Source organism: Camellia sinensis, chromosome 10, assembly GCF_055761805.1.
Source record: "Camellia sinensis isolate YWXY chromosome 10, ASM5576180v1, whole genome shotgun sequence".
In the NCBI taxonomy this organism is placed as follows: Eukaryota; Viridiplantae; Streptophyta; class Magnoliopsida; order Ericales; family Theaceae; genus Camellia; species Camellia sinensis.
The window spans coordinates 18,626,554-18,692,322 of NC_138970.1; the positions used below are offsets into that span (position 1 = coordinate 18,626,554).

Below are 65,769 nucleotides of genomic sequence, written 5' to 3' on the forward strand. Positions count from 1 at the left end.
TCATCAAGCGCTATGACGCGTGCCGATTTTATAGTGCTTGACGACCAAGTTGGGTGAAATGATTTAACAAATGCAGCAGCACCGGAGACAATGGCAATTGCCATAGATTTTCTAGACGCCATGGTAAATGGGAAATTCTCTTTAGCACCTTTCACCTCTTCTGAATTCGCACAAACATCAACCCCTATTGCACAAATATCAGGCTGAAAATTGGAGGATATTTAGTATTGTATTTATCCAACAAATTATCATGTTTAAAGATAAAAATTATAAGAAACAACAATAATATATTGACTTTAGTAGAATGTACCTTGCTAATATGTTCTGACAATGGGCTTGCCCCTTTTGTAGAAAACCTAGCTATAGCTGGATAGTCAGGATTTGGTTCTTCTTCACTTGTGCAAATTTTAGCTATTAGGTTACTGATATAAAATTAACATAAAAATAATTTAGATTATATATATATTAAGAAAAAAAATAGAGTAACTAAGTCATGAATTTAGCACACAACCAGGTACAGGTCACGCAACTAATAATAAATTCACCATCTTCTTTAGTCACACATGCCGCCGGAAGTGGAAAGATTAGAGATCGAGGTGTATCATTCCCCTTGCCTATAATGATAACACCTACAGGACCAGCTTTCAAGGCAGACATTCCATTTGTGTTGATTGCATAGACAACTATTTTTCTTTTCAATTTTTTGGGATCTAGCTCATTGCTTGACATGAATTCAAATTATGCAAAAAATAGCCATTCTATCATGATTTCATGCCATTCAACAAATAAAAATAGTATGCTTTATTTTATTACCGAGGCATAGAACTTAAGCTTCCAGTCCCAACAGCACCTATTGGGGCTCTTGCATTTTTAGAATAGATCAAGCTGCAAGATTCAATATCCCCAAATCGATTAATTGAGAATCCCTGCATGCAAAATCCAAAATTAAATGAAAAAAAAAACTAATATAATAAGCGTGTGTTTCTACGGAATTAATAGAATTTTATCAAATTAAGAATTCCAGGGATGAGATAGTTTTTGGAATGTTCAATTAGCAGTAAGTATTTATTTGTTTTGAAGGTTTAATTTTTTTTAAATTTTTTTTAACATGATTGAAAATCTTATCCACTAATCAAATATCCAAACTAATTCAGAAAATTCTTTTGAGTTGTGTATCATATGTACCTTTGGCTATAACTTTTGTGTTTTTGGTTATGACATATTGTGTTATTATTTATAACACATTGTGATTTTGGTTATGACATTATTTTTGTTATGATTTAAGAGTTGTTTGGTTATATCGCATGTGATGTTATCAATTTATTAATATTGAGTTATGCCATTTGTGATAATCAAACTCAAAAATGGCATAACTTGCATGGTGTGTACGATAGCATTTATTTACAAATTCCACATATTTTAAGTATGTAAAGTTTATACTTGCTATTTTGATGTGCAAAGTCAAGCATTTTTGTAAAACAGATAAATTATAATGAAAGAAAAAGGGATAAAAGAATTACCTTTTTGAGAAAGTTGCTATGGCTGACTAATATTTTGGTGGTAAATGTTTTCAGTGAGTTACAGGCTGCAACACACAATGTCCATGGGGCAATGTTCTTGGTTCTAGAACTATCATTTCCAGCAGCAGTATATGATAATACATCATGCAACATAGCCCTGTAAGTTTCAAGTTCAATTTCGTCAAAATAATTGAATTCTCTCATCTTAATCTTTTCATCATCATTTGGATGGCCGATGGATAGATTTAAGATATCTGCTTTATCTTCAATAGCAGCGGTGAATGCCCTGGTCATAAAACCATAACATAGACTTCTGAGAACCAATTTGTAAATAGCTATCCTTGTTGCTGGTACTCGTCGTACCAATCTTCAATTTACCAAAGCTAGCATTTTTCACGAGATTCCCAACCGCTATAGAAGCACATTGGGTGCCGTGCCCAATATAATCCTTTATAGAAGCACATTGTGGTCAGTGTTCTTCTCTCTCTTTCCCCAATTCCGTTCTACATTCTACATCAACGCATCTCCCTTGGGTTTGAAGATTTACTTTTGAGTGGGCTTCTTTCATGGTGAAAAATTTATGGTAGTATATCCGATGGCTGGACCTAAATTTTCGGATATTATATAGAAGTCCATCCCACAACACGTCCATTAATGGTGAGGGTAAAATGTTTCCAAAAAATTGCTCACGGCCTTAAACTAAGCTATCCTAAAATGATCTTGTTATGTGCAGTGTTGTCAAAGGCGCACGCCTAGGCGCAAGGAGAGTCGAGGCTCAGCATCTGCGCCTGTACAGGTACCAGGCGAGGCAAATTGAACCAGGCGCTCGCCTTAGACGCGACTTGATCAAGGCGAGAGAGGCGCAAGGCGATCGCCTAGGCGCGACTCAGTGTTCAAGTCGTAGATCTGATCTAACGACTCAGATAACCTTTCGAATGGCTCGTAATCACAGAGGATTACGACCCATGTACCATATGAGACAAATAGGACTCAGATAACCCTAATCGATCGATTACGAACCTGTGTTCAAAAAAAGAAGTCGTCTCTTCCTCTTTCTCTGCGACTCGACTTCGATCGACTTCTCGCAGGTTCGACTTCACAGGTTCTCGATCAACTTCGCAGGCTCGAGTTCGACTTCGATCGACTTCGATCGACTTTGCAGATCGACTCTCTCCCCTTCTCCTTCTTCTTCGATCGGCTTCGCAGGTTCTCTGTTTTTATTTTTATTTTTTTCTTTTCTTTTACCTTCGTCGAAGGTGATCTGTTTTATTTTTTATTTTTTATTTTTTTTTCTTTTCTTTTCTTTTGATTATGATAAATAAATAAATAAATAAATAAATTCATAAATAACTTAATTAATTGATAAATAAATTCATAAATAACTTAATTAATTGATTATGATAAATTAATTAATTCATAAATAAATAAATAAATTGATTATGATAAATAAATAAATAAATTTTTTTTTCAATTATTTGACTTTCATAACCCTGATTATTACATAAACAAATAAATAAATTAATTAATTCATACATACATACATAAATAAAAAAAATAGATATATTACATTTATTATGATTATATTATACTGAAATTGATTCATCATTATACTGAAATTAATTAATTCACCATTAATTAAAAAAATTGAAAATTGATTCATAACATTAATTAATTCATACATTACATACATTAAATTACATACATTTTACATTAATAGAAAATTGAATGTAACATAGGAATAAATGTAATGGAATGTACATTAATTAATTAATTCATCATTAATTAAAAAAAATAGAAAATTGATTCATACATTACATTCATTAATTAATTCATCACATAACATGCATTACATTCATTATACTGAAATTATTTTTTTGTTATTTATTTTTTGTGTTGTGTAGTAAGTGCTAAGTAGAAAATGACATCGGAAAGTAATAGAAAAGATCCGGCGTGGCAATATGCCCATTTGGTGGAGGAGAATAATTTAAACAAGTTTGAGTGTAATTTTTGTGGTAAAGTATCAAATGGAGGTGTTTATCGGGTGAAACAACGCCTTGCGGGAGGTTATAGGAATGTCACTGCTTGCCCGAAATGTCCTTCTCATGTAAGAGAAGAGATTAGAGAGTTCATGTCCAAAAAAAAGACACAAAAAGAAGAAATGAACATGTTGCCTAATTTCGATGACATGGACATGGAAGATGAAGATGAAGATGATGATGTCGTTGACAAAGAGAAAAGGGCCTATGGATGTTTACTTCACACCCAATCCTGAATCAGTGGTGAAAAATCGAAAAGACCAAGCAAAAGGGAAACAAACCAAAATTGATGCAAATGACCCTTACAAAAAAAAAATGAGAGCTCGGGCACTACAAAGATTTTCAAGGTGGATGTATGATGCTGGCATCCCTTTTAATGCAGTAAATTATGAGAGTTTTGGACCAATGATTGAAGCCATTGGCCAATATGGTCCTGGTATGAAGCCACCGACATACCATGAAGTGCGGGTTACCCAACTCAAAAAAGAAGTGAAACATACTGAAGATTTGATGAAGTATCATAAAGAGGATTGTACAAAATACGGGTGTTCCATAATGGCAGATGGTTGGACTGATAAGAGAGGAAGGACATTGATTAACTTTTTAGTTAATTGTCCAAGAGGAACCATGTTTGTTGAGTCGGTTGATGCTTCTAGCTATTCAAAGGATGGGCAAAAGCTATTTGAATTACTAGACAAGTTTGTGGAGAAAGTTGGAAAAGAGAATGTGGTGCAAGTTATCACTGATAGTGCTGCAGCTAATGTGTTGGCGGGTAAGAATATTTCTTCATTCCTTACATCAAAATTGTTTACTCATAGTTTGTTTTGTATTTAAAATTTAAAAACTTGAAAATAATAATTCTTCATTATTGTTACATTATAGGGAGGTTTTTGGAAGCTAAGTATGAACACTTGTATTGGACACCATGTGCTGCTCATTGTTTGGACTTGATGTTAGAAGACATTTTCAAGATACCTAGACTGAAAAAGACATTTGAAAGGGGTATTGCAGTACATGGCTACATTTACAATCGGCCTACGTTGCTAAACATGATGAGGCGCTTTACAAATTTGAAGAATTTGATCAAACCTGCAAAAACTAGATTTGCAGCCGCCTTTTTGACTTTGTCTAGGATGCATCAACAAAAAAACAATTTGAGAAAGATGGTCACCTCCGAAGACTGGACCTCAAGCAAATGGGCAAAGGAGCCACAAGGTAAAAGAATGGCACAAACTTTGTTGATGCCTTCATTTTGGAATACTGTTGTGTTTGCCCTTAAGGTCTCGGGTCCTCTTGTCAAAGTGCTTAGATTGGTTGATACCGAGAAGAAACCTCCCATGGGATACATTTATGAGGCAATGGATAGGGCAAAATAATGCATTGCAAGTTCATTTGATCATAAAGAAGAGAAGTATAATGAAATTTTCGAAATCATTGACAAAAGATGGGATGTTCAATTGCATCGACCTTTACATGCAGCTGCACATTTTCTCAACCTAGAATTCTTTTACCCAAAAGCGTTAGAGGTGCAAAGAGATCATGAAGTGATGAATGGGTTTTATGAATGCATGCAAAGGTTGGTCCCGGATGTCACTGTTCAAGATTTGATCACTAATGAGATGAGTATTTATATGAAGGCTGAGAGTCTTTTTGGCAAGTCTGTTGCGATTAGGCAAAGAAATACAAGAGCACCAGGTAATATATTATAGACTCATAGAGTTTATTTTTAGTAATACTTTTAATAAAACTTTATACTTGGTAACAATTATTTCTAACTAGTGGATTATCGCAGCTGATTGATGGGCATCATATGGTTCTTATACTCCAAAGTTGCAAACTTTTGCCATAAAAGTCCTTAGCCTAACATGTAGTTCATCGGGTTGTGAACGAAATTGGAGTGTATTTGAACATGTGAGTATTTAACATTCTAACTAATTTTTTATTCAATTCAAATATTTTTTTATTCTAATTATATAGAATTTAATATCTTTTTAATAATTGCAGCTTCATAGCAAGAAAAGAAATAGATTGGAACAACGATGTCTCAATGATTTAGTGTATGTCAAATACAATAGAACATTGAGATTTAGGTATGACATGCGCAACACTCTTGATCCCATATCTTTGCAAAATATTGATGAAAGCAATGAGTGGTTGCTTGGGAGGATGGATGGAGAATCAGATGAAGATAATGAGCCTGTGTTTGATGATGATGATGATGGCTTGACGTGGGCCACTGTTGCTAGAGCTTCTGGAGTAGAAGAAAGTAGCCATGCAAGTAGAGCAACAAGTTCACGCTCAAAGGCACAACCGATGATATCTAAATCATCAACATTGACTCCACTTCAATTAATAGATGAAGAGGAAGCGGGCTCAGATGACACAGAGGAGGAAGATATTGAGGGATACAAATCAACTGATGGAGAAGAAGATGATAGTTTGCTTGCCATTGATGTTGAGGATGATGATTGACTGACACCGACCTAACCTACCCTTTCTTTTGATATTGATGTTTTTAAGTGTTAAGACATATATTAGTATTTGTTGGATATTTATGTTTTAGATGTTTAGTGTTTATGTTTTTATTTTATTGAATGTGGATTATTTGATCTTTGAAAATTGAAATGTTATGTAATATGCACTTTCATGGCTTTGAGAATTATTCTATATTTTGTCTTGAATCTTGATTACTTTTTATTTTTTAAAAAATTGTCTTAGTACTATGAATGATTAGTCTATATTAATTTTTCTATTTTTTACGAATACTGTGCGCCTTACTTCAATAAAGCTCGCGCCTCGCCTTGCGCCTTGAGCCTTTAAAAACACTGGTTATGTGTGAAAGTCTTGAATATTTGGTTTTTAAACTTAAATGGCATATTTATTATTTGTTATTCATAAACAGCATCAACGTAACGAGGTATTTTCTTCCAATTTTATACAAATAGCAAGAAGAGGGTTTTTTTTAAATTTCCCGTTAGGTAGATGCAATCAAGCCAAGACTACCAGTGGCAATACGATAGAGTAGGTAGATAGATTACCCTACTCTCTCTCTCTCTCTCTGCCAACATTCTAGCACCAATGATTATTGACTCGCTTTATATTCATTTTAAATATTGCATGAGCAAGTCAAATTAACAGCAATACATATTGGCTTTTGTTTGACAATGATACTTATTCTTGTTTCATTAAGTTCAAGTTTTGTTTTTATTTTATTTTAAATTTTATATTCTCCAATTTGTTATTTTGGCATATTAATTTTATTGTTGTAAATTGAACATGTTTTTAGGCTTTGTTTATTTATTATAACATTTTGGTATGTACGGTGTATTTTCTTAGTATATTGACACCATGCAAACAATATTGTTGGTTTAAAAATTATCTTGATAAGCTTAGACTGACCCTGTCAAATAATTTTTTGAGTCTGCCCCTGTTTTTCTCTCTAGCTCTTGCAATAAGGAACCTTTTCAATTTCACGCTACCATGATTTGCTTATCGTGTCCAACTTTTGTTTAAAATTTATTCCATTGTGTGATATTTGTTGCGTTAATCTCATCAAGGTACTGATGGTTGGTTTTGGAATCAAAGGGCTTGTTTCTTGCTTGTGTTTGGGTGCACCACTTAACTAAAATTGAAACTCATCCTTTTAATTTAAGGGAATTCGGTTCCAGTCTTAAGTAAATTAATAATGAGGCAAGTATTTAGCTCCATCCCCTTTTTGATACCCCCTCTCCCTCCTCTTTGAAGCCAAAATCTAGTGCTCATAAAATCTGTTTCAGTTACTATTCCAAAGCAAAAGCTTTCTTTGATTGCTTTTGTTTCTGCTTTGGGTTTAATATTATACCAAACTTGGTTTTCAATTTTTAGTTTGTACGTTGTCCTTTTGATGTGAATTTGCCCATTGTTTCTGTTTACTGAATTTTCCTGGAATCTCCTTTAACATATTTTGTTGTTTCTTGTTTTTCAAGTCCTAAGAAATACCGTCACTTCTAAGGTGATGGCATGTCACGTTTGACACTGTGTCCGACACAACCCTCATTAGACACTTCCCAACAAGTCCTACTATTTTAAAAATGCTTCTAAACTTGGACACGTTTCTAACAGTTGAAGAAGACATGTTTCTATTGCTTAAACACATCATTACTAGTCTGACTAAAATAACTTGGAATCCATTGATTAAAGAAAAATAAATAAATTTAAACATATTGTCCTCACTAGACTTTAAAAATATTATATTTGAATTAAATATTCATATATATGACATAATAATTGCTTATCCTTATATATGCCATATAATAAATATATGAATTTATATTTTTGCGCATGTTCCTAAATTTTTTGAAGTTTTTTGTGTCTGTATTGTATCTCGTATCTGTGCAAGCCCAATTTTATATGATTTAAGAAAATCACGTAATTGAATCCCTTTCTTTGTCCTTTGTGGTTTCTAGTATGTGGTGGTGGTGGTGTCAATGATTCTGCGTTCTCTAAATTGCTTTGTGTGTATTTGTGTTGTGTCGGTGCTTGCAAGCACCCTTGCGAGATAATTATTCATTATTTTATGTGTACTGATAACATGTGAGTTCAATTTTGGCAGAAAAATCAACGCCAAAAGCAGGGCCTAAAAGAACAACTGAAAGGGGTATGCGTTTCATTTCTTGGAATTGATTAGAATTTCCTTACATTTCCCTTATATTTTAGTTTTCATTACACTTACAACTTTAATACCTTATGCAGCATGGCCAATGCATCTACCAAGGCCTAAAGAAGGAAAAGGAATATGTATGTTTTATTTTTTTAATAGTATTGGCTGAAATTATGGCAGTTACATATGCTTATCTTGCAAGTTCTCTGTACATCATTTTACTTTTTTTGGTAATTGTTTAAGCCCTTTATATTTTTATTTTTATCAACTACTGGACACATTTCATACTTCTTAGTTGAAGTCCATTTTGTTCTACGATTTAAAGACACACAAGTAATGTAACTGTATCACTTTCTTTGTCCATTGTGGTTTCTATTTTGTGTTGGGTATGATGATGTTGATGATTCTGCATTCTTTAATGGTGTGTTTGGTTGGGGGATTTGGGGAGGGATTTGGAAAGGGAAAAGGAAAGGAAAAGGGAAAGGAAAAGGGAAAAGGTGTGTGAAACTATGTGAAATATAAGCATGATTTATTCACATTTCACCTACTTTTTCCATTTTTCTTTCCAAATCCCTCTCCAAATCCCCCAACCAAACACAGCATAAGCGTGTGTGTTTGTGTGGGCACTAGCAAGCATGTCTGTGTGAGAGAGATTCAATATTGTAAATGTACTGATAACATGTGAGTTCAATTTTGGCAGCAAATTCACGGCCAAAAGTAGAGCCTAAAAGCACAACTGAAAGGGGTATGCTTTTCATTTCTTGGAACTGATTAGAATTTCTTTACATTTCCCTTATATTTTAGTTTTCATTACACTCACAACTTTAATACCTTATGCTGCAAGGTCAATGCATCATCCAAGGGCGAAAGAAGGAAAAAGAACGTGTATGTTTTGTTTTTTTAGTAGTATTGGCACAAATTACGGCAGTTGCATATGCTTATCTTACAAGTTCTCTGTACATATTTTTACTTTTTTTGGTAAATGTTTAAGCCCTTTATATTTTTATTTTTATCAACTACTGGACACATGTCATACTTCTTAGTTGAAGTCCATTTTATTTTATGATTTAAGGTCACAAGCAATGTAATTGTGTCACTTTCTTTGTCCATTGTGCTTTCTGTTTTGTGTTTGGTATGATGATGTTGATGATTCTGCGTTCTTTAAATTGGCTTGTGTGTGTTTGTGTGGGCTCTGGCGAGCATGTCTGTGAGTTCAATTTTGGCAGCAATTCCAAGGCCAAAAGTAGAGCCTAAAAGGACAACTGAAAAGGGTATGCTTTTCATTTCTTAGAATTGATTAGAATTTCTTTACATTGCTTTATTTTTTTTTTAGTTTTCATGAAACTTGCAACTGTAAGACCTTTTGCAGCAAGGCCAATGCATCGACCAAAGACTAAAGATGGAAAAGAAATAAGTATTTTTTTTTTTTTTTTGCAGTTTTGATTTAAATATAATGATTATTCTAATTTTATCGATTGACAATGCTATTCTTGCAAGTTCCTTTTCTTCTTTCTTACTTTGTGGTGATGCAAAAGTGGATGAGCGGATAAGATGGACACTGAGGGTGACCAAGCACTTCACAAACCAGAAGAAGAGGTATTGGTAGAATTAGATTCTCTAGTTATTTTCACCTACTGTTTGTGTTTAATTTTCAACTTTGATTAAGTTGTGGGGTTTGGCAAGAAAATCTCGAATTGCATGTGTGCGCGCAGCGCTTGTTTTGTAGTGTGCATTTTTAAGAAACTTACTCTTCAACTTTTTTGGTTATTTTTCAATGGTACTACTGAATGCTACCTTATAAATCATTTCCAGATTTGTCAGTTGATTAATTTTATGGTTGAGATATTATATACCATGTTTCTCTTCTCTATTTAACCCAAAGTAAATGTTGGAGGAGGTTGTAAACCATTTCAAATATCCTTGGTGCAGTTCATCCATCAACAAGCACAACTCAATTGAAAAATGGTTATTGTGACAGTGCTTGATCATACGGCTGCAAGTGAGCCAAGTCAAGCCGAGCTTTGTTGAGCTTGAGCTCAGCTTGTTTACTTATCGAGCTCGTTTATTGAGCTCAAGCTCAAGTCGATAACTAACTAGGCTTGAGCGTTCACTTGCTTATCGAGCTCGTTTGTAGCCCTACTTGATCATGCCATCATCTGTGGCTTGGCGTGAACTGGTCTTGTTTAACATGAAAACGAGGCTTCTTTTACACAAGTATTGCGTGCTAAATATGAATTATAAAGGCTTGTTTGGTATTGTGAATAGATTGTATGGAAGTTTTGATTATTTTTGTTTCTGGCCTACTTTTCTAACCTAAAATGAAGAGTCTTTGGTCAGTTTGTTACAATGTACTAATTCATAAATTTAATATGATAAATATATAAATTTTTTCCTAGATATAATTAAGATTTGAATCATATGTATCAATCTTTCAAAATGCAGATATACCAGGTTTACTTTGACGCAAGTGGTGGAGACAAAGTTGCCTTGCCTGATCACAAGAAATTCCTCGAAGATGTTTTTGGCAGGTGTTAAATGTTTTGCCTTTTTATTTATTTAATTAAAAAGTAGTTGATCATTTAAATATGTCTATCATTTCTATTATCTAAAAAGTAGTTTATAACCCACAAGTCTTGTGGGAGTTCCAATATCTCAATCTTAATTTTTTAATTTTTTGATTTTAATGTCAATTTGTCAAGGAAATAATTATGAAAATATAATAAATTTATTTTTGTGTAATGTTTATATCATTGTTATTATCTACAAATAAAATCATTATGTTAATTTGATGTTGGAATGATCTCTTAATATGTAATAAATAGCAAAAAGTCAAGATAAATTCAATTTACAACTAACAAGGGTAAAAAAGATATTTATACAGCAAAAAGTTATTATACAGCTTGTTTAACAAACAATATTCAACAACTTAAATTTATAATCCAACAGCTACATTAAACAGATTAACAGTTTCCGATTAAAGTCATAATATATAGTTTGCTAGATTATAATTTATAATCTGTTTTAACAGCAACACCAAACGGGGCCATACTAACTTATCGTTGCAAACTCTAAAATATTATTATGATAAGGGATGAGCAAAAATCAAGAGTTATGATTATTACAAGAAATTGAAGTTTTAGAAATTAAAATTTAGGGACAATTATTTTTTAGAGAAAATATTTGTCACCAAGAGTGTTATAATTTTATTTTTAGCGACAAAATTGGACATTTAATGATGAATTACTAATCTTTTGGGACTAAAATTTGTGTCTCAAAAAATAGGCATTTTTTTGACCAAGTTATTTTATCTCTAAAAGTGTATTTATTGGAAACATTTTCAAAATTTCGTCCTTAAAAGTCTATTTTTTGACTTTTTGAGAAGACTTTTTAATTACTATCCTCGTGACAATTGAAATTAGTCTATAAATATTTTTTGTAATAAAATTTATACTTTTAGAGATTAAAAAAAAAATTAACCTCTAAAACTCTTACATGTTATAATAGATTCAGAATTCTTTCGATTCATCCCTGCATGAGGAATTGCTAGACCATTTGACTCTTTACCTAGTCAATATAAAGGATTAATTAATCAAATAGTAACAGGTCAAATTGAAAATAAATAAGTTGATAATTGTAAAATATTATTCTCGTCAGACTTAAACATAACTAAAACAATAAGGATTTGTACAATTTTGCCACCATTTGGCAAAGTAAGTTTACTTGAGGTTAAGATAAACAACAATGATATATCTTCTAATTTTGAAATTCTAATTGAGTTCTAATTATGTGGGGAAAAAAAAGGCGAAATACAATAACGGTCCCAATAGTTTGGACTTTGTGTCACTTTGGTCCCTGATTTTTCACATTTGACTCTGAATTTTGAATTTTATTACAAATAAAGACAATTGAATATACCATTGCTCAATTTTAAGGGCAACTTCATCAATTTGATAAAATATAAACTAATTTGACAAAAATCAATGTCAAAAAAATATTTTTGAATTTTTAAAAATTATTTATATCCACTAAAGATAAAATTATGTAAAATTAACAAATCTTGTAGACATTTATTTATCAAATTAAATTTTATTATGTGTTTGGATGATGATCATGTAATAGGTGGTTATTTTTATTTTCATTGAATTAGTTTCTAATTTTCCAAAAGTCAAATATGGCAACAACTTTGATATCATTATTAAACCCAATTATCATCAAAAAAAATAAAAATTAAAAATATTTCATATATTAAATATATCGATTACACATTAAAATCTTAACCACCTATTACATGATCATCATCCAAACACATAATAAAAATTAATTTGGTAAAAAAATAAATAAATAAATGTCTAAAAGATTTATTAATTTTACATAATTTTATCTTTGGTGGGTAGAAATTATTTTTTAAAATTCAAAAATATTTTTTTGACATTTATTTTTGTCAAATTAATTTATATTTTATCAAATTGACCACTTTGCCCTTGAAATTGAGCAATAGTATCTTCAATTGTCCTTATTTGGAACAAGATTCAAAATTCAGGACCAAATGTGTCACAATTGAAAAGTCAGGGATTAAAATGATACAAGCTCCAAACTATAGGGACAGTTAGTGTAATTTGCTCAAAAAAAATTCAAAGCTAAAACATTATATCAATGGATGGGGTCTACCCCTAGAGCACTTTTAGAACTCATATTTTAAAATTCCCAAACATTTTTCCAAGACAAATATCACTTTGACTTTTTTTCCATTTATGTATCATAGACCAATAGGAAACTCGTCATTCAACGTTGGCATTGGAGCAGGGCCAGCCCTGAGGATAGGCAAGAGAGGCCTGCGCCTTAGGCCCTCAAATTGGGACTGCAAATAGGGGCCCCCAAATATAATTTTGTGTTTTAGATATATATATAAAAAAAAAAAAGGACCAAATACTATAGGCCCAATTGAACATGGGGCCCCAAAAAAGCAACAAGACTAGATTTTTATTTTTTTTTAAGTATTTGTAATGATTGTTTTCTATTTTAATATATGAAAGTAAATTTTTATTTATAATTTTAATGATTATTGAGAGAGAGATTTATGATCTGGATTGGGCCGTGGTATTGCCGGACAAATTGTGGGCCGAACACATTTGGGCCGTGGTAGCCTGGGCCCATCCAGAAGGGATTTTTGCTCGGTAATGGCAAGGGACGCGTGTGGAACCGAGCTACTCAGACTTGGTATGGAAGCCGATCAAGTGAGGGTTCGGCTGAGATATCCGCAGCCTCACAGGGTTCCATGGTTCGTGCGTTGCTCAGTCGGAAGGCGCGCACTCGTGACTCGGCATGAAGGCCTTTGGTTAACCGGCATGCCCTACTTCAAGCTCGGCTTTGCCAGAATGCACCCGAGCTTGGCTTTTACGAAGCTCGGTTATTAGAGCATTTGGGTGTGAAGTGCAGCATGGCCGAAGGAAGCCGAGATGCTTCATCCCGACTGCCGAGCTCCCAGTAGAGTGGGCTGGCAGTTTAGATAGGTGATGTTCAGCTGGATTTGTGCTGACGGATGGGATAGCAGCACCACGTGTCGAAAGACTAATGGGAGTAGATTCAGGGCGCAGAAGGTATATAAGCATGTCTGCGCCCCCTAGGCTAGGGGCAGATGAACAATTGGTGAGATTTACACTAAACACTCAATCCTCTCTCTCTCTCTCTCTATCCTTGTGTGTATCTAACTTGATCGTCGGAGGGGTATTCCGGCCACACACCGCCGGGTAGCTTACCGCCGTTGTGCTCGCAAGTCGATCGGACAGACAGGAGCAGGGAAGAAAGGAATACGGGCTTGCCTGAATATTTGCTCCCCGTACAATTGGCGCCGCTTGTGGGAACTTGACAGAGAAAACCTTGTCTTCCAGGCTCATCTGATCGCCGTCCATGGCGAACAACGATGAGATTCCGTTGTCTGCCATCAACAGAGTTACCCCGGAATCAGGCAGACAGAGAGAGGGGCATCCCACCATCATTCCTTCGATGGCGGACCTGGAGACTTCTCCAGGAGGACATTCAAGAGATGCGCGGGATAAGCGCGGAAGAAGCTTTGGTCATTCACGGAGTCCAGACGGTCATCGGCGGCGGAGAGAATCGCACGCCAGACGACTGGAACACAAGCTAAGGGACCAAGACGCCGTCATCCGGCGAATGGCGGCGGAGATAGAGGATCTTAAGCGGCATGTCAAAGGAAAAGGTGTAGCTGGACTGGGCAACCACAGTGAGCGCACCCAACCACGCCATTCAGGCAGTAAGAGCCAACGGCAGACTTCGTCCATCTCAATCACCAGAAGTTACAAGGTTAGAGATTCCGACGCGTACGAAGAGAAGTCCAGCGCGCAAGATAGCACCTATCGACCCTCACGTCTGGCAACGACGTCGAGGTACTCTTATTCCGCTTATTCAGAAGATTTGCGGGCAGTCTTGAAGGAACGGGCTCGCCGGCGGGAGGCTCAGAGGGTGCCGGCGTTCCAGCGCCTATCCTATGGGGCTCACGCCAGTGAAGAGGTCGGAATGCCTCCACCCCGCCTCGCTGCGCCTTTCCTTTTAGACACAGACTTAGCAAGGCTGAGCGCCACTCTTTTTTCCCTGGAGATAGAAACAACACCGCTTCCGACGGGCTTCCACCAGCCAAAGTTCACGCTCTACGACAGAAAAACCGATCCTTATATGCATGTAAGCCACTTCCGACAAGTCAAGGCCGGACATAGGCGAAATGACGCCCTTATGTGCCTTATCTTCCCGTCAAGCTTGGGCGAGCTAGGCTTGAAATGGTTTGAGAGGTTGCCAGAGGGGAGTATAGAAAGGTGGCATCAGTTGGCGGAAGCCTTTGTGACGCGCTTCAAAACCAACACGATGACGCCGAAGGAAGTTGACCACCTTCTCAGTGTCAAAATGGAACCGAGCGACACGCTCAAGGCATACAACCCCAGATACTGGAAAACCTTCAATGAGATCTTGGATTGCCCGGTCAACCTTGTAATCACGCAGTATAAGCGTGGTCTCCCAGTCGGATATAGACTGCGGGACTCGCTTACTATGCACCAGCCGACATCTATGGGCCAATTAATGCAGCGCATCAACGAGCACATTCGAGTAGAAGATGATGCGGCAGCATCAACCACGAAGGCAACTCCAGTAGCAACGGACAAGAGGTCGGCTGGCAAGGTGCACGCGGTCGGACAGGAGACCAACCGTTCAAATGATCGCGTCGAGGAGTCTGACCGAGGTTCAAATCGTCGAAACCGGGGTAGGGGTCGACGGAATGACCGAGATAAGTACCTCTGCAACGACGATGCTGATGCGAATAGAAGGTTGAAAGCCAGGACAGGCATCACCACGGTCTTTAAGATTCCAATTTATCGCATACTTAGTGAAATCTGTGACGAGGATTATGTCCGGTTTCCTGCTAAGTTAGGCGATGCGCAGAAGGGTTTCAATCCACGGTACCGCTGCACATTTCACCAGGAGCGCGGACACCGGACAGAGGATTGTTTGCCTTTGAGGCAACACTTGGAAGAGCTAGTCACAGCTGGACACCTGGACCTTTACATTGACGGGGCGTGAAGGCAAATCAGGCCCCGGTTGACCCGCGAGGACAGGATGACTTGGAGGCACCCCCTCAGGGCATTGTTAATGTAATCCATGGCATTATGGAACTGGCGTACGTATGTGAACTCCGAGGTATGATCAAGAAGGCAGAGCACATGAGGGAAGTTTTGTCGGTCCAGCCCGCGATCAAAAGGGGTAAGACCGAAGAAAAAGATGTGATCAGTTTCTCTACAAGGGACCTAGAGCGCATTCAGACGCCGCACAACGATGCCTTAGTGGTCACACTCCGCGTCAAAGAATTCGATGTGAAACGAATCTTGATCGATCAGGGAAGCTCGGTCGAGATCATGTATTACGACACATTCAAACAGCTCAAGCTCCGGGATACAGACTTGGCTCCAGCGACTTCGCCACTGGTCGGGTTCAACTCACAACCTCAGTGGCCTTTGGGAAAGATTATTCTGTAGGTCAAAGCAGGATCCATGGTCAAGCAAGTGAAGTTCTGGGTATTGCAAGTGCCGTCCACATAAAACCTGATCCTTGGAAAGGGATGGCTTCACTCTATGTAGGCCGTAGCATCGACCTACCACCAGGTGATGAGATTTCCTCCGGCTATGGGGGCAATCGAGGAGATTTGGGGCGATCAAGTCATGTCGAAGCAATGCTTCGTGGCAGTCAACCGGAGCCGAGCTGCCAAAGGCTTCGTCCAAATGATTGAGGGACCGGAAGACCAGGGAGTCCTCAATGATGTGGGCACTAAGGCGGAGGACAAGGCCGTTGAAGAATTGATAGAAGTTCGGATTGATACAGAGAGACCGGACAGGTTCTTCTTGCTCGGCTCCAGCTTTACCGCACAAGAAAGGACCGAGATGGTTGAGTTTTTGATGGCCAATATCGAAGTCTTCGCATGGTCGCCTTATGACATGCCCGGCCTCGATCCGAGTTTTATTTGCCATCACCTCAACGTCTTCCCCGGAGCCAAGCCGGTCATTCAGCGAACAAGGAGATCAGCACTGCATCACGCCGAGGTAGTTGCAGAGGAAGTGAAGAACTTGCTTGAGGCACGAGCTATTCAGGAAGTGCACTACCCTCGGTGGATTTCAAACACGGTTGTTGTACCAAAGAAGAATGGGAAGTGGCGGGTTTGCGTCGACTATAAGACCGTCAACTGAGCTTGCCCTAAAGACAGCTTTCCACTGTCCAGAATAGACCAGCTCGTGGATTTAACGGCTGGACATAACAGGCTCAATTTCTTGGATGCCTACCGCGGTTATCATTAGATTGCCATGCATGGCCCAGACCGCAAGATCACCTCATTCACTACACCGAGGGGACTCTTCTGCTACTGAGTCATGCCTTTTAGTTTGAAGAATGCCGGGGCAACTTTCTAAAGGATGGTGACCAAGATGTTCGCTCCTCTGCTAGGTTGGACAATGGAGGCTTATATTGATGATATGGTGGTTAAGAGCCGGCATCAAGCATACCACTTGTCCGACTTGGCCGAGATGTTCGCCATTCTCAAACAACACAAGTTACGCCTGAATGCGTTCAAGTATGCCTTTGGCATGGGATCCGGCAAATTCTTAGGTTTCCTAGTCACGAACCGAGGCATCAAGGCAGACCCCACACAAATAAGAGCCGTCCAAGAATTAAAGCAGCCTAGTTCGGCTAAGGACGTGCAGCATCTGGCCGGAATGGCTGCCGCGCTTAACCGATTTATAAGCCGGTCATCAGATCGCTGTCGCCCTTTCTTTCAAGCTCTGAAATCAAAGTTCTCATGGGATGAAGAATGTGACCGGGCTTTGGCCGAACTCAAGCAGTATTTGTCTTCAGCGCCCTTGTTGGCAACACCAAAGCCCGGCGAAGAACTCTACCTTTTTATGGCCATTTCTTAGCACGCAGTCAGTGCGGTGCTTGTCCGGTCAGAAGGAATCAAGCACCTCCCCATCTTCTACGTCAGCAAAACCTTGCTACCAGTAGAGTCAAGATACTTGCCGCTGGAAAAACTTGCACTGGCATTGATGATGGCCTCTAGGAAGTTGGCGCACTATTTCCATGCTCATACTATCATCGTTTTGACCGAGTTCCCCCTCAAAGCTTTGTTCGAACGGGCGGATTTCTCCGGACAAATTCTAAAGTGGGCGGTCGAACTGGGACAGTTTGACGTCAAGTTTTAGCCACGCACTGCCGTAAAAGCCTAGGCATTGGCAGACTTCGTCGCCGAATTCTCACCTGGAACTCACCCGGTATGCCCGGTGGATATTGTCGCGGCAGATGAGGAGGTGAATGCAGGCCAGACCGCAATAACACAGTTAGGCGATGACGGCGACGCGGAACTTGCGCGCCCCGCCGAAGAACCTTTGGTTAGTACAGTAACACAGCCCGGCGATACGATGACGGAGTCGAGTGTCACCGAGCAACCTGCTCCGTCCGGTACCACATCACCAAGGGGGGAAGAAATGGAACCACACAGCACAGAGCCTGCAGTCGGCATGATATTGTAACCCGGCGATTCGCCCACGGACTTAGGCATTTCAGATCAACTTGCTGAGTCTGGTGCCGAATCGCTGAGGGGGGCTGAAATGGAACCACTCAGCACAGAATTTGAAGCCGAACAGCTGAACAACCATGATCCCATCAACCTTCAAGCCTCTCAGGACCCCTCTGACTGTTGGAAACTCTTTGTTGGCGAAATGTGAAAACTTTTTGTTGATGGAGCCGCGACCCATCACGGTGCCGGGCTAGGTATAGTTCTGATTTCGCCAGACGGCCTGACTATCGAACATTCTATCACCCTCAGATTCCCTGCCTCAAACAACGAGGCTGAGTACGAAGCGCTTTTGGCTGGACTCAAGAGCGCGCTTCAGATGCACGCATCCGAGCTAATGGTTTACAGTGATTCCCAGCTTGTGGTTAACCAAGTTTCAGGGGTTTACGAAGCAAAGGATGACAGAATGATGAAGTACCAGGCTCTTGTCAGAGACCACATCAAGCAATTCCAGGCAATAAGGGTCCAACAGATTGGCCGGGAAGAAAACAGCTGAGCAGATGAACTGGCTAGCCTTGCTTCCATGGTCGATAGCACATCTCCCAACCCTCTCCTGATTGAATTCCTTCCGCGGCCCAGCATTAAGGAAACCAGGCAGATAGAAGTACTCTGCGCTGAGCTAGGTCCGTCATGGATGGACCCTATTATCCTCTTTCTCAGAGACCGGACCCTTCCAGCCAAGAAGAAGGAAGCACATAAAGTCCGGGTGAAGTCAGAGCGGTTTTGGCTCTCTCCGTTAGGCGCTTTATACAAGAAGTCTTTTACCGGTCCTTATCTAAAGTGTGTGCACCCGAGCAGCATGGACGCCTTTTTGTATGAAATTCATGAAGGCATCTGTGGCAGTCACATAGGGGGCAGATCTTTGGCCTACCAAGCTATCTCGCAAGGCTACTGGTGGCTGTGCATGCAAGCCGACGCACAGAAGTATGTTCGCAAGTGTGAGAAATGCCAAAAGTTTGCCCACCAAATTCACCAACCGGCCAAAGAACTTCTTCCCCTCACCAGTCCTTGGCCCTTTGCGATGTGGGGGCTCGATATAGTGGGACCACTCCCAACTACACCAGGCAACCGAAAGTTCTTTATCGCGGCCACAGACTACTTCACCAAATGGGTTGAAGCAGAACCTTTGGCAACAATCAAGGAGAAAGACATCAAGCGATTTGTCTAGCAGAATGTGGTAACGCGGTTTGGCATCCCAAAAATTCTGATCTCTGATAACGGCACACAATTTGACGGTTGCCTATTCAGAGGATTTTGTGACGATTTAAAGATTGAATTCTACAACTCTACCCTGGCTTACCCACAATCTAATGGTCAAGCTGAAGCATCAAACAAGACCATCCTTGATAGGCTGAAGAAGCTGCTTGAAAAAGCCAAGAGAAAATGGGCCGAGGAACTTCCCAACGTCCTTTGGGCATACCGAACAACCCCGCGGCGATCTACCGGGAAAACGCCTTTTGCTTTGGCATATGGCATGGAGGCGATCATACCTTTGGAAGTTGGAATGCCCACCCTTAGAAGTGAAAGTTTTGAGCCAGAGCTGAACGCCGAAGCCATTGCCTTGGAATTGGACCTCATGGAAAAACGTCGGGAAAAGGCTCTCATCCGTGTGGCCGCTTACCAACAAGAACTCTCAAGGAAATACAACAAAACGGTGCACCCCAGACCATTCAAAGTAGGTGACTGGGTCTTGAGGAAGGTTATGGGCAATACCCTGGTGCCAGGTGAAGGCAAACTAGGGGCAAACTGGGAAGGACCCTACAAGATAATCGGTTTGGCGAGCAAGGAGGCATACCACTTGGAGGACCTGGAAGGCAAAGGAATACCCCGGCCATGGAATGCGGCCAACCTCAAATTGTACTATTTTTAGCTTTTGTTTTCTTTTTGTGCAAAGGAATTTTTTGCCTTACACTTCAGAATGTAATATTCTTTTTGTCAATATATAGAAGTGTCTCATCTTTGCCTTAGCATTCTAATTGTTGCTTTTCAATTTTGAGATTCTCAACCGTGATGTATTACTCCGGTTAAAGGAGTTGATGTTTTACTCAAACTCTTAGATTCTCAATCGTGATGTCTTGCTCCGGTTGAAGGAGTTGATGTTTGTTCAACTTAGACTCTCAACCATGATGTATTGCTCCGGTTGAAGGAGTTGATGTTTTGTTCAACTCTTAGATTCTCAACCGTGATGTCTTGCTCCGGTTGAAGAAGTTGATGTTTTGTTCAACTTAGACTCTCAACCGTGATGTCTTACTCCGATTGAAGGAGTTAATGTTTTGCTCAAACTCTTAGATTCTCAACCGTGATGTCTTGCTCCGGTTGAAAGAGTTGATGTTTTGTTCAACTCTCAGATTCTCAACCGCGATGTTAACTCCGATTGAAGGAGTTGATGTTTTGTTCAACTCTTAGACTCTCAACCGCGATGTCTTACTCCGGTTGAAGGAGTTAATGGTTTGTTCAACTCTTAGACTCTCAACCGTGATGTCTTCCTCCGGTTGAAGGAGTTGATGTTTTGTTCAACTCTTAGATTTTCAACCGAGATGTTAACTCCAGTTAAACGAGTTGACGATTTGCTTAACTTTTAGTTTGAAATCGAGATGTTTTATTCCGGTTAATCAAGCTAGTTAGTGTAGACGAGGTATTTTGATCGGTTTAAGCTATTTCACTTTAAGACCGAACAAACACTTAAAGGAAATTGAGTTTTTTCATTGATGTGAAAGATAAGTACAGAAGGTGGGGCACTTAGCCCGGTTACATGTTCAAGCAAAAAGAAAAAACAAAGAAAACTAAGCTAGGGGGGAAAGGTCCGTGAATTCGTCCTCGACTGCCTCCAGGTTGACCACAGGTGTTTGGTCTTGGACATCGGTCTCCGTTTGGCCGAGCAACTCTTGGCGGTTCTCTTCCTCGGCGATTTCCTTGGCTTCTTCACCGCCTTTCTCAGCCCCAGCCTGCAATACACTGAAGACATCGTTGGCGTATGGCACAAGATAAGTCAGCAAGAAGACAGCTGGATGAGAGGCAAATATGTCGGTTCCAGGTCCTTGGCCGAGCTGTTCACAAGCAGTCTTCCAACCCACCTTGAAGTAGATATCTTGGGTGGCATAGACTTGCTTCGTGTAGCTCTCCTCGGCCTCTTTGAAGCCGGCATTGTTTGCGTCATCCAGCTCCTTCTCCTTTAACTGTTTTAGTGTATCTAGCTCGACCCGCAGAGCATCTCTTTCTTTCTCAGCTGAGCCAAGCTGGCCGAGCAGTCGCGAGTTGTCAGAGTTGGCCATTTCCAGCGAAGACTTGGCTCGACCGAGCTCGGTTTGGAGACTGGTAACCTGACTGGCAGAGTCATTGGCCTTCTGCTGCAGTCGGTGAATTCGCTCTATGACCAAGTGTTGTTTCTGGATGGCCTGCAAGAAGAAAGCTTGATCAGAATGGAAACCGTTCAAACACTTGTGAAAATTTGAGTAGAAGATTTGATTTAGAAGTTTGAGATTCTTACCCTAGTCATGGATTTGACCGCTGACTTCACCAACCGGGTGTCAGGCACGTGGTCGCTGCCGACCACGTCATTCTGTAGGAGAAGGGCCTTGGAGAGGTCAAAAGCGAGCAGATGCTCTTTGTTGCCTTTGACTGAAGCCGTTGTCGGGATATCCTTACCCCGGTGTTTGAGTTGGGGCCTCCATGCCGGTGTTGGGTCGACGGTGATGGCAGGCTGCTCGGTGCTGAGCTCGCTCACCAGCTCGGCAAAAGGGTTTGCACGAGGCCTTTTGCCAGCCAGGCGTGTGTCTCCGCTGGCTTGACCGGCAGCAGGAGAAGCCAAGGCAACCACGACCTCACTGGATTGACCGACAGCAGGAGAGCGGGTTGGTATGCTCGGTATCTCAACGGAGGTTGCAGTGAGTAGGTTCTTGATACGGCTTCTCTTCGCCATTTCTTCTGCCTCGGTTAAATGGATGAAGGGGACGTCTGGCAGTGTGGGATCTGGTGGAGGTGATGGAGCACGGAGAAAGTCTGTGACCTTACTTCGGCATGAAGCTGAGTACTGGTATGTTGGAGTGTAGCCGAGGAGCTCGTTACAATCCCGATTGTAGTAACGGAGCACGGTCCTTATGGCTGCTTCGTTGGGGTAGTGGTAGTTGGCTTGCAAGGCTTGGATGGCTGCAAAGAAAACAAAAGTGTCAAAGTACAGAATATCAAAGATAAATTGACTGAGCAGTTAGCACGACTTACATGTCTCGCCGAAGTTCTTGCTAATGAACCAACCCGGTACGTCGGCTGTTTCATAGTTACCGGACACCCAGAAGAAGTCGTCGTCGTGTAAGTCCTTGTCTGGGGTGCCGGTCACTATTTTTTCTTTGCCCAGTCGAATTTTTAAGTAATAGGCGAAGCCGTCGCCCGTGTGTCCAAGCGTGTATTGACAGAGTATCTCGGCTAAACCTAAGTTGGTTCCTAGCCGGTTGTTTAACTCGTGGACCCCGTTGATTATTCGGTAAGTGTTTGTTGAGATTTGAGTGAGTGCTAGCCCGGTGTAGCGTAAGAATTCGGTCATCAGAGGGTTGACCGGGAAGCGAAAACCTCCTTCAATGATGGATAGCACGGTGAAGGGGCACTGATCCAATCTGCCCTAAGGGGTTGTCTCAATTTCACCGAGCTCTAGGTGGACGTCGACCGGGATACCATACTCTTCCCGGAATACGGCCAACGCGGCCGGAGTGTCAACAAGGAAGCAGAAGCGCCCCATTTGTGGCTGGCTAGTTTAGCTTGGCTGAGATGGTTTGGCAACAAACTGGAGTTAGGGTGGCTACTCGGTCTTTGAGAGCCTCAGTATGGGTCTGTGGTCCCCTTGGACTCTGCAGGAAAATGAGGGTAATTGTAAGTGGAAGCGCGGTCGCGCAAGCGAGCTTGACTTTAGCTCGGTCTTGAAAAGTGCCAGATCACCTCGGTCGCAATGAGCTCGGTCGCTCAAGCGGACCAGATGTTAGCCCGGTCAAGCGACCAAGCTCTCTGCCTACCCCGGTTTCTACTAAGGTTTTGGGCAAAGTTGTAAGTTGCTCGGTCTTAATGTTTTTTGGGATCAAAAGAAGACCTGGAGCCCGGTCTACCCCAAATCTTCAGGTGTTCATCAGGGAGAATGAAGAACAGCAATGAGTGCAGGGGGCATGGGAGGGTTTTGGGGTCCTATACCCTAAAATCTATGGATTATGTGCCCTAAAGCGTGGAATAACAAATGAAATAACAACAAAGAGCTCGAAGGACTTACCAGGGTAGAGGCAGATGCAGTTCCTTCAAGCACAAACACAGAGGAAGGGCGAGAATGGAGGCTTGGCATGGGCACTGCAGCTTCAAGACACTTAGAATGGAAAAGGGTCAGTAAGAATGAAATGAAGACAGACTGGGCATGTATATAGGCCCAAGGAACCGCCAAAAATTTTGAATACGAGGGGGCGTCAGGGTTGGTTGTTCGAGGCCAATCAACGCACGACACGTGTCCCTATTGACGGCGGCGTCAGTACTGAAGAGACAGAATGGTGAATCGAGGCGTCGGCCGGGCAAGTTTTGAGGTCAGGTATGTCAACTAACCTGGTCACCGTCTTGCAAATTGAGAACTGAGGAAGTATTACCCCAGTCAGAACAGATAATCCCGGTCACGCTTGTGCGGACGGAATTAAGGGGTAATTGAGAGGGAGATTTATGATCTGGATTGGGCCGTGGTATTGCCGTACAAATTGTGGACCGAACACATTTGGGCCGTGGTAGCCTAGGCCCATCCAGAAGGGATTTTTGCTCGGTAATGGCAAGGGGCGCGTGTGGAACCGAGCTACTCAGACTTGGTACGGAAGCCGATCAAGTGAGGGTTCGGCTGAGATATCCGTAGCCTCACAGGGTTCCACGGTTTGTGCGTTGCTCGGTCGGAAGGCGCGCACCCGTGACTCGGCATGAAGGCCTTTGGTTAACCGGCATGCCCTACTTCAAGCTCGGCTTTGCCAGAATGCACCCGAGCTCGGCTTTTACAAAGCTCAGTTATTAGAGCATTTGGGTGTGAAATGCAGCATGGCCGAAGGAAGCCGAGATGCTTCATCCCAGCTGTCGAGCTCCCAGTAGAGTGGGCTGGCAGTTTAGGTAGGTGATGTTCAACTGGATTTGTGCTGACAGATGGGATAGCAACACTACGTATCGAAAGACTAATGGGAGTAGATTTGGGGCGCAGAAGGTATATAAGCATGTCTGCGCCCCCCATGCTAGGGGCAGATGAACAATTTGTGAGATTTACACTAAACACTCAATCCTCTCTCTCTCTCTCTCTCTCTATCCTTGTGTGTATCTAACTTGATTGTCGGAGGGGCATTCCGGCCACACACCGCCGGGTAGCTTACCGTCATTGTGCTCGCAAGTCGATCGGACAGACAGGAGCAGGGAATAAAGGAATACGGGCTTACCTGAATATTTGTTCCCCGTACAATTATATATGCAAGTAAATTTTTTTGTGGCTACAAATAAATAAAAAAGTTGTAACTTATCGTTTTATCCATGAATTTTTTTTTTTTTCAATGTAAAAGAGCCCCATTTCCGAAATTCGCCTAAATCTCAAGCCACCCTACATTGGAGTTATAAAATACCAAGGTTGAGTTTGGTAGAGTTTTGTAAATATGATTTGAGAGTATGAGTTGTATTTTGAGTTTGTGAGTTGTGGAATTATGATTTGAGTATAGAAAATTTGTTTGGTTATGGTTTTTTAATAGAGTGTTGAATTGAGTTTTGAATTGTATGTGGAATTGAGTTTTGAAAGTTTGATGTGACATGTGAAATAAGAAAATTTGTTTGGTGATGAGTTTTCAAAATAGTTTTCAAAACTTAATTCAACCTATAATTGATAATCAAACACACAACTCATAACTCGATATCCGTATTTTTGATCAATAGTCATAACCAAACTATTTTTAAAATATTCAAATAAAAAAATGATTTTTTTTTTCAATTAATTGTTTTTAAGTAATTTTTTTGAATAAATTTTTTTTTCAAATAAATTTTTTTTTTTTTCAAATAACTTCTATGTCAATAATTTTTTTTGTCAATTCATTTTTTAGGCCTGTATAAACATTAAAATTATTAAAAATATTTTAAAATTATTTAGAAAATTAAAATATTAAACATATTTAGAATATTAAAATATTAAAAATTTAAATTATAAATATATAAATAATTTAAATAATCTAAAAAATTTAATAAGTAAAAAATTAAAATAAATATTCAAAAATTTTAAATAATTTAAAATTTTAATATTTTAAATTTAAAAGCAACTCTACACTCAAATCGTAACCAAACACATAAAACAAAACTCAATTAAGAAATTATTTTTAAAACTCATAACCAAACACATAACTTGAAACAACATACTTGTGACGACCGGGTCCTCTTTCCTCTCTTTCTTTCTTTCTTTCTCAGTTTCGTTCACATTTTATCTTCACTGGCTTTGAGGCGTCCGGGAATGGTTCCCTAGATTAAAATTCTAATTCTTATTTTGTCGGTGTTGAATTTCGCTTGTTCCGAAGGGCGTGCGGGTGAGTCTGGAGTGCCGGGAGCGAAGGAGAAATTTTGGGTGCCTGGGCTTGGGCCATACGTGCGGGGCCCTAGGCCGCACATGCAAGGATGGGCCGCATGAGCGGTGGGCTAGGCCGTTCGAGCGGTGGAGGTTGACACCCAGAAAATTTCATTCTGAAATGGGTCGCACAAGCGAAGAAAGTGGGCCGCATGAGCGGAAGGGAAGGCCGCACCACAAGCGGCCAATTGGGCAGTCCGAGCTCTATTTTTATATAACATTTTGGTCCGAATATAACACTCATTGTACACCCTTCTCTCTCACTCTAAACCCTATTTCTCTCTCCCTTCCCTCTAGAAAACTTCCTCAAGCCTCAAAACACTTTGATTTTGCAAATTTTTGGGTCAAGATCTTCATCATCTTCCTCTAAATCTTGAAGATCCAAAGTTAGGGCTTCACTTGGGTGGTGGAGATCCGAAATTTCTCTCATCTTTGAGGCTAGGGTTTCATCTCTCCTTTCATCAACAAGCTTGAGGTAGGGATTTCTTGAGTTATATATACTAGATTTGCTATTTGTTGTTGATTTAAAAGTGTTCTTGAGTTTTGTGTTGATTTTATTGATTTTGATTTAAAATGTAGAGAGAGTTTTGAATGAGGGTTTATATCTAAATCTTTTACTATTTCTTGAGGATTTTCCTATACTAAACTCAAAGAAAATTTCTAGATGGAGCTTCTCTTAGAAAAAGATGAAGGTTTGTTTTCAATGAAAACCCTAAAAATTGGGGCTTTTGAAAAATAATGAACATGCCTTTGAAATTACTTTTTTTCTTGTATCAAGAAGATGTATGAGACTAAGTCTCACCAAATGTTTAACAAAATAGCAACTTCATGATGTATATATATGAAAATGGAGGTCCTCTTTTAAAATCCATTGATAATTGTATATTTGTATAGAGTGGTAAGATGGCAAGTTGTTGAGTGCCATAAGTGATGTGAAAATGCTTAATCGTAATGTAATGGAAAAGTGATATGAAAGATGGCGTGTTAAACATATTGAAAGTTTGGTCATGATGAATTAATGTTGGAGAAATGTTGTGGTGTGTCGAACACACATGACTATTGTGCGAAATGGGAAATTGTAACTATGTGTTGAAGAACATGATAAGGAGGAAATGAAAATGTGATGTTAAATATTGTTGTAGACATGTTTTTGAATATAACGGAATGCTATGAGCTAGTAGTTATTGCATCATATGCTCAATTGTTTTATTGTCATTATTGCACATCTTGACATGAGTTAGCAAAGCATTTATTTTGAGAAAGATCATTGTAATGAGAACTATGGAAATGTGTATGGGGTAAATACGTTGGTACGTCCGGGTAAGGGGTGTAGTTGAACTTGATAAGTTGGCCTGAGTGTCCTTGGTGAAAGACCAGAAAGCCGCGCGGATAGATATCGAGCCTTCTGGTTAATACCGGTAAAACTGACAGTTTGGTAGTACTCGTAGAATCTACTTGCAGACACCAGCCTAGGGATTACCAGTGTCGTATTTACCGCCCCTATTGATTTAAATATTGAAAGTTTGAAATTGATGAGATTGTAGAATATTATTGAGAACATGTTGATTTTAATATAGTGCATTGAATATTTTGAGAACATGATGATTTAGAAATAGTGCATTGAAATAAAGTTTTCCTTCATTATTGGCACTTGCATGGCATTACATATGCATTTTTTTTTTTTTACGTTGAAGGAATTGGCATAACTGTATATACTTTGTGAGGAATCTCTACTGGGCTCTATGCTCACCCCTATGGAATTTGGTGCAGGTAAAGATGTGATGACCCCGCCAAGCTAAGGGCGTGGAAATGTTTTGAAGAGGAGTAGTTTAACTCTTGTTTTGTTGTGATATTTTTGTAAGCCAAGGGCTAATGTGTTTGGGTCCGAGAGACCGTTATGTGTAACCGGGCTATTGCCTTGGAACTTGTAAGCCCTTGAGGGCTTTATTCATTGTGATTCAATGATTTCTTTTACATGTTATAAATTCATGTACTAGTTTGTAAATAAATGCAAAATGGCATGTGAGAATACTTTGGTAAACATTCGGAACTATGTAAATGGAATTGGTTAATATCTTATTGTGGGAAGTGGGTTGATGTAATAGTTATGCAGGATTATTTTTTTGGGGCGTGACAATACTATTTTCACAACTCTACACTCAAATTGTAACCAAATACATAACAAAAAAATTAAATATTTAAAAATATTTTTATAAAATAGAGTTTGAATTTATTTTTATAAAATATTTTAAAATTTAAAAAATTAAAATCGTAATATTTAAAAATTAAAATATTTAATAATATTCAAAAAATTAAAAAAATCGTAACATATTAAAATATTAAAATATTTAAAATCTTAACAAAATTAAAATATTTTTAAAATATTTAAATATTTAAAATATTTAAAAAATTAAAATATTGATTTGAATTAAGTTTTGAAAAGAGTTTTGAATTATGTGTTTAGTTATGAGTTTTGAAAAGTAATGATTATGTTTTGAAAAATTGGTGTAGAATTATGATTTGAAAGCTCAAAACAAACGCCGCACTCAAATCAATAGGTGAAACTATAATTTTAGAGACTTACCAAACTATAAAATACAAAATCTTTAACCACCCTCCCAACCCTATTTTATTCCAAGAGGCATTTAATTTTGGACACTGCAATAAAAATGCCTATTTTGGATTAAATGCCGAGTTTCCCTATTCTAGTAAACCAAATCTTTGAAATGCCTATTTTATTCTCGTCATTCAATTTATTAAATGCATATTTTATTCCAAATCTTGGAATCTATCTATCTATTTATATATGATAAGGTAAATTACAAATACATCTCCTGAGATTTGTTTAAAGTACAAATTAAATTACAAATATCCCTTGTTAACTTTTTTTCCACAGAATTAACTAAAAAAAAAAATCATAATTGCTCTCCTATATAATAATAAAATTACCTAAATTATTAATTTAAACATATTTATAACATCATTAAAAACTATTAATTGACTTATTAATTTATTAATAAAATGACGATTTATTATGAAATTAAAAACCTCAGGGGTGGAATGCAATTTCTAGAACCACAAGAGACGATTTATATTTTAATCAAATCTCAAGGGGTATATTTGTAATTTGCCTATATTATATAAGGAAAATGGTCTTTCTAATGACAAGATTTGTGGGAGCTCTAAACTCTCAAATTAAATTTTATGATTTTTTGATTTTTAAATAATAAAAAACATTCTATTGGTTAAACTCTTATTTAATCATAACAATGAAACTCTAATTATTCTATAAATTACGATTTTTAAAAAGAAAGTATGCTCAACTATTTCAAAATTTAAATTTGTGTGCTACTATATAAGGAAACAATTCACTAAAATCTAATTATTTTTTATTTTTAAAAAAGTCTATTGGTTAACTCTAATTTAACCATAACAATTAAACTCTAATTATTCTATAAAGTATGACTTCTAAAAGGAAAGTATGCTCAATTATTTTAAAATTTAAATTTGCATGCCACTAATATGGAAGCAATTCATTAAAATCTAATTATAATCATAAAAAAAAACTCTAATTATTACATTATTTATGATTTTTAAATATATATATTTTTTTATTTCAAGATTTAAAATTATGTGTCATTAAATATGATAAATAATTTAACAGAATCTAAAATTTGTAAAAAAAAAAACATTCAAATGGTCACGTTATCTATGCTATAACTAATATAGAAATCTTTTTCAAAATTTATAGTAATACTCCTTTCAAAATTCAATATAGTAAGTTTTTTAAATTATATTTTTTTATTTATTTCCAAACTCACATGCTAAGTTTCTTGATTAATTTTTATTTGTTATTAAAAAAAAAATTTTTAAATCTATTAGGTAACACTTTCTCAACAATAAAAATAAAACTATCTAATAATTTATGAAATTTAAAAGGAAAGTATATTAACCCATTTCAAAATTCAAAAGTGTGTCATATAACTATTAAAAAAAATATAATTTTCTCAAAATTTATGACTTTTAAAAAGAAAGAAGACTAAATCAATTTTAAAATTTTAAAATTGTGTATCACAAATTATGAGAAGTAATTCACATCTTCCATAAATTTTCTCCCTTGCACTTATTGGATTCGAGTCAAATTAGAGTCGGTGTTCATCAAGTGTTGTAACTATTAGTGATAGAGCAATTGTGAAGAATTCAATTGATAAATTTTTTCATTGAAAGTTTATGCTTTTTTATAAAGATCAATTTTTAATCTTTAGCCTCCCACATCTTTATTTCTATTATGCATCGAACAATATTATGTTAATTTCTAAAAATTTATTGCATGCTTATTTAATCTAAGTGTATTTTACAAAATAAATCACCGATCTCTTCGGTTGAGGTTCAACCATTTAAAATCTATATTTATCAAGTACATAAATATGGATAATAGAGGCTATTGAGAAAATGTGCATATTTATTAACAATTTTTCATTGTAAGTTTCTTCTTCTTTTGGATGATGCATATGGTCATAATATTACTTATGAATTTATGTTTTGTAATTTCCATGATTTCATATTTCAAAATTTTTATAAGGTTTGCTTTTAATTTTCAGATTTTATAGTTGGTGCACTTTTTCTTAAATAATGTTACACTTGTTATATTTTTATATTATATTATATTTTATTTTATTGTGTGACTAAGTTTATTTGGTTGTAATTTTAAATTATAATTCATTTGTTATTTTTATAGCTTATTTGGCTAAAAAATAGAGGTTTTTTAAACTATAATTTGTAACTTTTTTTTTTTTTTAAACTTATTTGAAATCCTTAAATACATATGAATATAAGAGTCTCATATCTTTCGCCTTAGTAATAACTTTTGAGGCGTTATGTATATTTGCACGATAAAAATATTATATAGATTATCAAAAGTTACATTGCACCAAATAAATTTACAACTTATTTTAAGTTAATAATTTAAAATTTTACTTATAATTTATAACCATTTTATGGGTCATGCCAAACATTAAACAAAATTTTAAAAATACAAAGTGCATTTAAATTAGGGCCTAAATTACATAACTTTAATAATGACCGTGAACATGGTGCACTAACATGTGGATAGTTTTCCTAAATAAATATTTGCCAAAATTTTGAATGAGAAAATTTTGTTTAAAAAATTGGTTGATGATTAGATTTAAAGCATATTTGATAAAACTTCATTATTGATTTTGTAATGCTAAAAGTTTTAATAAAGTATAAAATTTTTAAATTACATAAATTTTAAATGTGAAAAATGCTTGGAGTATTTGAAAATATTAAATTTATTCATAAATATTAAATTTTCAAATGCTGGAAGAACTATTTGATTAAGTATAGAATTTTTTAATTAAAATGGTTTCTTAATAAAGTTATTTCATATATATTTATAATGTATCATGTCTATTGTTTTAAAAAAGTTTGTGATTAACTCTTAAAAATTTATAAAATTCTTATTTGAAATGTGGATTATGCATAAATTTATTAACAAATGAGAAAAAAAAATTGTAAATTTACATATAGTATACGCATTACCTTTTATTTGAACCATGCTAACTATACGTCAAGTAGTCATTCTAGCTCAAGTTAAATACCGAATAAATATTGAGATTTAGGTACTAGCCATTAAAATGGTCTAACAAATTTTCAATCAAATACACAATAAAAAAAACTTAGGCCTATGGGCTAGAGTTAAATTGTTTTATATACATATTCAATTTAATTTATTTGTTTAGTTAGTTCTAAATTTTTTTAATATAAAACAATTAAAAAATATAAAAAATTAAAAATAAAAAATGATCTATATGGAGTTCAAATTACGAAAATGACTATAGGGTTTGCAAAATGTTCAATTGGTCTAACCTCTAAAATATTAGTAAATATAATTAACTAATATTTAATGAGACTGTTTTAGATGTTATACCTAGCAGCCTAGCAGGATCGAAATCTTATTTGAGGAGTGGGTTGAGGATTGGGGTCACTGATGCTCTATTTTTTTTTATATATATATATATTTTTTATTCTTCAATTTTGATTTATTGATAATTTTACATAATAAATATGGGATAATTGGTAAAAAAAAAATTTGATCAGCAAAGAAAAATTTCATTAATCAACATGAAATTAAAGATACAGAAAGATAAAATGCACTGAGAGAGATTCGGACAGTACAAAGTACCCCTACTACTGCTACTCACAACCATACAACCAACCCCTTGGCCTCACGATTTTTTTTTTTTTAAACAAAAAACGTTAAGAAGGACTTAACAAAAAATAAAATACATGATTCCCACAAAATTAACCCACCAAAACACCCAAACTGCTAAAAAAAACTTATTCTAACACCCAAATTGGTAAATTGAAAAACTAAAATTACGAAATTCATCAAGACGAAATATATTTATATTTTATCATAAATATATTTATTATATGGGAACTAATTAATGTTAAATAAATTTTATTTTATATTATAAATAAAGTTTTTGTTATAATTTAATTTTAAAAATAATTTTTAATTATTTATTTTAACCCGTGCATTATACTAGTAAAAATTTATTACAGCGTGCATTTAATTTTGAATACCAAATCTTTGAATAAATGTCAAGATTTTAAATTTTATTTATTTATATAATGAGCAATGTTTTAAAAAAAAAAAAAAAAACACTAAATTTTATACAAAATACTCGCATATGATCAACGAGTTCATATTTACTAAAGTTGAAAATCCATTGGCAGATCAATTTAAGCTCATTTTAATAATTTAAATTGTTCATCTTGTACAACTAATTAAGAAATGTATGCATGCAAAAAATTAAGTTTTTTTTTTTTTTTTGGAATAGATGCAAAAAATTAAGTTGATCCAACAATTATTGTTGCGCACGCTATTAGAACATTTTTATATTCAAGACATACCTATTTTAAGAATAAACCATCTATTTGTTATAATTATATGTGATTTGATCATATAATTATGCATTTTTGATCAATCTAATTTTTTACATGCATATTCTTAAAAACTTATCATATAGGATGAATACTTCATATCATTGATATAAGTACCATTAAATCCATAATATGCCAATTTTACCTATAAAATTTAGATTTTCAATTTTATTAAATCCGAACACATGATCCACACCCATGTGAGTTTTGTGGAATGTTGGTAATTTGTCTTAAAAGTTTGAGGTAAAGATGAATAAGAAAAAGGAGGTAGGAAAAGTGTATGAAATATAAATTTTTTTACCTTTTTTTTATTTTTTATTTTTTCTTCTAAAAATATTTTATCTAAACACAACCTAACATTACGGGCTAACATGCCATTAGGTCTGGCAATTGCTCTTTTAGCCCCCCTTTTTTTGTTCTTTTTGTTCCTTTTTTTTTTTTTTTTTTTTTTGGGCTTTGTTAACTTTTTCAAAAAAATTCAATAAAATTTTTACTTTTAACTTTTTACTAGATTAAACAGAGCTAAAAAATAAATAAATAAAAGTTATTAAAAATTTATTACAGACAAAAAAAAAAACTCTTTTAGCTTTTTTTTTTAATGAATTATTTTTGAATTTATTTAAAAAAACTATTTTTTAAATTGTTTTAAACTAGGCAGATTTAAAAAATAATTTTTTTTTTAATATAAACTATTTTTTTCTAACTAAAGACACACACACACACACAAATAAATAAATAAACACTACAAATTTGCTGATATTTATTTTTATATAAAATGTGAGTTTATTGGGCGGGTTTAGAATTACAACATTGTTTTAGAGTTGGACTTCAAATTGTTTTAGTAGACCCAATGTTACGCAAGGCCAGACTTGGGTAACATTTTTTTTCTGGCCTAGGCTTGTGTCATTCCATGTCCAACCTAAGCCCAAACCAAAAGCTGCTTCGGTTCAACTACGTCCATATTGGGATGAACAAGGAGATTCTATTTAGGGATTTTTGGTGAAAAACCCCTTCTATGGGGGCTTTTTTGTGTGAAGCCCACCAAATAAAATAATAGTTTCAAAAGTTTCTCAAATAAAAAAAAATATAATGAAAAGGCTAAAATGCGCTTCCATATAATCCAAAATCCTCACTGAACCATTTCTCGTCTTTTCTATCTCTACATTACTGGTATCCTCTCTCTTCCCTTTATTTTCTCTCTTTCGAAGCCCTAAACTCTTTTGATCTCCATTTTCGATCCATCACACAAAATCAAAATCTTGAAATCGTCCATTGAAATCCATCACCATCTCAGATTTGATGCCTATGAACTCATGTTTGAAATCAATAATTTCAGATTTGAGATAAAATGACCTCATATATGTCAAAAAAAATGATAAATTGATATATTACAATAAAAAGTCGAGAGTTTTTTGTTTGTTTGTTCATAGATCTAAAGTAAAATTCGACTATAATTCATTTATCTAGTATGTACTCTGTTTTTGCAATAGTAAAATTTTACTCTGGTTAATGAAAAATAAAGTTTATTCTCTTATGCATAGACAAACATTCAACAACACAGTAAAATTTTATTTTAAGATTCAGAGTAAATTTTACTCTAAAATACAGTAAAATTTACTAGAAAACAAATCAGAAACTGCATAGACAAACATTCAACAGCACAGTAAAATTTTACTTTCAATTCAGAATAAATTTTACTTTCAATTCAGAGTAAATTTTACTCTGAAATACAGTAAAATTTTACTCTGAAGATTCAGAGTAAATTTTACTAGAAAACAAATCAGAAACTGTATAGACAAACATTCAACAACACAGTAAAATTTTACTTTCAATTCAGAGTAAATTTACTCTGAAATATGGTAAAATTTTACTCTGAAATAAAGTAAAATTTTACTTGCATGTTAAGAAAACATAACAGATAATACCAGAGTAAAATTTTACTCTCATTTTATCAAACAAAAACAGAGCACATACCAAAGTAAAATTTTACTCTCATTCTGTCAAACAAAACAGAGCACAAACCAGAGTAAAATTTTACTCTCATTCTGTCAAATAAAAACAGAACACAAACCAGAGTAAAATTTTACTTTCATCATGTCAAACAAAAATAGAGCACACACCTGATTGAACTCGGCAAATCAACAAAAACAAATCAAAAATAACAACAGATTTATACAGCTTTGCAACGTAATCTCTCATTTAATTGAGAGTGTTGATCTTAGATGGCGAGATTGTGTATTGTTGATCAAGGGTGAGATCGTCGGCGGTGAGATCTTCAGACTTTGAGATCGTTTTCATGGATTTTGCAGATCATCTTCACTTTGCAAATCGTCTTCAAGATCTGTGTATGCATGAGCTGAGATTGTTTAAATATATGATATATATATATATATATATGAGGGCAATATGGTCAAAAAAAACAAAAACAAATTATAGAATGTCCTTATTGAGCTGGGCTTCTCTTATTCAGGTACTTTTTGAAGGAGAATTTATTAAGTTGTCCTTTATCTTAAAAAAAGGCCCAAAAAAAGGAGGTTTCACCAAAAATCCCTTCTATTTACACCTAAAAAATTATTAAGTACTCCCAATTTTTAAGTACGTTTTATTTAATTATTTCAAATTTTATTTTACTCTCATTACACCCTATTATTTTTTTCAAATTACCCTCAAGGTAAACCCAAATAATAAATAATAAACAAACTAAAAAAACTAAATTATTTCAAAAAAATTTCAATACAGAAAATAATTCTCAAATATAGAAAAAAAAAAAAAACTAAACTTATAAGCACATAAGCATTATAAATACAGAAAAAACTAAACTTTTACAAAAGCATTATAAAACTTTTCAATACAGAAAAAAAAAGTTTTTACATTATAAATTATCCACAAGAATGCTCGTGGAAACATAAAAACCAAACTTATAAATACATAAGTATCAGGCATTAACAAGAAAGAGTAGTTCTCAAATAATGTACTATTTCAAATAACAAAATAAGAACAACTCGAATAATATGTTATTGTTAATCTAACTACTAGGCCTTTTAATTTTTGTCAAAAAAACGATATAGAAAATAATTGATAGTGCTCTGCAAAAATTGTGAAACCCATGAATACTTACCTCCTTTTTTGATGAGTTGCTTCAAAAAACTATTTTGATTATTACTCTCATCCATTATTTTATTTTGTTCAAACTTTCTTCTAGGGTTTAGGGTTTCAAAATAATAAAAAACAATGATGTTGATGATGATGGTAAGTTTTGGTAAGGTGGATTGGAATTTTTTAGGGAGGATGAAGAAGAAGAAGAAGAAGAAGAAGAAGAAGAAGAAGAAGAAGAAGAAGAAGAAGAAGAAGAAGAAGAAATAACTTTAATCTCTTGAAAATAAGATACAGAGATTTGAATAGAAATAACTAATTAGAATGTACCATAAGAAAAAATAATAATTTTAAGATTTAATAAGCGTTGTCCTTATTAGTAAATTCATATTATGATATAATAGGAATTAAAATTTATGAATTTAAATTAGGCATACTCAGTGGCGGAGGGAAGTGAAGACTAGGGGGGTCACGTGCCCCCCTGGATTTTTGTTTTTACAAATATAAAGAAAATATTTTAAATAAAAAAAATTACAAAAATATTATTAGAGTGAAATGTCAATGACATTTTAAAAATTATAAGAACAATAATGATTATTTTGATTGAAAATGAAGAGACTTATAAACCATATTATCTATGAAAATTTTATGAAAATTTTTGAATATAACGGTGATGCCATTATTATTGACATGCAAGTATAAGTAATCTTACTATAAAGATATGAAATTTATTAGATTGTTAGTTACATTTGACAAATGAGGTTCACTCTCTATGTGTTTATTTACTATTAGTTTGTGATATCACATACTAATGATGACGTGTTATTACCATTATATTGAATTTTTAATCAAATTTTGTATAAAAAAATAATTTATCATTATATAATTTATTTTAAGACTTATATCTATATTTTTTTATATTGTCCATGACACACTAGTTATAAATAACATTATTTTTTTGATGTTTCTCAAAATTAATCGTAAAAACTTGCGTGAAATATTTTTGTAAAATTTTTCGATAGTGTAATTAATAAGTGTCCCCCTCTAATTTGATTTTCTGGCTCCGCCACTAGGCATACTAAGACATATTTTAGGTTCAAATAGAATCCCCCGGATGAACACCCCTCTATACTTCACCTCATTTATCTTAATATCTTTTTATATTTCTTTTGTGGGCTCTAGCCTAAAAACACATGCATAATCTGAATTCGTAATAAAAGTAATTCATATAAAAAATTAATTTTATCTGATAATTATAAATACGAAAACAAATCATATTTTGTTTTATAAAATAAATAATTACTGCTCATTTTATAAAATAAAATATGAGTTACTAATATTTTTATGATTTTTTTTATGAAATTAATTTTTTTTTACATAAATGACTTTTATTGCATGTCTTACGAGATAAATATTTGAATTATTAATGTGGATCTGAACTAAAGTCCAAAAAAAATAAATATATATGAATAAAATTTGAGAGATGAATGTTTGAATTTGGAAGCTTTGGACTTTCCACCCTCTCTCTCTTTTGTGAGGTGTTTATCTCCCTTTGTCTTAACTCCAGCCACCATCGGATCCGCCGCCCCTTCTTCCCTCAGCTCCCTTCTAGCGTCGCCTCCTTGTTCTGCACCTCCTGTTTTGGCCACCATCACCACATGGTCGCCTCATCTTTCCACTGGATCTACTGTCCGTTTCTCCCCAAATCTATCGCCTTCATCTTGCTCACCGCCTTCCATGGTCAGATCCATCGCCGCCTTGCCTGGTAGTTATGGGTTTTAGAGTTTGTGTTTTTGCTTTTGGTGTGTTCATAACTTACCCACACAGTTTAGATATAGTCTATGTATTTATTTTAGACTTATTTTAGTGTCAAGCTCTTATGATCAACCTCTTCTTTACAATATGAATGTTATATTTTGATTTATCCATATCTTATCTTTGGTGTTTTATTTGAAGATCTTCCTTTGTTTTGCACAAAGTTTTTTCTTAACTTGATATAAGTTTGTTGATGATTTCCTTACAAGTGTGATTTGACAATCTTTATTTTAATAGAAATTACTGTTGATTAAAAAAAAAATGTTTGAATGGACACACGGGCATGAGATTTCTATAATTACTCATGTATAATTACTTGGCCTTTTAACTTTTACAATAGGGGCTGGCTTTCCTCCAGTTCGATGGAGGGCATTGTTAGGCCTATAAGGACCCATCATTGATCTCGTTTTGATAATCTAAACTGTACAATATGTAAAACTCGTCGAGTACTATATGCCTGTAAAAAATCACGTTGATCGGATATTAATAGCTACATGATCAAATCAGTTTTGTATAAAAAAAAATGGACGGTGAAAAAATAAACCGTTGATAGAAATATGATCCGATGAGATAACTATCGATATTGGATCAACATAATTTTTTATCGGCATATAGTACTCGATGAGTTCTATACATTGAACGATTCGGATTATCAAAAGGGACCCATGATATGCCTCCACAACCCTAACAATATCTTTCAATCTGATCACAGACTGAAAGAAAGCCTAGCCGATGGCGATATATGCGTCTTGTGTGTTTTGACTTTAGCAATTTATACGTCTACAAATTTTATCATAAAAAACACAATTAAATTATGTAAGAGAGGGAGATTATGGCCATACAAATTTTATCATAAAAAAAAATCAATTAAATTATGTGTGAGAGGGAAATTATGGCCATACGAATCTATTATATAAGAAAAATGGTCTTTTTAACCCACAAATCTTGTGAAAGCTCCATTATTTCAATCATAATTTCTTAATTTTCTGATTTAAAAAAAAAAACCAAAATTTCTAGCCCTTTGATTTAAATAATATATAAATATTAACTTAAATCTTATCACCTCCTATCATAGCGGCCTAAACTTCAGGAGAGAGAGAGAGAGAGAAACCTAATGGAGCAGCCTAAATCTAAACCTATCACAGCAGCCTAATCCTTATGCAGCAGCAATAACCTACGCAGCAGTTTGGGAGAGAGACTAAGACAGAATCTTGAAAGAAAAACATTTTAAAATCTGTAAATAAATCATTTATTTTTTAATAGCATGATTATATTTCTAAATTGATTAAGAATGATTGTATTTATTAGGTTCACATAAAGTATTAACTATTGATGATAATTATATTGTATTTTGTGAGTGTGATTAGACTTAATTTATTTTTCAATACGGTGATTGTATTTTTAATCTATGTTTTTTTTTAAGAAAAATAGATTGTATTCATTTTGTTCACATAAAGTACACAATATTGATGATGATGATTAGATTATATTTTGTAATTGGATTTTTTAGCTCATTGTATTCATTATGCCTTTTAACTATTAATTAACTTAATTCATGATTGGATTTTTTAACTTATTATGTTTTTTGAAAAAAAACATAATTGCATTTTTTAATTACCAATTGATTTCATTGCATTTTTTTTTTTTAATGAGCAAAAATGTGATTGTGTTTTTTTGCACTCCATTTTGATCACACGGTGATTTTATTTTTTTAAATGATTGTGATTCTTTACATTCCATTTAATCTGTGTTTTTTGAAGAAAAAAAAAATTGTTTTCATGTTTTTTGAATACAATCACGTGGTGATTGTATTTTTCATCTATGTTTTTTGAAAAAAAAATAAAAAATTAGATTGCATTCATTAGGCTCACATAAAGTACCCACTATTAATGATGATTAGATTGTATTTTGTGATTGTGATTGAACTTAATTTAATTTTTAATACGGTGATTGTATTTTGAATATATCTTTTTTGAAAAAAACAAATTGGATTGTATTCATTAGGTTCACATAAAATACCCATCATTAAAGATGATGATTACATTGTATTTTGTAATTGGGTTTTTTAACTCATATATATATTTTTTAATTTTAAAAATGGTTGTGTTTTTTAACTATTAATTAACTTAATTCGTGATTGTGCTATTTTTTTTATTTTTATTTTTTTGATTAGATACAATGTTAACATTGTGGTCAAAGACAATACTGGTTTAATAAATTTCATTGTTCAAGATAAACAGATAGAGTTTATCTTGCAATGTCAACCATCATATTTGAAGAATATGAGATCAAAGGTACGAAACTATACAATTTATTATAAATAAATTATTTCTACTTTTTCAAACACAATGTTATAATTCCAAAATTTTACAGGATAATGGAGTTAGAATGATTAAAGATTATATTGCGTCATGCCAAGATCGTGCCTATACATTTATCATATTTGTACCAACAATGCAACGTCAATTAGATTATGCATTGTGTGTAACCTTTGTTTTAAATATAGATTGGTCTGAAGAATGTGTATACCTTTTAGAAGGTAAAAAAAATAGAAATATATAATATGTAAATATAACATTTTTACTTTATAATATTTTATAAATACATAATATATGTATTGTTTATCAATTATAATACTAACTATCATGTTGACAATGCAAGAATATTGATGGAAGACCACAACAATTTAAATTTTAGTTATACTTTGTTTTATTTATTAAGTAAATTTCAAACAAATGTAATAAATTCATAAATTTATTATTTTAATTATGCAATGTCAACATTTTCTTTTAAAATGATATAAATTTTACATTAACAATTTAAAAATATGTTTGACGTAATCATAAATAATTTTATAGACTAGTTTTATCATAAAAATATTTTCTTTTAAAATGACATATAGTTTACATCAACAATTTAAAAATACGTTTGACGTAACCATAAATAATTTCATAGGCTAGTTTTATTATAAAAAAATCGATTAAATTATGTGTGAGAGAGATTTGTGATACTAAGGCCTCCTGTGTTTAATCGATTTTTAATGATTAAATTTGTAATCTTTTAGTGGGCTTTTGACTTTGGCAGTCTATAAGCCGCCTCTGTTTTTTGATCGGCCATATGCTTCCTCTGTCACTCGCTCCTTTTGATATTCCTATCGCAGACAGATGCCGTGAAAAGAAGGCTTTTAAGTTGCTGCTACCATTCTGTTTGATATCCGGTACAATTATCTGCTCTGTTTGTTGCTGTCTCGTTTTTGTCTTTTTTTTTTTAAAAAAAAATTATTTACATAAATATTATGTTCACCTCTGATTTGATAGGCTTGCTCATCAATTTTTTTTTTTTTTTTTTTAGTAAAATTGGTGTATACCACTTAGAAGGCATCCATCAGCTCGAACCTTGATGGAACCAACTTTTCCTTCATGGCAGCGCCGAGGGTTTGGCTACATGCCAGCTTGCTCATCATTTGCCGATTATATTTTTTTAGAAACATACTTGTTTGCTTCTTTCCTTTTTGGTCTAATGACAGATTCTTTCTTTTTTGGTCTAATGATAGATAAACTAACTTCAGGTAAATTGTGGGATTTGTGTTTTTTTGGAGTCCATAGTGTACTTTTTTATTGCTTCTATGATCTGAAGAAGACAAAGCAAAGGAAAGGAAAAAATTGGTTTGAAAAACAGTTAAGTGAGATTTGGTTCAGAACTTTAGAAGGACTGGGTGGGGCGATTCATATGACAGTCGTGGAGAGGAACATTGAACGTCTGAAAGATAAAGTGGAGACGCTCGTAACTGTGAGAGATGATTTGCAACTACAAGTGGATGAGACCGAGAAAAATGGGGAAATTATTAACAGTGCTGTTGAGTCATGGATAAATCGTGTGACTGCGGTTACTGCAGAAACAGAGAGACTCATCCATGAAAAAGAGGAATTTAAAAAACGGTTTTTGGGACGGTCATGGGATTGGAATGGAAAGTTGTTGCTGTGGAAGAAAGCAAATGGGATTGAAGATGTTGTGGATGAGCTTCAATATCCAACACCTTCTTACAAAAATTTGTGTAAAAGGGCTGAGTCCAGATCCCGTGGGGTATCTTTTGGTCATATGGCAGTCGTGGAGAGGGACATTGAACGTCTGAAAAATCAACTGGAGACGCTCGTAACTGTGAGAGATGATTTGCAACTACAAGTGGATGAGGCCGAGAAAAATGGGGAAATTATTAACAGTGCTGTTAAGTCATGGATAAATCGTGTGACTGCGATTACTGCGAAAGCAACGACAGAGAGAATCATGGATGAGAGTGAGGAAGTTGAAAATGATTATTGGGAGAATTGGAATAGAAAGTTGTTGCTGTGGAAGAAAGCACAAGGGATTCAAGTTGTTGTGGATGTGCTTCTATCTACGAGAACTTTTCACAGAGTATCACACCCTGCACCTGTCGTCGGGTTAGTGTCTATAGTACCCACAGGCAGTTTTGAGTTCAATTCGCGAACATCCACTATGAAAGAGGTGATGGAGACACTTAGAGATGATGAGATCAACATCATTGGAATATGTGGAATGGGCGGTATTGGCAAGACGACAATGGTGAAAGATGTCGCCATTAGAGCAAAAAATGAAAATCTATTTGATGAGATTGTCATGGCAGTAGTCTCTCATAGTCCAGACTTGTGGAACATTCAAGGTCAAATAGCAGACAACTTGGGATTTAGATTGGGGGAAGAAACTTTATTTGGAAGAGCAACTCGTCTGCGTCAGAGACTAGCAAATGGTAAGAGAATCCTTCTTGTCCTCGATGATGTTTGGGAATGGCTCGATCTTCAGGCCATTGGGATTCCTTTCTGGGGTGAGAATAGGGGTTGCAAAGTTGTGTTGACGTCACGAAGCCTGGATGTATGCATAGGAATGGGATCCCGAAAGAATATTGAAGTCAAAACCTTAGCAGGGGAAGAAGCATGGCATCTTTTTAAGGAGATGGTTGGTGATTCTGTTGTTGACACTCCTGATATGCAACCAATAGCTGAACAGGTGGTAAATGAATGTGGTGGTTTACCACTTGCACTCGTTACTATTGGAAGGGCACTAAAACATAAATCGAATTCTGTTTGGACTGATACACTTCGACAATTAAGAATGCCTGGTGGCAAAAGGACATTAGGAGTGAATGCAATGGTTTACCAGGCCCTAGAGCTAAGTTACAATTATTTACAGCATGAGGAGGCCAAGTCTTTGTTCTTGCTATGTTGTTTATATCCAGAAGATTGTGATATTCAGATTGAAGATTTGGTTAGATTTGGAATGGGGCTACAACTTTTTGAAGACATCAATGGATTGGGAGAAGCAAGAGATCGTGTACGTGCATTGATTGATCAGCTAAAAAGCTGTTATTTGTTATTGGATAGTGACAAGCATAAAGATGACTGTATCAAAATGCATGATGTAGTGCGTGATGTTGGCATATCTATTGCATCTGATTCCTGTGGGAAGACTGTTTTTCTGATACGACATGGTGACAATTTGAGAGGATGGCCAAAGAAACATACATACGAAAATTACACTTCCATTTCATTGATGTCAGGGAATATCGTAGAGCTACCAGAAGGGTTAAGATGTCCACGACTTAGGATGCTATTGTTAGCATGCATGAATGATTCACTAAGAATACCAAACGGTTTTTTCGATGGAATGAGAGAATTGCAAGTTTTAAATTTGGAGCTTATTTCCATTCCATTGCTGCCATCATCACTGCCATTCATGAGTAACTTGCATACGATTTGTCTTCAAGGTTGCAAGTTAGATAACATAACTCTAATTGGCGAACTATTGAATCTGGAAATCCTTAGCTTTCGTGATTCCTTGGTCGAGGTTTTACCAGAAGAAATAGGAAAACTTGCTAAATTGAGGTTGTTAGATCTAACAGGATGTCGTCATCTTGAAAGAATAACACCGGGTGTCATATCAAGCCTAGTCCAATTAGAGGAACTGTACATGATGGGCAGCTTTAGCAATTGGGAAGCTGACAATGGAGAAAGCAAAGAAGGAAGAAGAAATGCAAGCTTGAGAGAGCTACAGTCCTTGTCCGATTTGAAAATATTAGAGGTTTATATACCCGATGCAGTGTTATTGCCAAGAAACCCTCTCTTTGCAGATCTGACGAAATACAAGATACGGATAGGTGATAATGGCTGGTGGAGCATGTTCCCATTCCAAAAGCATTTGTTATTGAAACTCGACAAGAGTATTGCTTTACATGATGGGGTTAGTAAGCTATTGAAGTGTACTGAACTTCTAAGTTTAAGAGGGAAGGGCTCAAGGAATGTGGTGCATGAGTTAGTTCAAGATGGCGTCCAGCACTTGAAGTACTTATCAATTGAGTCTTGTGATATGCTTTTTTGTCTTGTTGATACAACGGATTTATCACTTGATTCCAGTGCTGCTATTTTCCCTATCTTGGAGTCATTAAACCTTGATGATTTGCGTAGGTTAAATGAGATATGCTACGGCCAACTTCCAGAAGGGTCCTTTGGGAAACTAAGAACATTGACATTACAACACTTACCTTCTTTGATGCATTTCTTGCTGGAAGATCCAGCTCAGACTACTGTCTCCCTCCATAATCTGAGATCTGTTGAGTTAGATCGCTGTAACGGCTTGCAAAATCTCTTTTCATTGTCAATGGCACGTGGGCTTGTGCAACTTCAAGAACTTCGCATATCGCATTGTGAAATGATGAAAGAAGTTATTTGGGAAGGAAGAGGAGAAGATGGGCATGCAACCAACAAGATTGAATTCCCCTGTTTAGAATACATGGCACTTATACAACTAGCAGGCCTCACTAGTTTCAGCAGAGGAATTGACAAGATTGAGTTCCCTCAACTGAAGAAATTGCACATCAAATGTCTACCAAAGGTCAAGAGTTTCTTTCCCAATGAGAGTACACAACATTCAGCTGAAAACTGCAATGCTACCTTGGAATCTATTTTCCCCAAAGAGGTGTGTTTATTTGTTTTTCATATTATCTATGGCGCTGTTTGGGAAGAGCCGTTGCAGGCTATACACTTTTTACTTAAAAAAAAATAAAAAAATAAAAAAAAATAGCCTCAGCTGCCGTGACAGTGTAGGCTGTGCCTACACTGTCAAAGTGTCAAATTTCTACATCACGTGGGAAATTACAATTTTGCCCCTTCACATCAATTTAAAAAATTATAATTTTAGGGACAAATTTGTCATTTTAACTTCAAACATCATTTCAACACACTTTTCAATACAACAACTCAAATAAAAATCCATCTCATCTTCCCAAACACAAAAACTAAAATAGCCTACTAAAATAGCCAAAAAGCCAAAAAAGCCTCTAAAATAGCCACTTCCCAAACGAGGCCTATATATTTTTCAAAAACAATAAAATAATCACAAAGTTCTTAGGGGAACAAATATCTACATCTTTGATGCATCTATCTGGTGGTTACTTGTCCCAAGCTTTTGGTTGGTCTTATTTGACATCCCACTAGTACAATACTATAGTTTTCATTTGTCAACATCAGCCTGGGAATAAATAGCAAGTGGAATGTGTTCCACATCGCCTAAAGTTGCCCCTTCTGTGCTCGTTATAAGGCTCTAGTTTCCTTTTTTTTAATACCTGGCTTTTAAAGAGAAGTGTGGACAGCTTTTCAATTGAAATTATGTATAACAAAACTGGCCTTATAGATGCTAACTTGCTATACAAAGTTTGTATTTTAATATCTGACTTATGCTGTTAGAATTTTGGAGACCCAAAACCAAATGGCTATAGGCACCTCAGGCCCAGGACGGCCAGTGCCCCCTTTCAAATTTTTGAAAATCATTGTTTTACGAGTAGTTTTTACTGTCTTTCAATTTACCCCTTCTAAAATCTTATATATGCCCCTTACTTTTTCTCTTTTAATCATCAAAAGCCTTTCAAGTTGGCCTCCCTCAAATGTTTATTTGATCCCTATACACACATATATATATTTGCTCTCAACCTCTCATTTCTCTCTGGTCTTCCTCTTCTCTAATATACATATGTGTGTGTGTGTGTTGTGTGGATTAAGTCACCAATTGTCCCAAAAACTTAACCTCTTAGGAAATGGGCCCAACAATGTGTATCAAATTATCCAACAATTTGTTGTACAATACCCTTGTTTTTTACACATACAACATTTTTGGCCTTATACTTTGTTCCTCCTGGATCAATCACTAGCTATGAGTGGAGAGACCTATAGACTAACGTTCTGTTTTGTATTTAAGGATTTGAAATGTGTGGATTTGACATTAATCATTCAAAGGGAATGGCTCAAATTTAGTGTTAAATCTCTGAATTCAAAATTGAATTAAATAGCTTATCATGATGGATTTGAAATAACTATATTAGAGTAAATATTTGAAATCATGGTAAGATTCTCCTTCTAGTTGCAAGGATCCTACTAATTAATTCCCTAGCTAACTGTTTAATAATGTTACAAAATTTAACATCAATTCCCTTGATTTGAAGTCCACATCCATCCCAATAGACAGTAAATGAACTAAGGTTAAATGGCTTAGAGAGGTGATGTGATACAAGTTTCTGATAGTCCCTTGCACATGTGGCCCAGTCGTTGCACGTGGAGGTGATATGTAGATGAAAAAGACCTGTGGCCAATACTTGGCCCACAATACCACCCAAGACTCAACTCTCATACCATGTTAGAAACTTGCAAGCATCCAACCTAATTCAATTGGCATTAAATTGAGGGGTTTTAAATTATATAAACCCAGCTTGGGTGGCTTAGAGAAACAATATGGAACAAAATGCTATGACACTCCCCTGCACATGCGCCTTAGTCGCATCTAGAGATGTTAAAGAGATGAATGAGATGAAAGGAATAGACCCGGGGCATAGACTTAGCCTGATAGACCACCCAAGACCCAACTTTTATACTATGTTAGAGTTTTGGAGGCATTTAACCCAAAACCAATTGACATTGGGTAGATCCTTGGAAGAGTTTTATAAACAAAGCTTGGGCGGTTTAGAGAAATGATGTGGGATAACTCTATAACACAAGATAGCATCATAAAAAGGGCATTTTAAAGATGAAATGTTAAAAGCTATTTAGTAGAATCTCTTTAGAATTTAAAAAGTTTAAATCTTGTGAAAGAAAATCTTAATTATATGGGTAAATTACAGTCATCTCCCCTAAGGTTTCTGACAATTACACCGGTCTTCCCTACTTTTTCTTAAATTGCACTAACCTCTCCCAAGGTTTACTTTAACGGTTCTTTTTTCTTTTTTTGGGGAAAAGTCAGTGATTTGTTGTTAGATTAGCACATAGGGGGATTTCAATTTGGTTTGTATAATATTTGAAGTGATTATCTGTAAATTAATAAAAGAAATCAATTAATCATTTGGTAAACAAATTAGTATGAATTATTGAAGCCAAATGAGAAATATAAGAACTTGTATGTATGTAATGCAATAAATTATATATTAATACTACTCAAATAATTACATGTGGTGTCTTAATTTGATTTTTATTAATTTAAATAGTGAGACTCATCAATTTTATCTTAGTTTTTTTAAGACAACTAAATTGTATGGCGTCAAGTATTGATTAAAAACTACCAAATAACTTCTTTTATATTTAATTAATTTTTTAATTTGTGTAATCATTACTTTTGTGGTGATCAAACCCACAAATATCATAACTTGTATATATATGAAGGGTGTGTACCATAGCATTGCCCTATATATATTTATAGTCAAACCATATGAGTGTTTAGAAATAAATTATTTAATACTACTCAAATAAATACATGTGGTAATTAAATCCATGTGGGTATTTATAAATAAATTATTTAATACTACTCAAATAAATATATGAGGGTGTGTACTCAAACATTATCCTATATATATTTATACTCTAACCATGTGAGTATTTATAAATAAACTATTTAATACTACTCAATTAAATACATGTAGTGTCCTAATTTGATTTTTATTAATTTAGATAGTGAGACTCGTCAATTTTAACTTATTTTTTTAAGACAACTAAATTGTATAACTTCTCTTAAATGTCCGTAATTAATTTTTTTAATTTGTTTCATTATCACTTTTGTCATAACAATAGGTCATTCTAGAATACACACCATTTTATGTATACCATATACATGTAACATTTGTGGTCTTGAGATTCCTAACAATTACACCTGTCTCCCCTCCTTTTGAAATTACAGTAACCTCCCTTGTGACTAACTGTCCCATTAACACCGTTAGTCACAGGGGAGGTCAGTGTAATTTCAAAAAAAGTAGGGGTGACCATTGGTTAAAAGTCACAAGGCAACCACTTTATGCACTATGCTAAAAGTTAGGTATGTACTCAATCTTTCCTCTCCCAAACACACATTAATGTGTACTAATTAGGCCTTTTATTTTTAGGCAAGTGTAATCATCGTAAACCTCTGGGGAGGTGACTGTATTTTACCCTAAGTATATTTACAAAAATATGTTCATAGCATTACAATTTAGAACAGTGTGAAAATGTTTCAAAACTCCCAATATATAGATGTACTTAATCATTTGAACACTTGGCATGAAAAAATGATTTTAAAGTAAATTATGGGATTTTCAGATAGAAGCTCAATGCATATCACATTGTCACTGCCTTTTCTATTGCTGCCATCCTGCTGTCCAAAAAAGTATGCATAACAAAGCAACTTTCTAGTGCTAGTTCTCGTGTGATGACATCATAAGAAATAATAATGTGAAGCGGACGCAGCAGTAAATCATTGCCTAACCCAATATGTTAAATCTACAAAGAGGGGTGGAATTCATTGATGTTTGACAAATGGGGGCCGTGCTGAAATGTAATTTATGTTTGTGGAGACAACAATTAATTATTATCTCTGTGGACTGTTCTGGTGTAAAAATATAGTTTTGGGCCTTCCTGGAGAACCTAGAAATTGTTGCAACTGATTGCTCAGGATCCACAAAATCCAAGCCCTGCAAATTGTATTAAAATGACAACCTTATGACCCTACTCAACTTGTCTTCAAGTTAATAGAAGTTGAATGCTAATAAGACTAGATTGTCCTTTTAACTATCTCTCACTTTTCAGGTTGCATTTCCTAGCTTGGAGGAATTGGAACTTGGTGGATTGCTAAATGCAAGTGACTTATGGTGCAGTGAACTTTCGACCAGGTCATTATGTAAATTAAGATTCCTCATGGTGGAAGACTGTCACAGATTGGTAAAAAATGTTGTTCCAGCTCATTTATTAGAAATGTCACCCAATCTAGAAAAAGTGGAAATATATAACTGTGATTTGGTGGAAGACGTATTCGGAATTGGAGGCCAGCACGGACTTCCCCTTGAAAACATACGAATGCTAATTGTTAGATGTTGTGACAAATTGAGAAATCTGTTCTCTCCTTCCATTGCTAGAGGTCTCGTGCATCTCCAAGAACTAATAATAGATGATTGCTCAATGATGGAAGAAGTGGTTGCGAATGAGGATGGCGAACATTCAGCAGGTGGTAGGATTTACAGTACTCTGTTCCCTCAATTGAAGCATTTGGAACTCAGAGGTCTACCTTCACTTGGGAGATTTTGCCATGTTATTCATGACTGGGAAATGCCATTTTTAGATCACATGGCTGTCCTTAACTGTCCTAAAATGCAGACTTACTCTCCTGGGTTCGTGCATGCCCCAAACCTACAGTGTGTGAAAGTGGAAGAACAAAATTGGTGGGATTCAAAAGGAAAACGAGTAGAGTGCATCTGGATAGGTGATCTCAATAAGACCATACAACACCTTTTTGAGAAGGTATGTTGTTCCTACTGTTAATAAATACTTGCTACACATGATGACCACCAACCCTTCTTTTCTCTTCCATTAAGTATGTTTTTAGGTAATCTTAATCAGGAAAAGTTCAAACCTAAGAAGCATGGACACGGACACGTGACACGAATACGATACGGACACGCCGACACGTTAATTTTAAAAAAATGCAGGACACGACACGTGGAGGACACGCATGAAATATATAATTTTATATATTTATTATATGTTATATATATCAATATATCATTCAAAGATAATAAAAAATGCAATATAGTACTAATTCCTATAAATTTATATGTTTTTTGTTTTATTATTGTATCTTAAGTTATTTTGTTCAAACTTATAATTAGTTTCACATATGTATAATCAATAGACACATGTGTTTAAACAATTGACACGTGTATCCTCCAAGTGTCCAAAGAGTATCCGGGTCTTTAACAATATTTAAAAAATAAGACACGTTTTGAAGAGTATCGGACACGTGTCCTAAGAGTGTCCAAAGAGTGTCGGTGTCCGACACGGACATGACACGGATACGTCACCTTCTTAGAAGTGTTCGTGCTTCTTAGGTTCAAACCATATTTTGCTGAATTAGATAATTGGCACTCGCAAGCTTTTGGCAGGAGAGAACCAAAAATGTTTTACATTTTCACAAATGAAAATGTGGCAGCTGAAAATAGTGCATTTTGCCAATAGTTTATACGATTAAAAGGTTCATCTAAAGTAAGTTTGTAAAAAAATATTTTGCATTTACAATTTACTTCCCCGTAGTTACAAGATTTTCAAATACAAAAGTTCCTTTTACTCTTGTGAAGTCTTTCCAAATGTGGGCTCACCCTCTAGGGTTCTCTCTTAATTATTTAGGGGTAAATTACACTAACACCCCCTAAAGTTTGGTCCAATTACATCCCACCCCTGACATTCTGGAAATTACATTTTTACTTTTATGGTTAATAGTCTCATTTCACTTATGAAGTACGGGTACTCCAAATGATGCCCGTACGAGTACCGAGTACTTACCGGGTGTAGGTACACGTACCGGTATGGCGGTACGTGTACCGGGTACGCTGAATATATGCCGAGTACAGCAAATACATTGGGATACGTCGTGGGTACAAAACTGGTATGGCGAGGTATTTTTTTTTTTTTTTTTGGTAGCTACTGGAATTTGTTTCAGTCGTTATTATTCTTTTTTCAATTTTGAAAATATTAAGTAATTTATTTTCAATACCCTTTACCCATGAGTCATGATTTTGCTCTCTTTGACATCCTATTTTAGACAATCAAAAAAGAAAAATAAAGAATTATATAACTTTTTAGACAAACTGTTCTCTTTTTAGTTTTGATATTGAAATTTTGATTTGTATGTTAAATGTTTAGCTATAAATTAAAAAAAAAAAAATTGACGTACCGCAACTGTACCCGTACCCATACGCTATTTTTTTAAGAATTTGTCGTATCGGCGTACCCACACCATACTTATACCCTTATCTATACCCGCACCCGTGCTTTATAGCGTTTCAGAAACCCCCCTACTTATATAAAAGGTAACAACTCCTAGTAAAAAAACAGAAGAAATTACATTAAAAAAAAAAAAAAGTAAAGCAAAGCAAAGTAAAAAAATAAAAACAGAGGAAGTAAAACAAAGTAGGAAAAGAGAGAGTGCATGAGTTCAATATGTTCATTCCGTCTAAATAATTACAATGACAAGTGGGCTAGTGTAATTTCCTAAACGTCATAAGTGATATGTATTAAATCCAAACCTCAGGAGGTGTAACTGTAATTTATCCATTATTTAAATATAGCACTTCTGTGTATTAGAATATTAAACTATAGAATCTTGACCGGCAAAAGTACTCCACAGGTGGATGCAGCAATTAGTTTTCTTTTCTTTTATTTTTATTTTTTTTTTGGCTTTCTATGATGGTTGTCTTTGCATAAAATTATGCATCTACAATACAAGAGATACTAAAGGATCAAAATTGTAGAGAAACATAATTCTTTAAATTAAGAGGATCACATAATTCCCTTACCCCTGTGTTTGAATGAACGAAATTTGCGATTAAATCTTAATTCTAAAAGTGAATAAATAGTATGTAAGAAAAAATTTACTCCCTTATCATTTTTATGTTGACAATTTCATTCTAAAGATTGAGTTTGTATTTGTTTAGCTAAGTAGAGTCCTAGAGTAATTCCGTAGTTTAAGATTGAAGATGCACATTCGCATTGCATTTACATCACTTAAGTTAGTTTTATCTTGATTAATATAATGGATTATTGGTTTATATTGGGTTCATGACTTATAGATAATCATATTTGGTTCGATACATTTGAAAAAAACTGAGCATCAGTATGTTGCTTCTTTGAAGCAGGGTTTGACCTTTCAAATGCGCACAGTTTCACTGACTGCATGGTAGCTTTGTTTTGCTGGAACGGTGCTTTGTTAACATTGGAGTTCTCTAGTAGCACTTCCACATTTGAATGTCGGGCTGGTTCATTTGAACAAACATGGTTTTGTCTTGAGCAAAAATATGTTCTTTCAATTTATTTTTCTCTACTATTAATATTTGTAAATTTTTGTTTCACTTTTTATAAAATAGTAAGTTGTAGACCATGGTAGCTGATTTCTTATTTTCATGTATGTCTATATTTCTTCTATTACTTACATTTTCACATATTGTTTATCAATCAAAACCTTATCTTCGAGCATTCCTCTTTTTGCATAGCAGCAAGAAGAAGAAGAAGAAGATGAGGAGTAGGAGGAGGAACAATAACAAATAGTAAGTTCTATCTGATTTTGTAGTTTCCTAAACCTTTTCTTTAAGTTGCTTGTATGCAATCAATTTTTATTTTTTGGTTTTTGTTTCAGCAAGATAACAAGAGGCAAGTTCTGTCTTTTTTCTAGTTTCCTAAACCTTTGCTACAAATTGCATGCAAACACACATTTTTCTTTTTTTGTTTCAGCAAGAAATAGAGGAAGAAAAATAAGATTAAGAAGATAAGAATGATGACAATAATGATGATGGCAATGACACAACAATGGTAACATTAATGATGACAATGAGGATGAAAATTGATGGTGGTGAAGATCTGATGACAGCAGTGATGACAACACTAGATAATGTGGTTGTTCAGCTCTCTAATCATTTTTCCACGCCAGTAGAGCATTTACAATTTTTCATATAGAATCACATGATTTTTATTTTTTCTAATTTGATCAAATAACAAGTTTGACAGTAAACAAGTTTGTGTGCTTATATGGTTGCATTTTTGCTTAAATTGGCTCTCGAATTAAATTGGTTTTCTATGATTTGATATAACTTGAAGGTTCCTAAAATATTACTAAATTGAAAATTGGTATTTAATGATTTGGTTGTCATTAAGATGTATTTGTAATAAAAAAGGCAACGCCCAATTAGTACATTGTATGTTTGGGAAGGAAAAGATTGGGTACACACCTAACTTTTGGCATAGTGCACAAAATGGTTGCCCTGTGACTTGAACCCATAACCTCAAAGTTATTAGGCCAAAGTTTTACCATTGAACCAATGGTCACCCCTATTAAGATGTATTTGTAATAATCCATAAAAAAAAATGTTTGTGAGGCCCACATGCTTAAGTTGTCGTTATGGTTAGGCCCAATTTCATATGTGTGTGCGTGTGTGTGTTGAACATGCATTTGCCAAACAAGGTGTAACATGTGCTAAAACATGATTATTTTGTGGATTTGTGATTAATTAAGTTTGTTCATGAAATTAGTGTAATAATCTTGGCATGTGGCCCCTTATGGGCAAGACACCTCATGCATGCTACACTTAGTCCTTGTATCGTGCAATGCATCAATACTTTGACACCTTACCCATCTGTTACATCACATGTTCACTCTTGCTAGAAATAAAAGAATTAGTGTTCAAGTTTTTCATCTTGTCTTGCCCACTGAATTATATATATATATATAGAGAGAGAGAGAGAGATTTGTGGGAAAACTCAAGAATAAATTTAGAAGAAATTCAAGAGGAAATTTGAAATATAAACCCAAGGTAAGAAATCTAATTTCTTTGTTAAATTCTTGCATTCTAATTAGTCTACTTTGGATCCTAAAATAGAACCCTAGGTGGTTATATCATTTTTGAGAAATCTTGAAATGAGACCTCAAGTTGCTAATTACTTGCATACTATGACTACCTTTTTATATGGTTTGAGTTTTGTCTCTCTCTCTCTCTCAGCACTTCCTATATTTTCAAAAGTTCTCTATATGTTCATCTTAGTGGAAATCATGTTTCTTGTTTTAAATTCCGAAATTTGTTTCTTGCTATCAACACTAGGAAATGGATTTTATACTATTGTTAAACAATTGTGCTTTTACTAAATGCTTCTTTACGGCATGTGAAGCCGCTCCAGGAATTAGACTACTCACTGATCTTATTAGCTTACTCGGTGTTTCACCATTTCAAGTAATAAGGCTTGAGCGCGGGATCATTAGCTTACCCATTGTTTCACCATTTCAGGTAATAAGGCTTGAGGAGGTGATCATGGAGCTTCCTTGGACCCTTTTTGTATATGTCAAAACTCTCTTTGTTCATGAAGACTTGGCTTGGCTTGGTGTCTTATTTATGCCATGGCTTGTATCATGTTTTGAGACATACTTATGGTGAAGGTATGTTTGTGTGTATACCTTCTTTCGCGTATGGTGGCCACATAGTTACCACCTAGTCATAGATCTGAATTCCACAGAGGCTGGGGTTCGGGTCGTGACAATGTATGTCTATAAAATTTTGCTCTTTTTTTTTGGGAAAAGCAGAACGGATGTGTCTTAAGTCTTTACGAATTGAACTTGTCTATGGATTGCTTTCATTATTGTTTCTTAATACATGAGGTTAAATGTTTTGTTGAAGTTGCATTTTCAATAAGTCTTTACTAGCATATCATTCGTGCTATGCACGAGATTAAATTTTTAAAAAAAAAAAAAACTATTTATATTATGTCAAACATATTTATAAATTGTTAGCATAAAATATATGTAATTTTAAAAGAAAATATTGACATTGTATAATTAAAGTAATAAAAATAAGAATTTATTACATTTGTTCGAAATTCACTGAATAAGCAAAACAAAAAAATAATTAAAATCTAAATTGTTGTGAGCATTCCATCAGCATTCCTGCATTGTCAACATGATAGTTAGGTAGTGTTTGGTTATCATATTTGGTTAAATAATCACAAAAAGACAAAAAAAAATCAAAAAATCACAGAAAGCCAAAAATCACAAAAAAAAAAAAAAAAAAATCCACTATTCCAAAGCTAAAAAGTCAAAAATCCAATCAAGAATACCAAACAAACAAAAAAGTCTCAGGCTAAAAAGTCAAAAAGGCCAAAAAGCCAACTAAAAAAGTCATTGCCAAACAAAGGCTTAGTATTATAATTAATGAACAATACATATATTATGTATTTATAAAATGTTATAAAGTAAAAATGTTATACTTACATTTTTTTTTTTTAACCTTCTGAAATGTATAGACATTCTTCTGACCAATTTACATTTAAAAAAAATAACCGTTGAACTAACTACAATCACATTTTTCTCTTTGTGAGTGTTTATATTTATCTAACTTCAATTATATTAAAAAATCAAATTATAATTTTTTTTTTTGCTAGACCAAATACAAATAAAAAAAAATGAGATAACTTCAATCATACAAATCACAAATATTTTTATGCTATCTAACTACAATCATATTTTTTTCATAATAAAAAAATAATTATAAAGAAGAACCATTAAAGCAGTAAATAAAACGATTAAATCACATTAAAAAAAATCATTGAACAAACTACAATCACATCACATTTTTCTCATAATAAAAAAAATAAATGAAAAAAAAGAACCATTGAACTAACTACAATACAATCACATTAAAAAAAAGAACCATTGAACAAACTACAATCACATCACATTTTTCCTATAATAAAAAAAATAAATGAAAAAAAAAGAACCATTAAACTAATTACAATACAATCACATTAAAAAAAAAAAAAAAACTATTGAACTAACTATAATCACATTAAAAAAAAGAACCGTTGAACTAACTACAATCACATTTTTCTCTTTGTGAGTGTTTTTATTTATCTAACTTCAATCATATTAAAAAATCAAATTATAATTTTTTTTTTAGCTAGACCAAATACAAATCAAAAAATGAGATAACTTCAATCATACAAATCACAAATATTTTTACGCTATCTAACTACAATAATATTTTTTTCATAATAAAAAAATAATAATTGTAAAGAAGAACCATTAAAACAGTAAATAAAACAATTAAATCACATTAAAAAAAATCATTGAACAAACTACAATCACATCACATTTTTCTCATAATAAAAAAAGTAAATGAAAAAAAAGAACCATTGAACTAACTATAATACAATCACATCAAAAAATAGAACCATTGAACAAACTACAATCACATCACATTTTTCTCATAATAAAAAAAACAAATGAAAAAAAAAGAACCATTAAACTAATTACAATACAATCTCATTAAAAAAAAGAATCATTGAACTAACTACAATCACATTAAAAAAAAAAAAAAAAAACTGTTGAACTAATTACAATCATATTTTTCTCTTTGTGAGTATTTATATTTATCTAATTTCAATCATATTAAAAAATCAAATTATAATTTTTTTTTTACAAATCACAAAAGGAGATAACTTCAATCAAAAGAACCATTAAAAGAACTATTAAAATAGTACACAAAAGAAGAAATTGCTAAACCAAATACAAATTATAATTTTTTTTTTTTTGGCTAGACCAAATACATCAAAAAATGAGATAACTTCAATCATACAAATCACAAATATTTTTATGTTATCTAATTACAATTATATTTTTTTCATAATAAAAAAAAAAATTGTAAAGTAGAACCATTAAAATAGTAAATAAAACGATTAAATAATTATGAGGGGGTTTTAATCAAATCTCCCAAAAGGCATGGGGATTGAGAGAAATTAATAAATGCTGAGTTTTTTTTTTTAATCAAAAAATTAGAAAATTAGGATTGAGATATTGGAGCTCCCACAAGACTTGTGGGTTAAAAATCCCCTTTTGCTTAATATATAGTATAGATTGATAGATAGATATATAGATATAGATAGATAGATAGATAGATAGATAGATATAGATATAGATAATATAATATAGATAGATAGATGTGTTGAAATTTTCAATGAATTTTGTTTATGCTGGTCTTTAATGCATTAAAGTTTAATTATGATGGAGTTTTGACCAAATCTCCCAAAAGGCATAGGGATTGGAAGAAATTAATAAATACTGAGGTTTTTTTTTTTTTAAAATCAAAAAACTAGAAAATTAAGATTGGGATATTGGAGCTCCCACAAAACTTGTGGGTTAAAAACCCCTTTTGCTTAATATATAGTAAGTATAGATGATAGGAGCCTATTTATTGTCTTAATATTTCCATTTTTATAATACTATGAAGAAGAATACTTCAAACATGTTTAGTTTTACCTGCAATTATCTACAAATTACAAGTGTTGGTTAAATTCAAGAGACACTAGTGAGACTTGAACCCAGATGTTTGGATTTACTGTTTATCTTAGAGTCTAATCAGAGCTGCTGGAGAGCTCTAATTAGAGCACCAGCCGTACAACTCTAATGAGTTGTCATGAATTTAAAAAAAAAAAAAAAAAAACACAGTGTAGTAGAAGACAAAAAAAGAGGGAGAAAATGACAAATTAGAGCTCTTTTAGAGCTTCTTTTTTAGAGGTATGAATCATTTTTCGTTATGCAAATTACTTATCTTCTAAAAGTGCTCCTTTTTTTTTCCTTTTTTTTTTTTGTGGGTGCAAAAAGAAAAACACAAAGAAACTACAGAAAAAGATGTACAGAGGCTCACACCCTAGCATAAACAATCCCAACCATATCTGCAACTAGCAGCGGCCTAATGGTATTAGGTGGGCAGTCCATCACTAGTAGGTGCTCAATTTGATTCTCTCCTGTATGAGCTAGAGCGGTTGTGCATCTATTGGCCTCACCAAAGACGTGTTGTGAGTGCAATTCAGGGCGGCTTTGGGTACAAGTCAACAAAGTCATCGCTTTAGATCGCAAAAATTTAACTAAAAAAAAGGCCATAATTTTTTTTTAATTATTATATTAGCCCATAAAAAAAATCTCATTGTAATTTAAAAGGTTTCAACAAAATTCATTTATTATTTAAAGCTAATAGATGGTTGATATGATAAATTATTGGGAAATTTTTTTTAGGGTCCTTGGTATTAAGATTTTATAACATAAAGGACATTTAGTATTTTCATAATGTCTAGGTCCCTCAATATCAATCTAGAGAAATTCTGGACTTCCTAAGAATTTCTCTGGGTTCAAACTAGAGAAAATTAAAATTTCTTTGAGTTCAAACTAGAGAAAATTAAACATCATAGAGAAAATTAAACAAATTTCTCTCTAAGTTTGTTTTATTGAGTGTACCAAACAAACAAACAGTATAAATACACACATATATACATATGACTTCACCAATTTTACTCCATTAAACTTCACTAAGTTATAAATCAGTGAAGAGAGAGAGAAAGAGAGAGAGAGATAAATTTCTCTAGGTTCAAATTAGAAAAAATTAAAATTTCTCTGAGTTCAAACTAGAGAAATTCAGAGAAAATTGAACATCACAGAGAAAATTAAACAAGACAGAGAAAATTAAACAAATTTCTCTGAGTTTGTTTTATTGAAATTTCACTGAGTGTGCCAAACAAACAAAATAAACGAACAAACAGTATAAATACATACATATGACTTCACCAATTTTACTCAGTTAAAATTCCCTAAGTTTTAAATCAGTGGAGAGAGAGATAAATTCTACAATGTTCCTTGTATGTCTCACTACCTCCTCTGATCCGAGACTCGCACGCATAAGCTGGAGGATTTAGCGATAATGGTGCCGGCGAGGAAGCTCCGGTCTTCATCTGATTTTTATTTGATCCAGTACCACTGTCGATCTCTATCTCTTTTTTTTTTCTGTTCACTGTCTGCAAATCTGTGTCTTTCTCTCTAGAAAAAATGATGAAGACTAGTAGGGAACGAACGGCAATGCCGGACAGTTGTTAGAGCAAAGGTCCGCTTGGATCTGAGCGAACGACAATGATCTCTTCGATGCCGAACTTCGCGATGATGTAGCTACAATCCGAGAAGTCGAAAAGAAGAGCTATGATGTTGTGGCCATTGGCGGTGGAGAAGACAAAGAGAAATGAAGGGTGTAGAGAAGATGCGTTGTAGAGGATCTAGAAGATCGAGACTACTGCTTTAGAGAGAGAAAGAGACACATAGAAGAGAGAGAGAGAGAGAGAGAGAGAGAGAGAGAGAGAGAGGAAAAAAGGTGAATTTAGCAGAGGAAGAGAGAGTTTAGAGTGTGAGAGAGAGAGAAAAAAAAAATGAGGTTTGATTTGAGAGAGTCAAATTTCTTTGTGATATATAGGTGTGGGAATTGAGGGACCTTAGACACCATAAAATAATATTGTGAATCTCTTTTATTACTAAAAATAGGAGAGAGACCTTAGAATAATTTTTTCTAAATTATTTAAAAATGATAGATAGTTGTTTTTTATCAGAAGAAACCAAAAAACTTATTGATGTGATAAATTGTTTGAAATTATTGAATGGTTATTTTTTAAATTTATATATAGAATACAATTAATTATACTACTTGCAGTTACTCTTTTCAAATTAAAGTTAGTTAAATCTTACCTTTATTCAACTATGTCTAATGAAAGATTAAATGGATTAGAAATTTTATCTATCGAAAATGATTTAGCTTATAAGTTAGATTATGTAAACTAGATTAGTAATTTTATAGCTAAAAATGCCAGAAGAATGACGTTTAAGTAATTTTTGTTACAATTTGTTTACTTTTTATTTGATACTTCAACATAGATTATTTTAGTCGTTTTTCTTATTGTAAACTTTAATGTATACTGGAAGTAACCTTTATATGAGTACTATCAAATACCAAAAAAATTAAGACACATAATTATTTTTGGGCAAATTACTTGGAAGTCCTATTTGAAAGAGGAGAAGTCTATTTAGTCTTACAAACTTTTGGATACTCTTAAAAGTTCACTACATATTTTTCTTATTCGTTTTTCTCTACGCATTCGTTCTTCTCTGCTTCTTTCTCTTTTTGATTTTTGAAGACTGGTGACCACGCCTTACTACTTCTCTTTCTCTTTCTGATATATAGTCATTCACGACTGACGACTATCATTGATTGGGGTTCACCGGTAAACACTGACTCTTTACTTTACCCTTACCGACGGTGAAGTAGACAAATTTCTAGTGAAAAAGATGAGTAAATCTACTCAAATCTAATGTAAATCTACTCAGATCTACATCAGATTCGATTAGATCTTGAAAAATCTAGAAATCCCCTAGATGTTAATTTGTGATTATGTATCAATTTTAAGCAATATATAACAATCCCAATCAAACAATCAAGACAAATCGACACAACGATTTTACGTGGAAAAAACCACAATTAGACACCTCCAATTATGATAAAAAAAAACCACGGGCAACAGCCACAAAACAATCCACTAAGAAGATATAAAGGAATTACACAGGTATACTCTCAATTACCTAGCGAATCCACGCCCGAATTGAACCAACCTCTATGTGTCTCTTCCAACCCCGTCTTCACCTCGGAATTGTCTTAACGATGAGCCACTTCAGAATCCACCAAAGCTTCAGGCTTAAATTCTTCAGAATCCACTGAAGAACAACTCTCTCTTTTGTGCAGAACAAACAACTAATCCTTTGATGTATACTCTTTAAGCCATGAGTTGAATACTCAATCAAAACATCAAAGAAAACTAGCCACTCCAGAATCCACCAAAGCTTCAGGCTCGAATTTTTCAAAATCCACCGAAAAACAACTCTTTCTTTTATGTAGAACAAACAAATAATTCTTTGATGTATACTCTTTAAACCATGAGTTGAATACTCAATCAAAACATCAAAGAAAACTAGTAAAATATCCCCAGATATAAACCCTAGAACCCAAGAAGAAAATCTGGAGAAGTAATACTAGATTTGGACTGAAACATGTATTTATAGAAAACTGTCCTGCGATCTCCGCTCGAGCGTTGGATTAGCCGCTCGAGCGGACCTACGTTCGAGCGCGAAAAGTTCCGCTCGAGCGGGAAAAAACATATCGTAGTATTTTTGCAGGCGATCAAACTTCTGAAACCAAGGATTCTCCGCTCGAGCGGGGGAATGTCCGCTCGAGTAGACAGGCAACTTGGAATGCATTTATGCATTTTGCTTCGAGGGCGCTGCCCCTCGACCCCGCCGTGGCGCTGCCCCGGACCCACCAAGGGGCACTGCCCCCTCGACCCCCGCAAGCTGACCGGGCAGCTCGATCCCCGTCATAATCAGCGAAGTGGCAATCTTGAAAGAATTAACATCACAAACTGCTCTACAAAGCACGATTTGGGTTAGATTCGCATCTAACAACTCATATCCTCACTGAAATAAAAATGCGAATAAAATTACAACACAAAGGAGTTTTGTCAAACGGAATTGCCAAGAATAAAACCTAACAATCTCCCCCTTTGGCAATGCCGTGACAAAACACATCTAACAAATAAAATCATAATCACCCCAACCCATTACAGTCAACAAAAACAAATTTCTTTCTCAAGGTCATGATCTGCAAAACAGCTATTAGTGCCACAATCTCCAAAACAACTATTAGTCCCACAAGAGTATATAAAAATCAACAAACATATGACTAGATTATCTTGAAGCAAGAGGAAAAAAAATGAATAGATAGAAATTGGAGATTTTAAGAACATGTAGCATGAAAATATGAAAACTAAGACACATGCACCCGACACATGAATGGATGAAATCACACTACGACACATGTGCATGAAAACATGAACAACAACTTTCTCCCCCTCACTAAAAGCAACCACAAACACTGAAAACAGTGATCAAAAAGCAAACGACAAAAATAATATGGTGGAGCAAGCAAGGAATAAAATTACAACGCAAAGGAGTTTTGTCAAACGGGATTGCCAATAATAAAACCTAACAGATCTAAACCAAAAATAGTTGTCGCAGTACAATATTCTCTTTATATATGTTTCTTTCAATTTTTCTATCTTTTCTCTATTACACACTTCTATTTTTCTATTTTAATGGAGAAAAATTTCAAATTATGAACAAGTTGTTTTTAAGTTTTAGTTGTAAGCGGTGAAAACTACAAAATTTTATAGTTTTTGTTTTTTGGGTGTTGAAATGAATCATACTTTAAAACTGTAAAATTTTACAATTTCATAACATGTTTTCCAATTTGATTAATAAGGATAAATGTTTAATAGAATCATACTTTGAAACTATAACATTTTATAGTTTCAAAAATTACTTTTTAATTTGATCAATATTGGAGATTATTTGCTTAAACCCTACAAAAATTAGAAAATAATATATATATATATTTTTTCTATTGTTACTGTTTGTTGTTGTTATGTTTTTTTTTTTTCTTCAATTTATCAATACTTAGCAAATTTTGCTATATTTTTTCTCTCTAATTTCTCCATTTATTCTTTTATTTTATTTCCGACAATATTTTAGACATTTTGGTGAGTCTCTGACGATATTCTTGACATCCAACGAATGTTCTGGATATTCTGGCGACTTCCAGTGACATTTAGAATATTTCTGCGATACTTCGGCGACTTCCCGATGATGTTAAACATTCTAACGAATCTCTGGTGACCGTCTGATAGAAATTTGGCATTGTTGAAATGTAACAACGTTTTTAAATTTATATATAAAAAAAAGATTTTTTTAATAACAATTGAAAATATATATGACTAATTGGTACAAGTGTTTTATTTTGGGACTAAATAAATTTTAAATTTTGTGTATAGGATTTACTGATAAATACCCCATAAAAAAGAATATGTATAAAGGGCCCTAGGTTAAAAGTTTACTTTGAATCTCAAAAAAGTCAAAACCGACCCTACTACACACTTCTATTTTCTTATTTTAATGGAGAAAAATTTTAAATTATGAACAAGTTGTTTTCGAGTTTTAATTACAAGTGGTAAAAATTGCAAAATTTTACAGTTTCTATTTTTTTGGTGTTGAAATGAATCATACTTTAAAACTGTAAAATTTTACAATTTCATAACATTCTTTAGAATAAAATTTTACAATTTCATAACATGTTTTCCAATTTGATTAATAACAATAAATGCTTAATAGAATCATACTTTGAAACTATACCATTTTATAGTTTCAAAACTTAGTTTTTAGTTTAATCAATATTGGAGATTATTTGCTTAAACCCTATAAAAATTGGAAAATAATATATATATTTTTTCCTATTGTTATTGTTTGCTGTTGTTATGTGTTTTTTTTCTTCTTCTTTCAATTTATCAATATTTAGCACATTTTACTATATTTTTGCTCTCTAATTTCTCCATTTATTCTTTTTTATTTTTTATTTTTGACAATATTTTTAGACATTTTGGTGAGTCTCTGACGATATTCTTGACGTCCAACGAATATTCTGGATATTTCGGCGACTTCTAGTGACGTTTAGAACATTCCTGCGATACTTCGACGGCTTCCTGGTGATGTTAAACATTCTGGCGAATCTCTAGTGACTGTTTGAGGGAAGTTTGGCATTGGTGAAATGTAACAACGTTTTTAAATTTATATATAAATTTTTTTTTAATAACAATTAAAAATATATATGACTAATTGATATGAGTGTTTTGTTTTGAGATTAAATAAATTTTAAATTTTGTGTATAAGATTTACTGATAAATATTCCATAAAAAGAATATGCATGAAGGGCCTATGTTAAAAGTTCACTTTGAATCGCAAAAAAGTCCAAGCCGACCCAAGTGCAACCCGTTTTACCATGGAAGAACTTGGCAATTTTGAAGAGTTTCTCTAGACGATTGCTTCATTGCAGTTGTATCCTACTCTTTATCCCCTTTTTGTTTTGGTAGTTTTCGCATGATTTCAAAAGTTCTCAATAATATCAACAATCAAATTATTACCATTGTTATTGATCAATTTTGTAAATCTTACTTTCCTTTTGTTCTTAATCAAAATTAGAACCAACTCAATTAGTTGGTCACCCACCTTCCTATCCAAAAAGTCGAGGTTTAATTCTTATTCGAGATAAAAAATAAAAAATAAAAATTATATTATAAGAGTTATATTGAATTGTTTATTTCTACCTATTAATGGATCATTTTTTATAGTGATTGTTAAGTTTGTTATTTAAACTGAGCTTTATTTCAAACTCATAACGATGGTCTGATAATCCAAACTATCAATTCAACAATGATTCATCCCACTAAAAACATCACCACTAATAGCACTAATGCATTAAAAAAGTAAAAAAAAAAAAAAAAAACACAACTTCAAGACCAAAACATCACATCATTAATGGCGGGACCCACTGCCACCTAATTAGTGGGAGCACTAATTAGTGCTCCCAAGCATTTTTCCTATCAATTACACAAGTTTAACACTAAAATAAACTTGACACCTAAGCAAAGTATATTTTACTTTTTAACATAAATAACATTTATGTGAGTTTAAATTTAAATTATTTATTTTATAAGATAAAATGAAATAAATTGTTGAAATCATCACAATTGGACCTACGTGTGCACTTGCTCGGGGCTTTTCCCAAATTAAGCCAAATTAGTGACTTATTTCCCAAACTAGGCCTAGTTTAGACGAAATTCCCAAACTAGGCTAAAACGCTATTACAAACCACGATTTCACTGTTTTTAGGCCCCTCCTGCGAAAAATTTGTGAAATAGTAAAAGCGTGGTTACAAACCACGCTTTTAATTAAGAAGACGTGGTTACAAACCACGCTTTTAAGTTAATCATCACACTTCTGTTTATGAGTGTGTGTGTTTGGTGCAGCATTGAAAGCGTGGTTTCTAACCACGCTTTCTTCACAACACAGTGAAAGCGTGGTTAGAAACCACGTTTTCTGAAGAAAAAATATATATATATATATATTTAAAAGTGTGGTTTGAAATCACGTTTTATGAATAACTTAAAAGTTCTTAATCAGTGAAAGCGTGGTTTGTAATAGTGCTTTAGCCTAATTTGGGAATTCCGTCCAAACTAGGCCTAATTTGATAAATAAGTTATTAATTTGGCTTAATTTGGGAAAAGCCGCCACTTGCTCTCCGTCTGTGTCGCATGTGAAGTGAAGCTCAATCTCTTCTGTCAAATCTCACCGAAAGCTCAATAATCTCCATCAATTCTAGAGTTATATATATGGTACGCTTCTTTTGATCTTCCTCTATGTAGATCAAGCTTGAAAAGAAAGCTTAATTTACTTTCTGTTTGATAGATATCTAGTTCAATTATTTGCTAGTTTCATCTTCTGTTCTTTCGATTTTCATTGATCCAAAAAAAAAAATCTTGTATTGCTTCTTGATTTCTATCGATTAATCAAAAACAAAACCCTAACAGTATGTTTGGGAGTCTAGAAGAGAAAAGAAAGGATTACTTAAGTTATAAGAGAAAAGAAAAAAAATGATTGTGATTTCTCTCATTTTTGTTTGGATAAGTAAGAAATAAAATAAAATAAAAAATAATTATGATTTCTCTCCTTCTTATTTGGTTAGATTTCGAGTGTTGCTATTAGCACCTGCCAAAATTCTTTGGACCCCCCATTTTATAATTTTTTTTATTACAATTATACCCTAAAGTAAAATTACATTAAAAGACATTATTAAATGGAATATCCACCTATCAATAAGAACTAATACTTTATAATATTGGACATCCACCCCCACTCCCACCCCCACCCCCACCTCCAACTCCAACTATACGTATTCCATGTTTGTAAACCCTAAACCTATTGCTTTTCATAACCAACTAACATGAACCCTAAATCTATTATTTTTCATAATCATCTTAAATCCTGAATGTGTCATCTTCATTACCATCATCAACGCTATTGAACTTGCAAGTTTTGCTTCAAGTATAACGTATACTTCATCACTTATTTCACTATGTAGAGCAATAGAGGACGAGAACAACATTCTCAGTCGTTTATCTGTCTTGTATTAACATTTTTGA

At 34.2% G+C, this 65,769-nt stretch overlaps 3 protein-coding genes and 1 long non-coding RNA gene across 4 annotated transcripts in view; all 4 read left to right on the plus strand.

The window, feature by feature from the left end:
• LOC145801573 (uncharacterized) overlaps positions 1-10,868 on the plus strand; it is a 16,645-nt gene extending 5,777 nt beyond the window's left edge. Inside the window, exons 3-7 of the long non-coding RNA XR_014343187.1 lie at positions 8,148-8,192; positions 8,288-8,332; positions 8,896-8,940; positions 9,040-9,791; positions 10,638-10,868. This is a non-coding gene — a long non-coding RNA (uncharacterized LOC145801573). The remainder of the gene's footprint in view (positions 1-8,147; positions 8,193-8,287; positions 8,333-8,895; positions 8,941-9,039; positions 9,792-10,637) is intronic.
• Positions 3,701-4,932, plus strand: LOC145801510 (uncharacterized). Its single transcript, XM_082893258.1, has 2 exons — positions 3,701-4,328; positions 4,439-4,932. Exons 1-2 carry the CDS (start codon positions 3,701-3,703, stop codon positions 4,930-4,932), a joined length of 1,122 nt encoding a protein of 373 aa, XP_082749384.1.
• LOC145800986 (uncharacterized) lies at positions 5,067-6,223 on the plus strand. Its single transcript, XM_082890929.1, has 2 exons — positions 5,067-5,467; positions 5,561-6,223. Exon 2 carries the CDS (start codon positions 5,654-5,656, stop codon positions 6,026-6,028), a length of 375 nt encoding a protein of 124 aa, XP_082747055.1. The 5' UTR covers positions 5,067-5,467; positions 5,561-5,653; the 3' UTR covers positions 6,029-6,223.
• A 30,226-nt stretch (positions 10,869-41,094) lies between the features above and the next one.
• On the plus strand, positions 41,095-49,611 carry LOC114303922 (disease resistance protein At4g27190-like). The gene is made up of 2 exons (XM_082889834.1): positions 41,095-44,764; positions 48,883-49,611. The coding sequence occupies exons 1-2, from the start codon at positions 41,177-41,179 to the stop codon at positions 49,609-49,611; spliced, it is 4,317 nt and encodes a 1,438-aa protein (XP_082745960.1). The 5' UTR covers positions 41,095-41,176.
• The last annotated feature ends 16,158 nt before the right edge of the window (positions 49,612-65,769 follow it).

Coding starts and splice junctions, on each gene's coding strand:
- LOC145801510 (XM_082893258.1), top strand. CDS start 3,701: ATGACATGGACATGGAAGATGAAGATGAAGATGATGATGTCGTTGACA. Junction 4,329..4,438: donor TGCAGCTAATGTGTTGGCGG/GTAAGAATATTT, acceptor GTTACATTATAG/GGAGGTTTTTGGAAGCTAAG.
- LOC145800986 (XM_082890929.1), top strand. CDS start 5,654: ATGCGCAACACTCTTGATCCCATATCTTTGCAAAATATTGATGAAAGC.
- LOC114303922 (XM_082889834.1), top strand. CDS start 41,177: ATGGAACCAACTTTTCCTTCATGGCAGCGCCGAGGGTTTGGCTACATG. Junction 44,765..48,882: donor AATCTATTTTCCCCAAAGAG/GTGTGTTTATTT, acceptor CTCACTTTTCAG/GTTGCATTTCCTAGCTTGGA.